The sequence below is a fragment of the Nyctereutes procyonoides genome, unplaced genomic scaffold, assembly GCF_905146905.1.
Source record: "Nyctereutes procyonoides isolate TBG_1078 unplaced genomic scaffold, NYPRO_anot_genome, whole genome shotgun sequence".
Classification (NCBI taxonomy): domain Eukaryota; kingdom Metazoa; phylum Chordata; class Mammalia; order Carnivora; family Canidae; genus Nyctereutes; species Nyctereutes procyonoides.
In genome coordinates this window covers 55379459-55451547 of record NW_026575121.1, presented here as the reverse complement: position 1 = coordinate 55451547, position 72089 = coordinate 55379459, and the positions used below count along the sequence as shown (strand labels likewise).

The window sequence follows — 72089 nt, the reverse complement described above, 5'->3', positions numbered from 1 at the left end:
CAGATGGAAGCTGGTTTTCAGGAGACTGGACTATGATTATGCTGTTACCAAAAAAACCAAGAGAAATTCTACTATGGTGCATAAGGAAGTTTTCATATGATTATGGTCAGTGATTCAACTATTCCTGTCCAAATTATTCAGTTCTTTGAAATAGGATGACTTTGGCAGGGATCTCTTTGCAATTAAAGCTCATTGAAAGCAAGAGAAGGGCTAATCTACAAAAACACATATGTATGCACAAAGACACACACATACACGTACGCACATTGCATAGTCATATGGCACTGGGCTTTTTTTCTTTTCACTTGCTATTCTTTACTGTTTCAGAGGCTACGGAATCCGGACAAAGTGATGATTTGGTTTCAACTGGTAAAAAGCCTATTGCATAGGCATTTTAGAGAAACTGAAGGTCATACTTGAGATGGTCCTCAGGGATCCCAAGTAGGCATTGCCTAAGCAAGTCTATGTTGATGTAGATGATTGATACTATTTCTCACAGGTCAGCTTCAGTGTGTAAACCTCCAATCTCTTATCTAGGCCTAACACCAAATCAGGGGCCAGTCTGGCACTCCCTGGGAGAAGCTGGTAGCCCTTGTGGCACAAATAACATTCAAGCCTCCACTCTGAACTAAAAAAAAAAAAAAAGAAAGAAAGAAAGAAAGAAAGAAAGAAAGAGAAAAGAAAAAGAAAAAAGGCTAACCAAATCAATTAATGTATGTTGTGTGTTGGGTCCTGAAAACAATTGTCCCCACATCAAATGACAGATGTGTTCACATTAAGAGAACACACACCACTGAAATGGATGCTCACAGTGGCTCTAAACCGAGGAAGGAGGACATCATAAACAAATCATGACAGCATAAAAAATAATTGATCAATCTGACCCCATGGAGAATTTAAATTCCACAAGAAAAAACTACCAAAGGTAGAAATATAAAAGAAGTGGAAACAAATATTGAAACATTATGGAGAACAATTGTTATTGATGATATGTAAAGGGGTTTAAATGTCTGTAATATAGCATTCCAACAAAAAATAGATAAATCATCTGAGTGCATACTTCATAGAATAAGAATATCTGATATAAAATATGCTAAATTTCCAAAAAATCAAATCAATATAAAAGACATATTTTGAGTTGGAAAGACAGATACTAGTTTATAAATTTGATCACTCTCTATGGGGGTTTTTGGGAAAACAGGCACTCTCATATATTATTGACAGATGTGCAAATTAATATAAGCCTTCTGAAGTATAATTTGGCAATATCTACTGTAATTTAAAATATTCATGGCTCTGAACAATTCCAGCTATTCCAACTTTAGGAATGATCCTGTAGAAATTCTTGTACAACTGCATAAATAAGATATTTCAGTTGCAGGAATTAATGATGAAGAATTCGAATCAATCCAAATAACTCTTATTGCACAAAGAAAATAAATACACATATTGGGATACTATATAGTAATTTGTAAAAGATACAGAGCCCCATAGACCGATGTGAAAAGGATTTAAGATGAAGTAATAAAGATTCCATTTTTCGGGACTCCTGGGTGGCTCAGTCAGTTAAAGTGACTGCGTTTAGCTCAGGTCATAATCCCTGACCAAGCCCCACGTCAGGCTCCCTGCTCAGCGGGGAGTCTGCTTCTGCCTCTGCCCTCTGCTGCCCCCTCTACTTGTTCCTTTTCACTTGCTCTCTCTCTCAAATAAATAAATAAAAATCTTTAAAATAAAAAAAAAGATTCGATTTTTTCTTGAAGATATATTTGCCTGTATTCCACCTGTCAAACAATTTTGGAGGAAAGGTCCCCAGTGTTGTCACAGTGCTCAACTTGGAGGTGAAAGGAAGGTGGAGGGCAAAGGTGAAGGGAGACTTTTAGTCTCTGTTAAAATATTCAGAAACATTATTACTCTTCTTTTTATTTAATTATTTAATTATTTATTTACTTATTTATTTATGGGAGAGCACACAGACATGTACCTGTGAGCAGGGGAGGGGCAGAGGGAGAAAGAATCTCAAGGAGACTCCAAGCCCAGTGACGCAGGGCTCGATCTTATGATCCTGAGATCATGCTCTGAGCTGAAGTCAAGAATTGGATGCCCAACTGACTGAGCCACCCAGGAGCCCCAAGAACATTATTACTCTTTTAATGAGAAAAAAAATATATATATATAAAAAGAAGAGATGACAGCATGTCTGCTTATGGCCAAATCTGGATTGTCTATGAGGCATGTATCAGTAAAGGCCTTTTTATTATATATAAAAAGAAGAGATGACAGCATGTCTGCTTATGGCCAAATCTGGATTGTCTATGAGGCATGTATCAGTAAAGGCTTGACAGCCATCTTCGTCTGTTTCTTGAAGTTCTGCTGACCTATAAAAATAACTGAATATGATGAGAACATGGGGAAACTTTTGGCTGATTCCCTTGTGTTTCCCCATGCCTCCCACCACCAGTTTTTAAAGAGTTGTTTGATTCTGCTCAACCCCACAGCTCAGTTTCTTTGCTGATTTGTTGATTATTCCGATAGAGGCAGAGTCACAGAAACTTAAAAAAAGTGTGGTCTAGGCTATTACCTGGTCTTTGGTAAAATACCAGTCAGTGATTGGTGATACTGGTCAAAGTCCAGCCTAGCCCAGGACCACTGGTCATCTCACCTGGCCTCAGGGCATCTGTTGGAGTGAGATCTGCTGGACATGAGTCATGAGTCCCAGACTCCCTCTTCTTTTGGTCTAGGCTGTTCCCCGACAGACCCTCGGCAGCCAGGTGCCCTTCACATCTTCTTTGCTTTTGAGCTCATTTCTTTCCTTGACTCAAAAACAATTATTGTTACTTTATATACAAGACACTAGGCTAGCTAGTCATAGTAATCATTTAAGCCTCCTCCAGGTGAGGTATAAATCAATGTTAATACTTAGAATGTGACTCCTTTCTGGGGAACAGGTGCACAAAGCTATTGAGTTAATGTTGGATTTTAAAGTATTTTTAAGGCAAATATATTCATTCTTATTGTAGAAAACGCCAGGATCTTTGTACTAATGTGTTTATGGGCCACAAAGAAGAGGTGGGAAGGAGAGAGCCACCTCTGAAATATTTTAAAATACTCAGATGTCATAGAAGCATCTTTGCTTGGGTTCTGTACTGTTTAGTTTTCTCACTATGTGCTATGGCTTCTTTAAATAGACACATTAGTCTGATTTTTAAAATTTTATTTTTTTCAGTTAATGTATAGTAAAATAGACCTTTTGATTGTTTTGGCCTATGATTTTTAGTGCAGATATAGATTTATGTAACCATCACCAAGACTGGGATGCAGAACAAAGGCACCAAGCCTAAAACTCTCCCAAGTTACTGACTCGCAGTCACACCAACCATCACCCTGGCAACCACTGACTTGTAGGGTGGTATTACCATATATAGTGTGTAACCTTCGGACACCAGCTTCTTTTACACAGTTGATTGGCTTAATGGCTTTTACACACCTTAATGGCTTTGCAATTCACCCAAGTTGTGTGTACCAAGTTCGGACCTTTTAATTGCTGAGTAATGGTCCATTGTGTGGAGGTACAAGAGATTGTTACCCTGTTGGAGAACATTTGTGTTGTTTCCAGTTGTTGATGATTATCAGTAGACCTACTACAAACATTTGTGTTCATGTTTCTTTTCTTTTTTAAAAAAAATATTTTATTTATTTATTCGTGAGAGACACACAGACAGAGAGGCAGAAGCATAGGCAAAGGGAGAAGCAGGTTCCCTGCAAGGAGCCTGATGTGGGACTCGATCGTAGCAAGCCAGGATCACACACTGAGCCACCTAGGCATCCCTGTGTTCATGTTTCTAGGTGACAATAACTTTCAGTTTCTCTGGAATACATACCCAGGAGTGGATTGCTGGATCAAATGGTAAGTGTGTTTGATTTTATAAGAAAGTAGATCTTTGGAAATGGTATTACTTTTTGAAATTCTGTTTTCCAATTGTTTATTGCTAGTGTCTAGAAATACAACTAATTTTTGCATCTTGATCTTGTATCCTATACTCTTACAAAATTCACTTATTAATTCCAGGAAACTATTTATTTTTTAAGGTTTCCTTGGAATTTTTTTAAAAGACAGTCATATCATTTGCATTTAGGGACAATTTTATTTCTTTTTTACTGTCTGTATGTATTTCTGTTTCTTACCTATTGTACTGAATAGGACTTCCAGTACGACAGGAGCAGTAATGGAATGCATTCCTGACTTGTTTCCAATCCTAGAGGCAAATATTTGGTCTTTCATCATTAACTGCGGTTTTAGCTAAAGTTGCTTCTGATTGTTTGCTTGATTTGGTTGTTGTCCTTTATCAGACATTCCCTTCTGTTCCTAGCTTACTGAGAGGTTTCTTTTTTTTTTTCCTGTTTAAATTATGAATCGATGTTTGAATTTTGTCAAAACTTTTTTCTCCATCAATTGGTATAAACGTGTGGTACTTTTGTTTTTCTTAGACTCTTAATACAGTGGCTACATTGCTTGGGTTTCAGATATTGAGCCAACTTTGCATTCTTGAGATAAACCACAGTTGGTTGTAGTGTTATTCTTTCTACATGTTGTTATACTTGATTTGCTAATATCTTGCCCCCTTGTTCATGATGGATAGTATAATTTTCTTTTCTTGTAATATTTTTGTCTGGTTTGAGTTGTTGGATTGTTTCCAGATTTGGCTGTTATGAGTAGTCCTTCCACAAAATGTTTTTGTATGTGTGTTTGGGGCCATATATGTATGAATTTCTATTGGGCATGTAATTAGAGTGTCACTGCTGCTTTATAGGATCATCCTACCTTTCTAATCATAGGAGAAAGAAAAAAAGAAAGACCTTATCTGACACAAAAGAGTGCATACTATATTATTTAAAGTTTAAAACCAGTAAAAGTATTCTATGGTGATGGAGGTCAGGATGGTGTTAATCTTTGAGAGGAGGGTGTTCATGATGTTCTAGTTGTTGGTCTAGTGGTGTTTGCATTGATGTGGTTTTGCTTTGTGAAAATTCATTGGGCTTGTGATCTGTAGGCTTTTCATTAACTTTAATAAATAAGTTTATTTAAAAAAATCAACAACAATCTACACTCAGTGTGTCAAGCATCTTTTTATACCTTAAGTTTTCACAGTTGTAAACTAGAAAATGTAGTGGTACCTACTTTGTTGTTTTGTCTTAATGGTTAAATAACATATTCGTAAAGCACTAAGCCTAATGGCTGCCATACAGAAAAGAACCCTATAGATATTTAATACTATTGTTATCCTTATTCAGTAGACTTCATGGTACCAAGCTGGGAGAAAAATCAATGAAACACACAAACTTAAACTCTATTCTGGAACACTCTATACAAGACATAGTCAAAAGCAATGTGTCCTGAGATGACATACACTCAGGTTTTAGGTTCAATGACTTCACTTCAGTGGAACTGAAAAAAACCTGTGTTCTGCAGGACACTATTTTTTTCCAGTGTTCTGTGACAGAGTGCTCCATGGTCAAAAAACAGGAGAAAGTGTGTCTACTATAGACACCCTGTATTAGCTTGCTAGGGTTGCTATAACCAAGTTCCACAAACTTTGTTCAAGGTGGGTTGAACAACAACTTATTTATCGTCCCAAGAGTTCTGGAGGCTGGAAGTATAGAATCAAGGGGTCTGTAGAGTTGATTTCCCTTCAGGGTTATGAGGGAAGGATCTATCCAAGGCCTCTCTCTTTGGCTTGTATATGGTCCTCTTCATGTGCCTACAGTGTTTTCCCTAAATGAGTGTCTGTGTCCACATTTTTCCTTTTTACAAGGATGGTAGCCATATTAGCTTAGGACCCATTCTAATGGCCTCATCCGAACTAATGAAGCCTGCAATGACCCTATTGACAAAACAGGCCACATTCGAGGTCCTGGGAGTTAGGATTTCAACATGTAACTTTGGGAGGAGGATATACTTCAACCCTCACTAATTCTCTGCCCAGATTCGCAGTGTACAGATTCCCAAAGGAAAATGGAAAAATTCTGGTCTAAAGAAACTCAATCACTCCCACTGACTGCAACACATACTGTTGACGTCCAGTCAATATCTGTTCTACCTTTCTTCCTTTGGAAGAAAAGTGCACTTTTGTCCAGGAGGCTGCTATGCTTACAAGTCCATATTTCCTTTAGTTGGAAGTGAACATATGATCCAATTCTGGCCAATGCAATTTTTTTAAAAAAAGATTTATTAATTTATTTGAGAGAGAAAAGGAGAGAGAGAGAGAGAGAGAACACAGGGGGAGGAGCAGAGGGAGAGGTCAGGAGAGAGAGAATCTTAAGCGGACTCTGTGCTCAGTGCTGAACCCAAACATATGGCTCAATCTCACGATTCTGAAATCATGACCTGAGCAAAAGCAAGAATCAGTTGTTTAACCAATGGAGCCACCCAGATGCCCCTGGCCAATGTGATTTAGGTGGGAGTCTTTTGAGTAAAAGTTTCAGAAAAGCTTTTGTTATACTGACGGCCAGCAAGAGCCATTTGCCCTCAATCCTTCTGCCTGGAACATATCCCTGATTCCAGGAAGTAGAATAGTCACCTTTGTTGTTGTTGTTGTCGTCGTCGTTTTATTTTTTAGTCACCTCTAACTGCAAAGAAAAGAGCCTCCCTGTAAAGATGAGGCAGGAAAGTGCCTGACTCACTAGTGAGCAGCTGGTCCAGCCTGGGACTGTCTGCCCTGGATTGGTGACACATGAGAGAAAATCCTCCCTTTGCTCCTGATCCTGCTCCTGCAATTGGATTCTGCACCATGAGGCCAAACACAACGTTCTGGAGACACCACACACGTCTTTCTGCACATCTCTTAGGGCAAGTGCTCTCAGCAGAGACCGATTTAACCAGAAAGGAGCTTGTTCATCTTGTTCCTAATAATTATTAGAGAATAATAAATCATCTCATTCCTAATAATTTCTTTAATGAAGACACCAAAATTAAGTGACTTATTCAGAGTAAACAATGGCAGATGAATAGAGAGCCCACGTGTGCTGATGCTCAGCCCAGGGACCTTCACTCCACCTTGGGATTCGTTTGCATGATGTCACTTCCTGAACTCTCAGTATCCTTATTTATAAAATAAAGGAAGAAAATTGTCTCGAATTCCCCACAGGAATAATGTGAGTATAGCACTGCATGACACTGAAAATTTAGTAAAAACTCTTACTAATAATACAAATGTATGGGATTATTTTCCCCATTTTTATAAGTCTTTATTTCTAGTGGAAAGTCAATAAATGTATTGTGACTTGAATTGATATTATTTCTCTTTGTTGGATGAGTAAATTTAGTAAAATATGTTAGTTTTTGACTTAAAAATCTTGATTGAAATTCAGTCACGTGGTAAAGGCTGTAAAAGTCCACAAGACAGAGGAAGGCCCTGCCCTCAAGGGTGTTACAGTACAGAGGTGGAGACAATATATTGAACAAACAATGACTTAATCATTGTTGCGGAAAATCATAAATGACATTTTGCAATACTGTGTCCCTGAGATTCTTGTGCAAAGCTGACTGGCATGCAGGCCAGTCTTCCCAAGGTGCCCAGGGCTCCTTGTTGATCACAACTTGGAGATCTTGAGAATCTCATGGAAAAGCACTGATAGGAAATCTGGAACGTGCCATGACAGTTAGGAAAACAGGCTTCCCTTGTCAGAGAGGATCTATACATTCTTAGAGCAATTCCTCAAAAATTAACATTTTCCTCATGGGGATGCCTGGGTGGGTGGCTCAGTGATTGAGTATCTGCCTTTAGCTCAGGTCATGATTCCATGGTCCTAGGATCGAGTCCTGCATCAGGCTTCCCACGAGGAGCCTGCTTCTCCCTCTGCCTGTGTCTCTGCCTCTCTCTCTGTGTCTCTCATGAATAAATGAATAATAAAATCTTAAAAAAATAAAAACATTTTCCTAATGTAGGTTTGCTCCCAAAGAGTCACAAATGTATTTGAAAAATAGACATATCTGGGTTGACTTTCATGGCACTTTGTTTCCTCCATATTCTGTGAGTGTCTCCTGATCTTTTGAGATGTGGTTCCTGGTTGAAAACTCTGATGAGCTTTTGACTTACTGAATGTTTGGGTTTTGTGTGTGTGTTTTCATTTTGAAGGACTAGAATTGAAATGTATGTGATCAGGGGTGATGGGATTAAAGAATTTAATGAACTGCAGAACTATTCTATTAAGGAATAGAGATCATTCTTACAAACCATGAATTAATTTTTATGAATTAGGTCCAAAGAGCTTAAGTAAAACATAGCTAATATTTTATGAGTAATTTCAACCCCCTTTAATAGTACAAATCTCTGGTGTGTAATATTTAGGTAATGATTATCATAAAATAGACATCTTTTGAGGGCAATTATGTGTTCTCAATACTTCTTTATGAGGGACCTGGGAGGAAGATGTCATTACATCTGACAGTATATTCATCTCAACTAATATTCATAATATCCTGATGGAAGAACGGTGATCTTCCTATACATGCATGTATTTTTGGAAGCACCAAATTACTGATTCATGCCACCAAGCCTGTTCAGACACAAAAGATGGCTCAACTCAGCACCCAAGCATTGACTGTTTCTAGGCATTCAGAGCTGTTTGGTGATTATGTTGCTGAAAACAACACTCTGTCTGTAGAGGAAACAGCCCTGGGGGTAGGGGACATTGAGGCAGAGGGAGGAGGGTGAAGGAGTGGATGGGATGGAGGCAGAGCTACCCAGGCCGCGTCTCAGAAGTGAGTATATCTGCAGACCAAGGTGAGGATTTGGGGTCTGATTTTTAAAGAAAACTGGAATGGACTGAGGAAGGCCCGCAGGAGAGGCAGTGAGCTACATATGCCCTTGTGTACTCTATTCTTTTTACTTTTGTGTTTGGACTAATTTTAACATCGAGGATAGGATCTTTCCTGTCTTTGCTACAATGTTTTCAGGTTTTACCACCCTTTTGGAATATTTTATTTGAACTGCCTAATATTCTGTTTTTCCTCCTTTATGGGATTGAGAACTGAAAGTCAGAATGTGATCCAGTTAGTACATCGAGAGCCTTAACAGAGGCCTCCAAAAACCAATCTGTCATCGGATGACAGGATCATCTCTGGCACATCCCATGGACTCCCAGGGATCAGCTCCCATCTTGAGCCTAGGCTTTGTGGCTCCCAACTCAGCTACCATATCTCAAAGCCTGAGGAGTCTCGCCATAAAACTTACTGGTCACCTCATGGTTCAGAACTCTTCTAGTTTCCGCTGGTGAATCTACTAAGTATGGAAAAATGAGAGTGGAAGAAAATAAATGAGCAAATCTGGGTTTTGTTTTATTTTGTCTTCATTTTACAATTCGGGAAAGAAGGCATTGAACCTCTGGAATACAACTTATGTGATTTTCTAGTCTCCATCGTAGTTAGGAATAGCTTTGGAATATAGTTCTGGGCCAATGGGATGCAGCAGTATGTTTCTGGGGGAAAACCATCCTTCTCTGAGAAACAGTGGAAGGCCCAAAAAAGAAAGCATTACCTTCTTCAAGATCTGGATTCGATGGCTGGAGGTGCAGCAGCCATCTTGTGGTTTTGAAGCAGTGGTCGTCAGAAAAGGCCAAGGGAGGTAGAGATGCCGTAGGTTACTCTTTGTCAGATATTCTGTTCTCACTGACTGACACATGTACAGATTCATTTACGAGGCATCTATCTTTTTGATGATAAAGTGATGCACCAGAGAAGGAGGAAGAAATACCAGATAAACTGCGTACATTTCCAAAAGGCATTTAAAGTACTTTTCTTAACTCCAAAAAAACTATCCAAAATTCAGCTCTTCTTTTTCTTCTGCTTTAGATTCAAGCCAACTGAATCCTTTAGTAGCTGCCCCCTGACTACATTGCTACCAGTTGGTGGTATTGGGTCTCCTGTAGTGTTGGAACCAAAAAGCACATCTGCTCCTGCAGATTAAAGATGGGGGCTTTCTGTCCTAGGGTCACCCAGATGAAATCATACATTTTTCATTCCTGTGTGTATGAAACCCTGTATGCTCTCTCTTTGGTAAACCGAGTTTGCCACGGGTGTGTGAGCCTGGGGATACGGATGAGATCCCACCAACAGGGAAGGCTCGGCATCATAGACTAGTAACCCCGGAGGTGCAGAGCGCCACAGACCTCTCCTGCCCCGAGTCCCAGCTCGCTGTTTCTCGGGGTCCTGGGGTGAGTGTTCCACAGCGGATCTGGAGCAGTCCTTTCGGCCCCTTACATTGCACCTCCGCTTGGTTGTAATCCTATATAATGCCTGCGATGTGGTAGAGCTCTCTGCCTGCAGCATGCTCCGGCCCCTGATGCTGTGCAGGGGTGGGGGGAAGGAGGGCTGCCTTCTGAGATCCAGGGACCATCCCGGCCCGTCTCCCCGGTTTCCCGTCTGTGCCGCCCTCACTGGGGCCTGGGGGCCATAACCAGGCTGAATTCCAAGCCCACGTGGGGTGATATCCTTTGCCATCTCTCTTCCGACGCCTAGTCTCGACCCTCGCTGGGAGCTACTTGGCATTTAAAGACAAAAATGTATGCAAATAATAAACAGCACAGGAGATTTAGAATGATTCTTAAAGCAATCGTATAGCGTGACCACAACTAATAGGTTGTTCTGCGCCTCTTTTCTCCAAGCACCCACCGCAGCTGTGGGAGGCGCAGGCGGGGCCTCTCCCACCTGGGGGCGGGGCCTCTCCCATCCCGGGGGCGGGGCCTCTCCCATCCCGGGGGCGGGGCCTCTCCCATCCCGGGGGCGGGGCCTCTCCCATCCCGGGGGCGGGGCCTCTCCCATCCCGGGGGCGGGGCCTGGGCAGGTGAAATCCATCAGGTGCACCTTGGCTCTTGCACCAGCAGGCCCAGAGGAACTTGAGCAAAGAGGCCCCAGCGAAGTCAGGTGGGAACTTAGGGAGACTCTTCTTTGCTAAAGGGGGGAAGAGGTGGCGCCTTCTCTAGCCTCCCGTGGCGTGTGGCTGTGCCACCTGGATTTGTGGCACACGACCAGGCAGCCAGACGAATCCCACACCCGGAGCAGAGCGTTTCTAACACCCTCTCCCCTCATGATGAATTTTCCTCTGCTACGATCATATAATACAAACGTATAATCGTTAGCTCCTGGATTTGCTCTTTAGTTTTGAAATAAGTAGATAACATGTAAAAAAGCAGCTTCCGTCCGAGCGTTCAATTTCAGGAAAATAGTTCACGTATGAAGCAAGGTCTGCACTTATCAAATCCAAACAGTACACCCTGGGTTTGCCCTGCTTCCAGGGTATAGGTGTCAGGATCTCTCTTTATCCCTTTCCAAGTGTTCACGTCCAATGACAGAACTGAAGTATCTCAAACTGTTATTTACACAATCTGCATTCTCATGCTTGCTGCCAAAGCTCTTGTTTGAATGCTGGAATATTTAGAAACTCAGGACTGGCGCTCTGGGCCTGTGTCTAAAGAAACAATCCCAAATTCTTATGGAAGTTACTTGAAACTTCTGTGTGGTAGGGGTTCTAAGTGCACCAGAGCGATAAAACTGGGGATTCTGGTTCTCAAAGAACCAGTCTTTTTTTTTTTTTTTTTAAGATTTTATTTATGTATTCATGAGAGACAGAGAGAGAGAGGCAGAGACACAGGCAGAGGGAGAAGCAGACTCCATGCAGGGAGCCGGACATGGGACTCAATCCCGGGTCTCCAGGATCAGGCCCTGGGTTGAAGGCAGCGCTAAACTGCTCAGCCACCCAGGCTGCCCCAGAACCCATTTGTTAAAGGATAAGTCATAAACTGTGCTAACTTCAAGCCTGCGTGTTTTACTGAAATGCAATAGTTACTACAGTAATCGCTTCAAACTTGTGGAACAAAAGATTTTTCTGGGAGGAACATTCTCATGGCTGACATTGTTTAGCTTTGCCAGTACACGGTGATAACCAAAAGCAGACTTTGAGTTGGTTTTATTATTGTTTTCACATTCTCTAGAGATAATGCACCTCCTCCTCCCTGCAGGGAGTGGGGGTGTGTGCTGTGTGTGCTGGGAGACACAGCCAGCCAGCCACCTCGCCCTAAGCATGTCCCTGCTGCAGAGGCCTCCTTGCGGTTTGCGGCAGTTAGCCTGAGGTCAAGGCCATGTGAGCAAGGGGAGAGAGAAAGGAAGGTGGTTTCCCCAGGATTCTGCTGGGCAGAGAACATCACTTCTATCTCTGAGCCTTGTCTGTGAGAGCCTGTCCTCCTTACTGGTTAAGTAAGCAACATGAAGTCAAGGCCTTTGGATCCTTTTTGCCCCAACTGTCCTAAAGGAGGAGACCAGGCATACTGGCCCTTCCCTTGCCCCCCTGCTCCTCTCCCTTGGCTCCTGTCTGTCCTGCTGGGGGGCATGTGGGTCAGTACTCTCTATTATAAACAAAGCACCAGGTTGTCTGGCCCTCTGGCTCCAGTGGGGCTGAGTGTGGGAACACCAGTGTGATTCTGGAAGGCAAGAGGAGGGGGAGGCAGGGCATGTCCTCTCTGATGCTGTGGGGAGCTGTGAGGCTGCCTGTGTTCATGGCCCCAGCTCCTGCCCCAGAGGCCCCTTCCATCTAGCTCCCACTAAGCTCTGCTGACACCATCCCTGCCCCTCTTACTTCTGGCCCGGAGTGGTTATGCCATGCATTTTGTAGTCGGGTGTCTCAGGATCCCTGGATGTCACTCCTAACCCAGCCTATACCATCCAAACAATTCCTCCATTAAATGTGCTTGACCCACACCTTGATCATCTGTTGCTGGAACCCTGCTCGATACTTGTTTCAATGATCTTTAATCACATTCAAAGACCTTAAGTAGGGGGCGCCTGGGTGGCACAGTTGGTGAAGCGTCTGACTCTTGATTTGGGCTCAGGTTGCGATTTCAGGGACATGAGATCGAGTCCCAGGTCGGGCTCCGTGCTCAGCCAGGGGTCTGCTTGGATTCTCTCTCTCTCTCTCTCTCTCTCTCTGCCCTTTCCCCCTTTGCCCCCCTCAAATAAACAAATAGATCTCAAAAAAAAAACCCCATCTATTTAGAATACTAATATTTTTCGAAGTCTTTGTGAATTTTTTTTAAAGATTTTATTTATTTATCAATGAGAGAGAGAGAGAGAGAGAGGCAGAGGGAGAAGCAGAGGGAGAAGCAGGCTCCACGCAGGGAGCCTGACAAGGGACTTGATCCCGGGACTCCAGCATCACGCCCCGGGCCAAAGGCAGGTGCCAAACCACTGAGCCACCCAGGGACCCCCTAAGTGTTTGTGAGTTTTAACATAATGTCAAATTCCTTGAGAATTTTAGGTTTCCTCTGACTTCATCCTAAGTTCTCTCTGTTTATCACCCAATTCTGCTACAGGTGCTACCCTCCCATCATTTCTGAAATGACCTTCTCTGCTTCTAACGGAGTGGGGAGCATGGAGGTGCTAAAGGGACAGGACACCCAGAGAGTGTTAGAGTTCTTTTGTCTTCTTCCAAATTAAAATAGCTCTTCTGTTGCTGCTTTTCACCAGTCTCTATAGACCTTCCCCCAGGAGCCCTGGTCTTGCCCAGGAAGGAGGTTGGACACTGAACCAAACTGTGGGTAGGGGTATGTGCCATTGGCCAGAACAGGGGAGAGCCTCAGGCTCTTAAAAATATCTTCTCTGCCTTACTGTTAGCCAAACCCTTGGCCATACGACCATGTAGATGTGAAGAGTACTTTTCATTTGGCCTCCAAATTCTTCTTTTCTGGAGTTTGGTCCATCTGGGATAGATATGGAATGATACCTAGAACTATCAACCTTCTGAAAACTGTGTTAGTTTGCTGGGATTGTCTTAACAGAGTACCATGGATAGGGTGGTGGTGGTGGGGTGCTTAAACAACAAACATTGTTTCCTCACAGTTATGGAGGCTGGAAGACCAGGGTGCCACGACTGGGTTCTTGGTGAGGGCTTTCTTCTTGGCTTACAGAGGGCCGTCTTCTTGCTCTGTCCTCACGTGGTGGGGAGAAACCATTCTTTAATCTCTTCTTACAAGGGTACTAAACCCATGCCTGAGAACTACTCTAATAATGACCTCCCAAAGGCCTTTGGATACCATCCCACTGGGGATTAGGGGTCAACTGTAAATTATGAGGAGCACAAACATTCAGTCCATAGCATGGAAGCTGGAAGTGAAAGAATGGGGTGCTGGCAAGGTTGGTTTCTCCTGAAGCCTCTTTCCTTGCCTTGTGGACATCTGTCTGTCTTCTCTCTGTCCACACGGAGACTTTTCTCTCTGAGTGTGTACACATGTGTTTAGCTCCTGGTGTTATGTGGGATGTGGGCTCGAGCCCTTGTATTTGCTACCAGAAGACTGGAGGGGTTAGGGGTCTGGGTAGGCAGCATCAAAACCAAGGTCGTTTTGATAAAAATCCACTAACGTAGGTTCTACGAGGGGATAGGTTGTCCTTCCATCCAGCCACATTTTTTGCTGAAATGGATAAATATCTGTTATGAGCTTCTCCCTCCTCATAGAGAGTTTTCCCTGCCACTTGCTAATCTTCAGTAAAGTGGAAGCCCCCTTCTTGCTATTCTCCTGGTCCTCATCTCCCAGACTTTTTCTATGTCAGTCTCTACTGCCTTGACTTGCTCCAGTTCTGACCCTTCATTTCTTGCTAGGTAGTAGCTACTAGCTATAATTTCTGTTATCAGTGTATTTTAGTTTAAAGAGGCAATTTCCCTTACTAGTCAAGTGAGCAGTTTCAACAGCAAATTAAGAGGAAATTCAATTTAGCTCATTATGCTAAGGCAGATAATATGGTCTGTATAAAAGGTTCTTCGAAAAAGCATTTTTGGCAGCCTTTTTTTTAAATTTTTTTTAATTTTTATTTATTTATGATAGTCACAGAGAAAGAGAGAGAGAGGCAGAGACATAGGCAGAGGGAGAAGCAGGCTCCATGCACCGGGAACCCGATATGGGATTCGATCCCGGGTCTCCAGGATCGCGCTCTGAGCCAAAGGCAGGCGCCAAACCACTGTGCCACCCAGGGATCCCTTTTTTTTTTTCCAAAAAGAAATTTTACTTGGAACCTCACTGTAGCAAACAGAAAGTAGGAGCTGTCCTGAGCATCCTTCCTATTTCCTTTCCAGCTTAGGGGCTGCGACAGGGTGGGAGGAGTGACACACGAAGAGTCAGGCTTTGAGGCCCCTCTGCTGAAACCAGGCTTCCATGTGGAAGGCACTGGAAGTCCCTGCTCCAAGGTGGTTATTAAACGTTCTTGCAGCAGATTGGCCAGGTATCGGGCATTTTTATTAAGGGTAACGAGAGGTCAGTCTTGGAGAGATGGATAATAATCCATCACTGAATAGGATGATGGGGTTAAGAGCATTCTTGGTAAGGTTGTGTCTACAAAGTAATAAGCTGTCAAAGTGGAACAGATTTAGTAGGGGCAAGTGGAAGGCGTCTCACTGTGCTGGGGTCATACTGGTAAAGTCAAGGGGGGTATTGAGACAATCTTTCTTTTTTATAGGTAATAAACACAAAGAAATTTTGAGGGCCAAATAATTAATTCCCCCATGTTAATAAGTAAATAATTTATTGGTGAGGGAAAAGTATTAGTAGTGATTTTATCTCCAATCTGCACACTACGTGTTTAAAGATGCTTCATTGTTAAAAGATGTATTTCATTCATAGATACTTTCAATGACATTTGTTTTATTAGTGCATATTTTTAGAACTGTAATTTTTTTAATTAATGTTTATTTTTAGAGCAGTTTTGGTTTTCCAGGAAAATGAAGCAAGAAGTACAGAGTTCCCATATATCCCCTCTTTCGCTCTCCCACCACTCAACATCTTGAGTTTCCCCTGTTTTTAAGATCTTGCATTAATGTGGTATATTTGTTACAATTGATGAGCTAATATCAACTCATTATTACAACCCAAGTCTGTAGTTTACCTAAAGTTCCCACCTTATGTTGTATATTCTTTGGGTTCAGACAAATGTGTAACTGCATGTATCCACCATTTTGGCCTTATACAGAATAGGTCCCTTGCCCTCAGAGTCCCCTGTATTTCATCTATTCCTCCTTCACCCCACCCCCTGAGCTTTGGAAAACAATTCTTTTTCCCGTCTCCATGTTTTTGCCTTTCCCAGAATGCGATACACTTGGAATCATTTATAGCCTTTCCAGATTGGTTTGTATCCTGTAGCAATATGCATTGAATGTTCCTTCATGTCTTTTTGAGGCTTGATAGCTCATTTCTTTATATTGCTAAATAATATTTCATTATCTGGACAGCTTGTATATCCATTCATGTCCTGAAGGACATTTGCTTGCTTCCACATTTTGGGAATTATGAATAAAAAAGCTCCCATTCGTGTTCAAGTTTTTTTTTCAATTTTTATTTATTTATGATAGTCACAGAGAGAGAGAGAGAGAGAGAGACAGAGAGACAGAGACAGAGACATAGGCAGAGGGAGAAGCAGGCTCTATGCACCGGGAGCCCGACATGGGATTCGATCCCGGGTCTCCAGGATCGCGCCCTGGGCCAAAGGTCAAACCGCTGCGCCACCCAGGGATCCCATGTTCAAGTTTTTGTATGGACATAAACTTTCAAATCATTTTGGAAAATACCAACAAGCACACACATAATGGATTGTATGGTAAGGATGTGTTCAGTTTTGTAAGAAACTGCCAAACTGTTTTTTCAAAGGGGTTATTAATTTTTTTAAAAACTTTCTTTGTTTTCATACAGCTTTTGGTAGTCAGGTGCTTGTAACACTTATGAGTCTTCTATTTTCTATTTTTAAAAAAGATTTTATTTATTTATTTATTTATTTATTTATTTATTTATTTATTTATTTATTCATTCATGAGACAGAGTCAGAGAGGCAGAGACACAGGCAGAGGCAGAAGCAGGCTCCATGCAGGGAGCCCAAGGTGGGACTCGATCCTTGGACTCCAGGATTACACCCTTGGCCGAAGGCAGGTGCCAAACCGCCAAGCCACCCAGGGATCCCCTTCTATTACTTCTCTTGCATATATTCTGCTTTTTTAAAAAAGAGATCTTAAGTATACATATTTTTTATTTTTATTCTTTTTATAAAAAGAAAAAGTCAAATACAAGAATTAACTTTTCTCCATAGACTAGTTTCTCAGAGGTGTTAAATAATTTTCCCCCAATATGTGTTAAATAATTTTAAATTTAATTTTAAAATTTAATTTTAAACACAGCATTTCAAAAGTGCTTTCCAGGTTGCTTGTAAGCACTTCCTATTTGTATTTTTTCCTTTTTCTCTACATACTTAGTTCAGGAAAGATCACAATAATATATTTTTCCAGGGATTTGTGTTAAATACAATTGTCAAAACTAAGCCCACTGAGTTACAGTTTGGTGGCTGAAACTGAGTCTAGACCTTGAGACTCCAGGTTTGTATTTTCATACTGTATCAACTAAGTTCGCTGGCTTTCCAAAAAGGGAGATATCAAAGGTATGTATATATTTTGTTGCAGTGCGCTACTCCAGATCAGAGTGAAGTTCCATTACAGTCTGATAAAGTGTTATCAGGCAGAGAAAAACAGAACAACCAGGAAATTTGAATGATGAGATTAGCTGCACATCTGAGGCCATTTCTACTGATTAGCTGTCTTTGAAAACTGTTTTAATGATCGGGAATCACCTTTCCTTGATCAGTAAAAGTGATTTCTGCTCTGCTGCCAGGAGGTGCCTGCCAGCAGTGAGTGGACCAGCAGACGCCAAGACTCTGCAATTAATGAACTGTGATCCTACCAAGGAAAAGGGAAAGCCTTTTCGCTGCCTGGTGATGTATTAACTTCTGGAGGGTTCCAGGTATTTAAAGATTGCTCTTTAGTAGAAACAGTTAACATATCCAGGGGGGAAAAATATCTAATTTTTTTCAAGGGAAGGAAGTTCAGGCCTGTTGGTGCTAATATATATATATACACACACACACACACATATGTATATATATTTAAATCCAGCTATTTGCTCAATCCAGGAAAAATAAAATTAAAAATCAATTTTGTATCATCATCAGGTCCCATGAGCTAATTTAGCGAAAGGCCAGACAATATCCAATAGAGCCATAGGATCGAGACTTTTCAAGTGTCTGAGTCCCAAAGAGAAGGAGATACAACCCTGAGATACATGAGGAGCTAGAACAAGTAGTCACGAAGCGACTGCAACATCTAGAAGGTGGAGCTGGATTAGTTGCTCTGTTTTCGAATCTTTTGTTTCAAAGATTCAGATATTACTTGCATTTCACAGTTCTTGGACTGTAAGCAGAGGAGCGGCGGTAGGAGGTTCGCAGGCCCGGTGTTCTCTGCGAAAGCAGGGGTCGGTGGAGAGAGGAGGGAGAGACAGAGCGAGCGAGCGAGCGCGCGCCCTCTTCACCCGTGTGCCACAGCTGAGCCAGCCGGGCGGGGTCTGGCACCAGGTAGTGTGAGCAAAGCGGTTTCACTGACACCCTCCGAATTCTGGGTTGGAATCCACGACTGTTTTCTAGAAAGTGTGTCCTAAAGCAGGTCCGGGGTCGGAACTGCGTAATTGTTTCCCCAGACGGCTTGGAGGGAAGCCCCCTGGCATCGCCGGTAGGGCTGCAGCTTTTGGGGGGCCTTCGCTGGCGTTGCGGGGAGGCGAACGCTGGCGCTTTGATCAAGTGTCAAGCGTGCGGGGTCAGTGCCTGTCCCGAGCAGCCCCCTCTTCTGTACTTTTCAGGCAGCCTGTGGGGCGGACAGCGGAGGTGGCCGAGCACTGTTGGTTCAAAGTGGCACCTGCAGCCGGAGCTCCGCGGGTCCCGGCTCGCGCGCGCACGTTCGCACAAAGGGGAAGCCTGGCAGGTTCCATCTCCTTTGATGGAGATTTTGCCACGGTTGTTCGCGGATTGCCCGGGAGAGCGTGTTTCCATATGTGTGGAGCAACGAGGATATTCGTTCTCCCGCCTGTTACACTGTCACCTGATGTGTCTTCAGAAATCTAGGATCTCAAGAAGACAGAAGACGGGGCAGGAAATCTTACAGCGGCAACATTTGAACCTCCTCTGCCGCTTGAAGAATGTTAATTAAAAGATACCCAATTCCGCTTGTTTTGATGCCGAGCAACGCTTGATCTTTTCCCCCCTCTGACACAAAACGCAGTCTGAGCAAACTGCTTTCGTGCGTCCGCTCTTCTGCCTCGCTCGGTTCGTGTGCGCCCGGTGAGGGCGTGGGGCCGGGCACCCTCGGGGGCCAAGGGGTGCATTATCGGGTCCTCCCCGTTAGGCATCGCTGGCTCGTGCCGAAGGTCTGGGGCTGAGTCAGAAGGTCCCTATCACAGGCGCTTCTGTGGCGGTGAACCGACAACCCCACGAAGGCGGCGGCGCTCGCCGCCCCGACCGAGGGAGACGAAGCGGGTCCGGCCGCCCTGGGGCCCGCGCAGGGGCTGCCGCCGCCCAGATCCGAGCCCAGATCCGAGCCCGGCGGCGGGGGCGGGGCGGACAGCGCGGGGGCCCGAGCGGCGGTGCCCGGCGGGGGTCGGGTCGCGGCCAGGCGCCGACTCCGGCTGCGGGAAGCTGGTCCCCGGCCCGGCACAGCCCTCCCAGCTGGAGCCCGGCTCCCCGCGGCGCGCCCGGCTGCCTCCGTCTGGCCCCGGCCCCGGCCCCGCCCGCCGGGGGTCCCCGAGAGCTCCTCTGCGGGCGCGCCCTGGGGGCCCGGGGGGGCGGGGGGGCGAGCGCAGGTCCCGCAGGTCCCGGAGGTCCCGGCTGTTTTGACAAAGTGCTGCGTGTTTTTTCTGAGTATCTGGCGGCGCAGGTGAAACAATGTGCGGCTGGTATCTTGGCTGGACGCTCGCTCTCAGGCTCTGCAGGGAGCGCCGGGCCGGCCCTGCGAGTGCTCCGAGCAAAGCTGTGAAAACAAACGGGCCGATTAGCTGGCCCGGCTCCCCGGCCTCCCGCCCTCCCCGCCCTCCCCACCCTGTATTCAGCCGGCGCGCAGCCATTAGCACCCTGGTGACCAGCTCTTCTTTTCCCTCCTCCGCTCCTCCCCCTTCTCCCCTCCTCCTCCTCCTCCTCTTCTTCACCTCCTCCTCCTGCTGCTCCTCCTCTCTTCCCTCTCCTCCTCCTCCCCCTCCTCCTCTCCTCCTCCCTCTCCTCCTCCTCCTCTCCTCCTCCCTCTCCTCCTCCTCCTCTCCTCCCCTCTTCCTCCTCCCCTCCTCCCCCTCCTCCTCCCCTTTCTCCTCTTCACTTTCTACTCCCCCTCCTCCCCTTCCTCTTCCTTCCTCCTCCTTCTCTCCTCCTCCCCCTCCTCCTCCCTTCTTCTCCATCTCCTCCTCCCCCTCCTCCTCCCCTTTCTCCTCTTCGTGTTCTCCTCCCCCTCCTCCCCTTCTTTCTCCTCCCTCCTCCTCCTCTCTTCCCCATCTTCTTCCTCTCCTCCTCCCCTTCCTCCTCTCTACCTTGGCCTCCCCCTCCTCCTCCTCTCCTCCTCCCTCTCCTTCTCTCCTCCTCCTCCTCCTTCTTGACTGTGCTCTACTAAGCAGGATCTCCCAGCTTCAGCCCTGAAATTAACAGATGTTGAGATTTTTTTTTTAATCCTTAAACACAATATAGAATTTATTTTTTTAAAAATAAGGGCAGCTTTCATTATTATTCTTTTTAAAAGCAATCCGTGTTCACTCTAGAGGTATTAGAGTCTGCAGATAAACAACAGGAATCATCTTTGAGGTATATATCTGTCGTGCCAGACTCAGGGGTTCTTACACATGCCAGGAGTGCTGCACATGTTCTGTGTTACATATTTAAACCAAAATTCTTCTGACTTGTCCCGTGCCAGATAAGGACCATCCGATTCTTTCTTTCTTCCACAGTATAGTTTAGTATCTGTCAATACCCCTGAAGTTCCAAGCATTTGGGGAGAACTCTTCAAATTGACTTGACTTTTTTTTTTTTTTTTTTTGCCTTCCTCTGGTTTGAAGTGAGAGCCAACCTGGTTTAAGAGAATTTGGGCTTCCCTTTTGAGGTGAAATCAGAGTGAATTAAAAAGAGTGATTACACCCTTCTTTAATCAAAGGCTTCAGAGATCATGTTTCTTTTAAAAAAGAAACATCAAGGAATAGGCTTAGAAAATTACTTTCATATTTTCTTGAGCATTTCAGAGCTACAGCACGTTTTAAGAGTTGTCATTTGTTCTTAAATATCAGATTTTAGTATCAGTATTTTGCTTGTGCTTCAGTGTATCAGAAAGGATTGAGCTTGCCCTTGCTTTGTTGTGAACAAGCAGCCGCTGTCAAATGACTAATGCTCTTGGAATCTCACCGAGGCATTTACTCTGCCTCTGTTGCTATGGGCCCTATGTTCCCTTTTGTGGCATGTAACAATATAGCAATGTATCTCAAGTTTTACCCCAACCAAAAGGGACTTAGTCATAACATCGTGATTTTGCTTGAAACAATAATTGTAAAATGATTAAATATATCAATTAACATGTCTGCCATACACAGTTGGGTAGGTCGTGCACTGCACGATGCCAAGAGATCGACTCTTATTTTAATCTATCTGAACAAGTTTAAAAACAAGTGTCTGTTTGTGTGTGTGTTTGTAATTAGTCATATGGACTAATTACACTGAAATACTGGTACAACAGTAAAAGAAAGAACACTCAAATTCACATAGCAAGTGTTTATTCAAACATTGCCCAATGACTAGGGGAAAGCACTACCCTTTTACAAAACTTAAAAATAAGAACAACTTACTTGAAATTATTGAATTAATTGGCATTAACACTACTGCATCGAAATCCTTCTTTGCATGATTTTAAAATCGACAATCCATTCTTATCAAAAGAAGCATCATCAGTTGTTAAAATTTTAGATTGATAAACAGCTTTTAAAAGTAAATATTTCTGGGATGCTTGGGTTGCTCAGTGGTTGAGTCGCTGCCTTTGGCTCAGGGCATGATCCCGGGTCTGGGGATCGAGTCTCTCGCATCCAGCTCCCTTGGGGAGCCTGCTTCTCCCTCTGCCTCTCATGAATAAATAAATAAAATCCTAAAATAAATAAATAAATAAAAGTAAATATTTCCTGTCTACTTCCAAAAATGTGATTGGCTGAACTCTTTACACATGCCAGGTGTTTTAATTTGGTGAATAATAGAGAGAAGAATAGAAAATATATTCTTCTCAGAAACTAAAAATGTGTTTGTTGCTTGACCTGAGACATTTAAAATTACTGGAGGCCAGAGGCAATTAGTAGTGCTAGAATTCTCTCTCTCTCTCTCTTTCTGTCTTTGTCTTTTGGCTTTTGTTTTACTGGTTTGTGCCCAATTTAATTAGAAAATAATAGGATTACACTATTAATTTTACCTGGCAAGCTCCATTACTGCAATATGGGCATTGTGGAAAGTGGGATTGCATTGTTTTTTGTTGTTGCTGTTGTTTTCTAGAGAGGCTAAGCATTATTATGGTCTAAAAACTATATTACACTTTTTGATCCTTTTCTTTTTTTTATTTTTTTTTTAATTTTTAAAAAATTTATGATAGGCACACAGTGAGAGAGAGAGAGAGGCAGAGACACAGGCAGAGGGAGAAGCAGGCTCCAGGCGCCGGGAGCCCGACGTGGGACTCGATCCCGGGTCTCCAGGATCGCGCCCTGGGCCAAAGGCAGGCGCTAAACCGCTGCGCCACCCAGGATCCCCTTTGATCCTTTTCTAACCATAGATGGTTTTTAAAAATATTATAATTTCAGAAAAATCAATTTTTTAAAGATTTTATTTATTCATGAGACACACAAAGAGAGGCAGAGACATAGGCAGAGGGAGAAGCAGGCTCCTCACTGGGAGCCTGATGGAGAACTCGATCCCTGGATGGGATCACGCCTTGAGTGGAAGGCAGATGCTCAACCGCTGAGCCACCCAGGTGTCCCCAGAATAATCAATTTTTGAAGAATACCTGAGATTAAGACTAAAATTCTATGTCCTAGGAAACTGCAAAGACTTTGAAATGACAATAAGATACGATTTTTTAATTCCTCATTTTACATAACTTTATTTATTGGCCAAGTTTTAAGGATAAGCATTTAAAATATAAAGTTATTTTTCTCCATTTTATATTTCTTTGGAAATTCTGAAAGGACTACATATAATATTTTAATATCACTGCACTTTATAGAAAGATATTGATGTCAGATTTGCTAAAATGAAGATAAAATTTAAATATAAATGTGAGTTTAAAAGATCCACTTTAGATCCAATTTGAGTTAAATGCTACTATTAGAATTGTTTCACTGAAACCGACCTAGTGTCTCACTTTGATTAAACTCTGCATTAGTTTTTGCAATTCTGATTTCTCCTCAGCTCACCCCCTTCCTATTCTGCAATCTAGACCCAAAGTTGCCTTAACACGGTGAAGTGAAACCGCCTTTACTTCATTCTTTTAACATCATGTGTTCTGCATGTCTGTTGAATAAGCATATGTTGATAGCACTCAGATAATAATATATAAATGAATAACAGTGGAGTAACCATAGAATACATGGTATGTGTGAACAAAGTAACACCCACTGTATAATTAAGTGTAGCTTACTATTACGATTGCCATTAAGAGCATTAATACTTTTGCACCTGATAAATACATAAAATGCATGTTATGTCTACTTGAAGAGCTGGCATGGGATGCTGTGCCGTTTGACAAAACAAAGTCAAACATTGACTGCTTCAGCGTAGTTTCCTTTTAGAGGATGTGCGCGAGGTTCAATTGCATATAACCTTGCGTGTGAGCTTTTATTACCTTTCGACAAAAGGCACAAAATGCTAACTTCTGAAATCTAGGTATGGGCTTTCCTAAGCCAATAATGAGATTATGCTTTCCCTGGATGCAGAATTTGGATCTGAACATTTTTTTATTACTAGTTTTTAAATTACTCTTGTTTTTATAATTTGTTAAAGCTAGAGTGCAGGTGAAACAGAGAAATAGAATGTTGGAAATCTTCTGGAAATCTTTTTAATCAAATTCAAGATGTTGGTAAAGGAGTAGGATTTAGGATTCTCCTACAACATAATACTTGTGTTGGCCTGCTTCTTGGTCACCATTTCTGGTATACAGCACCAACTTGGGTTACATACGGGACAGCAAAGTTTCTGGATTTAAGTGACTTTCTTTGGAGCAGATATCATGCACATTTCTAAAGAATGCTCATGATCACCTATTTTTTTCTTTGCAAAAGTAACACGACTTTTGAAGGTATTACATTCTCAAATATTATATTTTGTGTAAAATTCAATTCATTATTTTCAAATTCATTTATCATATATTTACTGATTTTACAAAGTAACTTCTTAAACTGGAGCTATGACAAAGTCTCTGGTTGTCAGTTAAGGTTATTTTACACAGTGCGAGTGAGCACTGCATCGTATTGCATTTTACCTGTTCATGGCAATACCTGAAAGTCAGCTCAATTCTAATTTCGTTGCCCTAACATAGTGTAAATAAGGTTTAGAGCATGTTTAAAAGTAATAATCTTACCTGACAGTAATGATATGTTAATGATGTGGGAACAGATCAGGCCTTGTAAGTGACTAACCTTTCTGCACTCTGAGTTTATTTTCCCCATGCATTAAATTAAAATAGCAGCAATGTAGTGAAATTCTTAGATTGGTCCACTAAGAGTTTTTTATTGAAAATGCATTCTTTTAGCTATCAGGAAGGTATTAGGAAAATTGTGCAGGAATTTTTGTTTGGACTGGTTTATTATTTATTTATTTTTCTAAAATGGAATTTGTAAATATAAAAGCAAAGTTTTTCTCAGAGTTTTGGTGGTAGTCATGCCACTACCATATTTGGTGGAAATATAGATTCTATAGATTTTTCTCAAGTCAAGGTAAAGTGAAATGTATTTACAATCACATTTATTTTTAACATTTGATATTCTTTACCCTTAATTTCTAATGTGTACATTTCTTGCAGGGGTAAGTATACACTCAGTAGGGTCATTTCTGAGTGATCTGGAAATACTTTATAAGCTCAAAAAAGAAATTTCCATGGGGAATATACTACAAACCTTTGAAAAAAGATCATGCAGAAATTATCTTTTTCCAAAAAGTAGAATTCCAGATTTCAGGAAACAGCAAGCAATAGCAGCTGCAAAAAACATTTGAGTTGAAATTTTGATCACCTTTCTATGAAAATGAACTTAAAAAATAATGTTGAGGTCATGACCAGATTCACTGGGCTGTGTTTGGAAAATTGCTTTTCCTGCTAACAGAGCAGAGTCCTTCGTTCAGGTGGATTAATCTGTACTCTTGGCTCCTCCTTTGTAATATTGAGGTGATTTTTTTCCCTCCTAATAAAATAGACACGGTTTTAAAGGAAAGGGGGGTAGGGGGAGGGAAGCAGTCTTTAAGACATGGCAGTTGAACTTGTATGGTCACCTGTTTCTCAAAAACCTCCTGGTGTCTTTGTCATCTACGTCCTGAAGTCTGGGCTGGGCTGGTGGCCTGGCCAGGCCAGCGCCGTCTGTCACAACCCCAGGATACATTTACAGCATCTAGCCTTTTGAAAAATAAAAGAAACCTTATTTACAGTTAGGAAAACCCTTGCTATTTCCTCGTTTCTGAATGCCAAATATTTTATAGGACTTCTCTGTTTACAAATCAAAAACAGCATTTTAACTTGAGAAATCCTATAAACTCACAGCTGACTGCATATCCTCTATGAGCCTGTTTTTCTTTATCCAGTGTTAAATTTTTATGGTCTTGGGTGATAACTTTAAAGACTTATCATGAAGTTGAGGTTTTGTCTTTGGGATTTGCTTCTCTTGAGAGAAATGCAATGTGTTTCCTTTTTATGTCGATGAAAAAAGAAACAAAACACAAAAAGTGAGAGCCTGAGTGCGTTAGGTCTCCGAAGTAAGCCGGGCTTGCATCCCCGGCTGGGCCCGAGTGGGCCCTCAGGTTAGGAAACCCCCTGGGCTCCGTTCCCTAGGCCTGCGAGTTCTAAACGGGCAGTTTGATACTTTGATTTTGAGACTGAAGGGAGCCCGACACTAAAGCTGCTTCAGTGGCAGCGCCTCTTACCCACTTCCTGAGTTTGTAACAGCCAATTTGTAGGGACCTGGGACTGCCAGGCGAGGGCTCCGATGGGAGCCAAGCCATGCATGATTGCTGCTCCCTTAGAAGCTTTCCTTATCTTCCCCTCATGTCAGGACAGCAGGATCTGGTGCACACAGCTGGGCCCTGGGCCCCGGCTTTACTCTCTGGCCCTATCTTTATTTCTTGTACCTAGATCTCGTTGGCCTTTAAATTGGGAAAACAGGCTGCAATCTCCTTTGATAAGGGGATTTTGGACTTCAGGCTTGACTACATCTGGGCTAGATAGACATCTGTTAGTGGGAGTTACCTTGAGGGATAGATAATGGGGAAATCTGCATTGAAAGCAAAAGGCTGTGTTTAAGTCCGATAGGATAAGTGGGATTTAAGCAGGAAGCTCCACATCTAAATCAATTTAGTCGTACTACTATTTTTATAGGCCAGTGGGGATGGTGAGGGGCTGCCTCCCGGTGAGTAGGGTGCAGAGCTGGCCTGGGCTTCCCGTCTCCTGGAGATCAAAGCGCCGTGGATACCGACCTCATGCAGGCAGATTTATCATCCCGATGGCTCTCAATTCCTCTGTGCCTTTCCTAATTTGCCAACCTTCAAATCCTGTGTTCAGTCTGAAAGAACACCCTGGATTGTTCAGCCAGCGCTTATCTGGCACGTACTCCGTGCTTCAGTGGCCGAGAGTATGGGATGCATGTTGGACTCTGGAGAACCCAACAGCTGTGTGATCTTGGATAAAGCGCTTAACTTCTGTGCCATTCTTCTCTATGGAGAAGAGATCGTGGTACTACCTACCTCCTCGGGTTGTCGGGAGGCTTACGTATGATAAGGAATGCAAACCACTTAGGACAATATCTGGACCCGGGGAGGTACAGCGCTCACATCCCTCACCTGCCCTGGGAGGTCAGGAATAGTCTTCCTTATGTTCCGCCTCAGCCCTGGTTACTTTGAAAGTGAAGCCTGCATCCAGTAAATAACCCTGGACAGCAGGAGTGAAGGATTGAGGAGTGAAACAGGGACAGAGGGAAAGCCAGTGCAGGTACGTACTTTGAAGATACCCACCAACAGGCTGGACATGATTCCACCTGGGCGTTTGAAAAGGCTTGAGAAATGCGTCCTGGAGCTGCCAAGCTCCAGGACGCACAGAAGCTTACTCATCTGCTCCCATCGTCCCATCCACCAAGGTTGGTGAGCAGAAGCTCACTGCCCCCACCCTCCATCTGTACCTGCTGCGGCATGTTCCATGGGGACCACACGCAGGTGTTAGGACACATCCTGGTGCAGCTCTGAAAGGAGAAGCCTCCCCTCTTACCTTCTCAAAGCCAGTGGAAGTTGAGTCCAGTTGTTCTCTTCAGCAGAGGCTGGAGTAAGAGGTGGGGCCAAAAATATTGGGAATCGTGTGTGAGTGTGTGATACATTCCCATTTTACAGGTATGGAAACCGAGTGTCTGTAAGAGAGTAACCGAGGCCACCTAGTCAGCGACTCACAGAACCGGGTCTTGGGATTCCAAAGCTTGGCTTTTTTGTTTTCTTCTCATTTTGCCATACATCTCTAATTGTGGGAGACTCTCCTTCACTATGCATAAGAATGTATTTATTTCTGCTTAAAAGTGTAATTTTTAGCACATAGATGGTTGGGAGAAACTGTAGTAAAATGATTTAAAAAAATTGAGATTAAATGGGGGAATTTTTATATCAGGAAGTAATTCAAAATGCAAAAGCTGTAGCACAACATGAACATCTCCAAATTTTAGTTAACACATTTTAATTTCTGTTGCGGTTTTGTTTTCTGGAGTGGTATTCAATGTTAATAGAGATGAAAGGAAATTCAATGAAAAATGGGAATGTTGCCAGTGCTATATCTTTAGTCTGAAATTATAATTACTAGAAAAGTCTTCCTTCTTGCTCTCCTCCTCCTCTCTTTGCTCTCAACAAAGTGTGTGTGTTTTCCTGTGTACTTGGGGGTGTGACTATTTCCCAAGGAAACAATACAATTGTGATATGGTTTCCAAAAGACCTGAAGCAAATCTAGTTGTTTTATTCTTGAGCCACGCTAACGTCATCTATGATTTCATTGAAATTAGATGTGCAGTGTATCTAGAATTACATATGTGGTTGGAGCAATGTTTAAGAGGGGATGTGACTTCCATTTGATTGGGTATATTTTTTGCCTTAAAAACTTACATGTGGAGCAGCCCCAGTGGTGCGGCGGTTTGGCGCTGCCTGCAGCCTGGGGTGTGATCCTGGAGACCTGGGATTGAGTCCCATGTCGGGTTCCCTGCATGGAGCCTGTGTCTCTGCCTCTCTCTCTCTGTGTCTATGAATAAATAAATAAAATTTTAAAAAAAAGAAACGTGAGAAATTTCTAGAATTATAAATATCAGTGTCTCTGACTTTAAAAAGTAAATAAAAATAGAAGTCTCCATCAGATCCATTCTTTCATTTGTTCTAAAAAATTTTTATGGCAAGCTTTATGCTCCATGCTGGTGATGGAGAGATAGAAAGACATTTGTTGTCCTCCGGATGCTCACAGTGCTGTTTGGAGGGTAGATAATAATGGAGTAGTTAGAAGGCTCACCATTTCTGGATGATTGTGACAGTGTTTTCCCTGATTTTTCTACACTCACTTGCCTGCCCAGCCTAGCTCTTCTTGCCCACATCCAGCTGCTGCTTCCTCTTGCCTATTCTCCTATTTCCCCCTGCTCTGCCCCACAAATCTGTTTGAACCTGCTGTCAGAAAGGTATTTTTCCCTCTAACACTTGTTCATGCCACTGCCTTGCACAGAATCCTTCCACAGTTCCTCATGGGATCCAGGACAAAAGTTGTAGCTCAACAAAAACACCAATTAAAAGGATACATGAACCCTGAATTTTAAGCAGTATTATTTGCAATAACCAAGATGTAGAAGCAGCCTAAGTGTCCATTGATAGATGAATGGATAAAGAAGATGTGCTACACACACACACACACACACACACACACACACACAGTGGAATATTACTCAGCCATAAAAAAAGAATGAAATCTTGCCATTTGCAGCAACATGGATGGAGCTAGAGACTATAATGCTAAGTGAAATACATCAATCAGAGAAAGACAAATACCATATAATTCCATTCATATATGGAATCAAGAAACAAAATAAACGAGTAAAGGGAAAAAGAGAGAGGCAAACCAAGCAATAGACTCTTAACTGTGGAGAACTCACTGATGATCACTGGAGGGGAGGGTGGTGGGGCATGGGGGAAACTGGGGATTCGGATTAAGAAATGCACTTGTTGTGATGAGTGCCAGATAATTAAAATAAAAACTTAAAAAGAAATCCACAGCTCTGACGCACGGCACATGCCTATCTCTCCTGTCTCAGGTCTTTTTGCCACCATTTGTTTCATTATGGAACCAGTGGTGGCCCCTTGTGGCATAGGGAAGACTCTGGACTCTCACATTCCTGCTTAGGATTGTGTTTTCAGATGATGAGTATGTTTGCTGATTTTGATGTGGAATGAAGAATTGCAATTTGATTTTGATGTGCCTTTGCGTACTTTCCTTCATCTTTCTTTCCTTTAGGGATTTGTTGAACTTCTTAGATGAGTGAGTTTAAAGTTTTCATCAAATATGAGAATGACTTAAAATCTCTAATAATTTTCTTTGCTTTGTCTGATTGTTAATGTGGTCATTCCCGCTTTCTTTTGATACTATTAGCATGATATATCTTCCTCTGCCCATTTACTTTTAACCTATGTGTGTTTTATATTTCAAGTGGGTTTGTTGAAGGCAGTTATAGTTGGATCTTGGGTTTTTTAAAAATCTAATTTGACAATGATTGCATTTACATGGTACATTTACACCATTACATATATATATATATATATATATATATATATATATATATATATGTATTATATGATTGGGTTTCTATCTGCCATGTTGCTTTTGTTTTCTCTCTGTCTCATCTACTCTTTGTTTTCTTTTGCTCATTTCCTGCTTTATTTTGGATCAGTTTTGTGTTTTTTCATTGGTTTAGGGTGATTTGATTTTGGTGCATCTTTGTATAGTTTTCTTCATGTTTCGTTTTCTTGGAGCTAGTTGAACTTCTTGGATGTGTGGGTGTATAGTTTTCACCAAATTTTGAAAGGTTCTGGTTTGTAAATCCTTGGTTATTTCTTTCTTTCTCCTTCTTCCCTCTTCTCCTACTGGGGACTCCAATTACACTTGTATTAGAACTCTTGAAGTTGTCCTATAGCTCAGTGATACTCCGCCTTGCAAACTAGAGCACCCCCGCACCTCCAGACCTTTCCCAACTCTGTCTCCTCAACTCGTAGCAACTGCCAGACTCAGCCTGGGATTTCCCTTCTGGTGGCTCAGCTTGGAAACTTTCTGTGGGAAGTGCGCTGGGGTGATGATAGGACTCATCCCTTTTGTGTCTTTGGCATCATTATCTTTGTTGTCTAATGTTCAATGCTTGAAATTGTTTTTTCATACATATATTTCTGGTTTGCTGGTTGTTTCAGGTAAGAGGCTAAATGTGGTCTCTGTTACTTCTGGTTTGAATTTTTCTTTTTTCCTATACATACCAAAGTTTTGGACTATAGACAGACTTCTGGTAAAATTTTGATAGGTACAAAGAAAAGTTGAAACCAGAGGGAAAAAGTTTAAACTGTAATTTGACATCAGGAATAATTTATTTACTCGTTGGAATACTTTCTTCCAAAGTGTGGAAGGGAATAATAGCTGGAGACGTCGCTGTAAAATGAAGTTGAGATAAGATCAATTTCTAGTCTTAAGTTCCCAATTATGCATTTTTAAACATTTCAATATTCAACAAGGGCACATCAAAAGTTTTTGACCAGGAAGTGATCAGATCGAAGCTATGCAGATGAATATCAAACTGATGCTGAGAAGCAACATGTCATGATTGTTGAGAATGTGGCTCTGAACTGGCTGCCCGGGGTCTGAATCTCATTCATCATAAAATAGCAATGTGATCTGAATAAAGTAACTGAGCTGGTAGGTACTTCACTTCCTTCATCCCTAAATGAGTTCATGTCTGCAAAATATTTAGGCAAGTGCCTGGCCTACAGCTAGTAGATACAGCTATGGACACGGTGGTTTCGGTAAGACTTCAGGCAGGGAGATGAGATGCTCAGGGTGGGGCGTGGGAGAGGCAGGAGAAGAAGGTATACATTTAGGTGGGGGAGCACAGCATAGGAAATACTTAGGTATGAGGTGACTGCGTGAAGATGCAGAGGGGAGCCAGGAATGATGGGTAGGGATGACAAAGAAGAGATCTAGGTTCAAAGAAATACACATTATAGTAAGAGGAGACTCAGGACAGCAGAATATCATATCACTTCATTCCCAGGAAGAGATAGTTTCAAGAAGGGTGGAGTCTATAGACTTAGGAATGAGAAAAGTCCTTGCACATGGCTGTGGAAGAGTCCATGGTGACCTTCATGAAAATCATTTTGGTGACAAATGGGCATCAAAGGGGGTCACAATGGGCATATGAGGGTGGTGATGTGTGGAGCGTATCTAGATCCTGTCTCTTCGAGGAAGAGTTCTTGCCAGTTGGGAACCAGCAGTGAATAGATTGTAAGGTGAGACTGCTGAAGGCAGGAATTCTCTCTGCACGCCACCCGGCATCACAGTTTTACAAGGACAAATTGGAGACAGAGTGTCTCACAGAAGAATTTCAGATATCAGAGCAGGCTGGCAAGGGAGGTTCTTTCTGGCAGTGGTGGTTTTTCAGCATTCTTTGTATTACCTGACACACAGGGCCTCTCAGTGCCGGGCCATCTGTGTTTATACTCTCAACCCTTCCTTGCTTATGTGCTTATACATCAAGTTTACCTGGTGAGCTAGTTATTGTGAATATTCCGGGGCCCCACTTGACAGATTCTGTTCCAGTCAGCCTAGGGTGGGCTCCAGGAATCTTCCCATAAAAATATTTATTTACATTTATGACAGGCAATACATTCACATGATCTGGGAGGTCCAAAAGGAATAGGGTGAAAAATCTCCTTTCCACATGTGCTGTTGGGTGGCTCAGTCCCTCTATTACAGAGCATTCTGTTGTATCGGGTTCCTGTGTAACCTTCAGGGCATTTTAAAAACATGTTTGCCTTTTGTTTTTCTTGTCTGTAATAAATGGGGAGGCTCGAGTTTATATATAATCACAGGGCAGGAGCTGTAGCCGAAGGAGAGACCGGACAGTAAGAGAGAAGGAAATCCACAGAGGACTACACTTACAGGCAGGATTGGATTGGTGGTCGGTGTAAACTTTAAGTGAAGCCTCTCCTGTTTAGGCTTCTCGAATTTTCAAAACTCAAATGGCAATGGCATAGACCTGGATGAGGCACATGGTCTTCAAGTCTACCTCAGCTTCAATGGTCAAACCCTTGAACGTGCATGAGAGGACCGTGGTCAATTACAGGTATACTTCTTTTTTTTTTTTTATTGTTAATTTTCTACTTTCACTTCTACCAAATTTATTGGGATAAAAATATGATTTAAAACTTGCCTCTCTGGTTCTTTGAGAATATGAGCTCTGTGCAGCTTTCATGTTTTTCTTTGACTGTCAGGTCATATGATATCAGACAACATTAAATGGATTCAAAAGATACGACTTCACAGGCCCAAAAACATTTTAATAAATAAAGAGGAGCACATGCTGCTCAATTCCCCTTGGTTCTGCCATGTTCTATTTACTCACCTCACCCTCTGCATTTTAAAGAACCCTCTGTCAACACTGTGGGTGTTCAAGTTTCAAATGTCATCTAAAGGTAAATGGTTCTTTCACTAATAAGATTTTCCAGTTCTCCATGTATTTTTGGTTAAAGCTTGTTAAAAATACACACTGACAGGAAAGAGTAAAGATCCTGAGAAGTTTTGTGTGGTTCTACTTAGAGTTACGTAATTATGTTTCTTCAAGGCATTCCTTCTTTTATAAAGTTATTATTAAAAGGATGGTAATTTTGGAACGTCCAACTCAAATATCAGTTTAGATGAACATTTCTCCCCAACGGTTCTTCAAGGTCTTATGCCAAAGCTCAAAATGTACTCGCCCCAATGAAAGAATATTCCCACTGAGATGAGACTCAATCCACCGTGTACATGGGGCTCTGGTGCAGATTTACAGAATTAATCCTCAAAATGAGCTGAGGATACAGATCCAAGCTGAAGACTATGCCTGAAAGTCTCAACAGCGACTTGGATGTTTCAGGGGGGAATAACAAAAGAATGAGATGAGAGATTATAGTAGTGCTAAATATGAAGGGGGAAAAATCCAGTTCTTTCTTTTGCAGATTTCTCCTTTTAAATTACATCAGAGACAGTTAGTGTGTTGACATTCTGGTAATGGATGTGGATTTTTTTGCACCAACATTTAGATCAATTTATGTTTCAGATCACTAAATGCCTGTTGGGGGCAGTCAGTTTAAGTGAAAGTTAAGTATGAGACATTATTTTAACTTAACTGGAGGGATGTATAAAAATGAGGTGATTCTTCATAGCATTAGGAAGTGAAAGGAATTTTTGTTGGTGTGTCTTTGCATTCATTTTGACATGGATATTTCTGCTAAAAGTAGCTATATGCAATAAATAGAGTAATAGAAAAATATTGCTTTATGACTTTTTAAGGTGGTATTTATTGGTACTATTAGGATAGAGGGAAAATGGAAATGAACATTTGATGGTATTTTTTGAGGGATATTCAGAATATTCTAGCTTTAGGCAAAGCATGAAAATGACATCATTACATTTTGTTTCCTATAAATAACAAGTGTATAAGTATATAGATTATTTGAGCTAGAAAATAATTTTAATATATCTTTTTAGGATATTTATTTGAGAGAGAGAGGAAGAGAGAGCAGAGGGAGGAGCATAAAGAGAGACAGACTCCCAAGAAGACTCTGTGCTGAGCCAGTGGGGCTCCATCCCAGGACCTTGAGACCATGACCAGGTTGGAAATCAAGAGTCAGATGTTTAAGCAACTGAACCACCCAGGCACTCCAGAAAATAATCTTACAACATTTTGAGTAAAAAAAGGTAGGTAAGTTAAAATAACATTTTCCAATTATGTAAAGGAAACACAATTGCAGATTTGGGGTCACATCTCTCTTATGTTAAAATATGAGTGGTAAACCTCCATTATAAAAGATGTCTCTAGCTCCCAAATTTAATTATATAATTATCACTAACATTGATGGAAAGCTTTAAAAAATAAACAAGGATGCAATGAATATTTATATATTCATATATATTTAGGAGGTCAGGAAAAGAACAGACTTGATTGGAACGTGTAATATCTCTCATTTTGCCAATTTAAAAAGGCACGGACTTCTAATAAGAATAATAAGTAGGGCAGCCCGGGTGGCTCAGTGGTCTAGCGCCGCCTTCCGCCCAGGGTGTGATCCTGGACACCTGGGATGGAGTCCCACGTCAGGCTCCTGGCAGGGAGCCTGCTTCTTCCTCTGCCTGTGTCTCTGCCTCTCTCTCTCTGTGTCTCTCATGAATACATAAATAAATCTTTAAAAAAAGAATAATAAGTAAATATAAAACAGGAATATGGAGCTGGCTTACCATATTTAGCCAGAGCTCAGATAAATGCAATCAATACCTATAAAATAGTGAACTGAAAAGGAAAATATGCTAGATTTTAATGCCAGAGTAATCATTAAAGAATGATTTGAAAAAAAAAAAAGAATGATTTGAGCAATCTAATCACAAATTATGAGTATGATGGTTTCCAGTACAATAATCATTTCCATTTTGGAAGGTGGTGGTTGCATCATCACAGGTGCTGGTGTGGTGGGAAGAGATGTCAGAGGAATGTGAACTAATAAATGATAGGTTAGGTGGGGGTATAATCTCGCTTATGCATTTTATTTATTTATTTATTTTTAAAAATATTTGTTTATTCATGAGAGACACAGAGAGAGGCAGAGACACTGGCAGAGGGAGAAGCAGGCTCCCTGCAGGGAGCCTGATGCAGGACTCGATCTCAGGTCTCTAGGATCAGGCCCTGGGCTGAAGGCAGCGCTAAACCGCTGAGCCACCTGGGCTGCCCGTTGCTTATTCATTTTAATAACTGTCTTTGAAATTTAATCTTGTTTGAGAAATTAGAAGACACCCAAAAAACAAAGTGCCCATGTAAAAAAGAAGCCTATTTTTTTTTCTTTAAAAAGTCTTTTCCTGCAAATTCTTAGATCCATTGTATCCAAAAGGCCAGAGTATTGCTAACTGAAAGGGATGGCATTTCGGGTCCCCCCAGGACTTCCCGCAGAGTCAGCTTTCCTGCTTTTGTTGCCCATTTGATGGCAAAGATAGTCCTTTCTGTACCGATGATAAGTCATTCAGGAGATCTATTTCATCAGTTAGGAATCGAAAAGGAAAAAGAAGAAGGGAACGCAGGGTAGAATCTTAAAGTTGGACACTAAAAAATTATTGCTTAGATGAACACATTGGAACCGCACACAGGATGGCCTGTCTTCCGACTTCTGTCCCAACACATAGGACAGGGGTATTGGCATAAGGGGGTGAGAAGGGCACTCGCCCGGTATTTCTGCAGACTTGCAGATCTGCCTCAGAAGGTGGAATTTAAATCACACCCGCCCTGGCCTCTGGGGACTTGGGGGTTCTTTATCCTGAGGCCCCCAGCATGCTGATGTGGGCCCCGGTCTCCAAAGAGCTCACGGTTTTTGATCACGGCAGGAGGCTGCTTGTAGCGGAGTCAATGGGGGAGCCAAAGCATTATGGCAAGAAATTCACCAGGACCCTGAGAATCTTCCTTGTCAGTGACTATTTCAAACCCAGGCAAAGTTCAGGGACGTTACAGGATCCAGTGTGGGTTTGGGTAAGAAGACAACACCAGCATTTAATCTCAAGGGCTTCCTTTTAGTCATTTTTACAACGAGACAACATTTTATTGCTGTAAATACTCCTCTACAGCATCAGTGTTAATACGCTGAGATTTGCTTTATGATGACTAAAAGTGAGACAAGGTAGTATTTGGAAGACTGTTTCCTGTTTATAGATATTGGGGAGTTTCTACCTCTTAAAAACCTCAGTGTTTACAAAAGAAAACTAAAAATGTATCAGTTTATACCTTTGTGAAATCGTCTCTCATTGTTTGATGAAGCAACCTTTGTCATTGTGTAGGCAGGTTTGAAACAAAGTTACCTTTGCTTCTCATTTATCTCAACAGAAAATAGCAGATGCTTTTGAGGTACTTTTTGCAAGGAAACTTAAAGAATAGAAAAAATGTACTTTTTGGGACAAACATACCGTCAGTCTTTTAAGTTTTGTCTTGAATGTGCAAGTTGTACATTTATTATTCGTGTAGATGAGAAATGAATCTTGCGGAAAGATTAAGGAAAGATTTTAAACGTGCAAGAGAAGTAATAGCGGTTCTATTAAATTAGGTTTCTGCTTTTTGGTGAGTGATTTCCCATTGTCCTGACTCAGGAGCGCTGCTGCCCCCCCACCCATGCCCTCCCACCCCCCCCCCCCAGCTCCTTCCTCGGAACTGTGCCTTCCAGGGGGCTTGTAATGCAAAAGAGACACTTGTAAAAGTTTGGAACTGCACCACTAATTCTCCCCCACACACTCCCTTTTTCTTTCTCTGTTATTTCTTTTACTCTGATTAAAGTAAAATAGACCAAAAAGAAAAAAAAAAACAAAAAACAAAAAACAAAACACACAAAAAACCAACCCAAAACAACTAAACAAACAACTCAACTTGTGCACTTTTCAAGAAGCCTTCCATTGGTGAATGGCTCAGAATGAGTCATTTGCATCTGAATGATTCTTCTGTGGTTTTCTTCTATAACGTTAAAAATCACGGTATTTCCTTAACGGAAGCCCAGGCAGTGTATGGTTTGCAAAATTACCACAGTTTGTACAACTAGGTCTTCACTTCCATGTGAATTGGTCTCTCAGAATGGCTTCTCAGAATAAGAAAGGAGTCCCCCCCCCACCCCGTCCCTGCTCCGTGTGTGTGTGTGTGTGTGTGTGTGTGTGTGTGTGTCTGTGTTTTGTTAATGGTGGCATAAGCGCAGTGTGTCTGCTCCACAGTAGCATTATTAGTGGAGTTCCAGACCTCACTCTGGATGACTGGACCTGCCATATCCTTCATTAGCAGGGATGGTAACTTAAGGGATGCTATAAAAGTGAGGACAAACCGTCAGACAGAGGGATTCATTCTCTTTGATGCGACTCACATCAAGAGGAAAAATTTGTAATACTGGTGTAATATTATGCAAATAGAGCATCCAGGTATTTGTTGCTCATATATATTGCAAAAATAAATAGTGATGCCAATATTTGTTGTTGTGTGGGGATCAGTATTTTTTTTAATTGTGGTAAAGTATAAATAGCATAATATTTATCGTTTTAACTGTTTGTACAATTCAATGGAATAAAATACATTCATAATGTTGTATAACCATCACCACTATCTATACCCCAAACTTTATCATAGCCCCAAATAGAAACTCTGTACCCATTAAACAATTAAAATTTTCTCCCATGCTTCTCATAACCTCTGTTCTACTTTCTTTCTGGATTTGCCTGTTTGGGTACTGCATGTAAGTGAAATCATCAAATATTTGTCCCTCTGTGTCTGATTTAAGTCACTAAGCATAGTGTTCTTTTTTTTTAAGTTTTTTTTTTAATTTTTTTATTTATTTATGATAGTCACACAGAGAGAGAGAGAGAGAGGCAGAGACACAGGCAGAGGGAGAAGCAGGCTCCATGCACCGGGAGCCTGACATGGGATTCGATCCCAGGTCTCCAGGATCGTGCCCTGGGCCAAAGGCAGGCGCCAAACCGCTGCGTCACCCAGGGGTCCCTAAGCATAGTGTTCTTAAGATGCATTCATGTTGTAGCTTATATCAAAATTTCATGCTCCTTATGGCTGAGTAATATTCCATTGCATGGACCTATCACATTTTATTTATTCCTCTGATGATGGACACTTGGACTCTTTCTACCTTTTGGCTGTTGTGAATAATGCTGCCATGAACACGCAAGCTCACCAGCCTATTGGAGTCTTTGCTTTCAGTTTTTGGGGGTACATACTTGGGAGTAAAACTCCTGGGTCCTGTGGTCATTCTCTGTTTAACCTTTTGAGTCACTGCCAACCTGTTGTCCACAGCAGCCGCACCTTTTCTGTGAAGTGATGACGTGGGTTCTGTGTCTGGTCAAGTTCTAGAGTACATTTTGCCATTTCCAAGGATACAGTCATTTTATTTCCTCAAAATATTTCTTACTTATCATGCTGATGGTAATGGAAATATTCTGACAGTAGCTCAATCTCTGCTATTCTGGGAAATTCACTTAAAGTGTTGCCCAGATAAAAATTATTTTAATGAGAACATTCTACAGAGAGAAATACTTCTCCCTGTTTTCTCTACCTGGCTTTTCTCCTTTTCTCTTTGCTTCCCTGGTCATTAGTGACTTTCAGCTATTTTTCACTTTCTACTAAATCAAACTGAAGCCCTGAGTGCAGTATACTGCCCTGCCCAAATCCTCGGAATCCTATTTCCTATTCTCATTTCCGCCTTGATCTCGGCGTGTAGTCACCACGGACAGCGCGCCATGCTTCTTGTTGACACTTTTCCACATTTGGTCTGCCCATGACTTGGGCATGGAGGAGCACACCTCATCTCTGTTCACTTTCAGATCTCAGATCTCGGGTCACCTCCTGCACAGCCTCTTGTGTTCCGTCTCTCTTCCACTTTTCTTTCTCTGTGTCTCAGGATGCTGTCTGTGCTGCATGGACACGTCCTAGGCTGCTGCTTTTAGTTGGGGAGGCCCGTGGGGACCGCTGGTGGGATGTCAGAGGGAGAAGGAGGAAGAAGCCAGGAAGTTCTGTCCTTGGTCCTGCTGTCAAGTCACTTCTAGCTGGTTGTGTCCTTTAACTAATGCGTGCTGTTTCTCTGTAGGAGTCCATCTGCCCCATCACTTTGAGTGAGCACTTGTCCCTTGGGGCTGGGATGGTAATGGCTCCTATTGCTACTAGCTCTGGCTGGTTGTGGTTTCCCACCTGACACCTCTATTTACAGAGCTCCCTCTGTAAGCAGTCTTCTCCAGTTCCCTTCCTTGCAAGCACCCTCTGTTTCCTTCCGGGGCACACACTGCCCCATTATTCTTTAGCACACTGGGTGGAAAGTGATGCTCCTGCACCCCCAGGTCCCAGGAGTGTTTTTCACCTCCTTTACAGAACTTAACACATGGGGCACCTGTGTGGCTCATGGTTGAGCGGCTGCCTTTGGCTTAGGTCATGATCCCGGGTCCGGGGTCCTGGGATCGAGTCCTGCATTGGGCTCCCTACAGGGAGCCTGCTTCTCCCTCTGTTCTGCCTCCTTCTCTGGCCTCTCATGAAGAAATAAATAAAATTTTTAAAAAAGGGCTCAACACATAACATATTTGAGTGATTTTTGCATATAGTTTAACCCCTGTTTTGAGGTTATGGTTTTCCTATGAAAAGATATTGTGTTTTACTTGTTTTTGCATTTCTTGTATTCCTGCTCTGAAAGAATGATTTTTTTTAATGACTATTATAAAAGCCACACTCAGATGAATACCTTTGGTTTTAGGTAAAGGATTTTTGACAGCCATAGCTGATCCATCATGCCCACGGTGTATGTTAGAGGATATACTTTGAAAGGTCATCCAATTTCAAAGAAAGAAAAATGTTGGGATGTATTAAAAGCAAATGAAAATTATATTATTAAAATAGCTGTAATGACCTTAATTAAATTGAGAATTTGAAAATGAATAGCTGCTTCTGCACAGAATCGTTAATTTTGAAAGAGCTTGAGGTTGTGCTGTTTTAGGCCATGACAAATAGATAATTAAACCCATAGCAGAGTATTTCTCTAGTGCAATATATTGGGTACACATAACTTTCAGTTGGAAATTTATGAAGCAACATCTTAAAAATGATTTTGTTCAAATTGAGGATTTCAGGCTGTTTGCACACTCTTATCCCTCCCCCTCCGTGTTATTCCTGTCAGTACACAGACATGTGGTGACACCCATCAGATGAAAAAACAACTCTTTCTTAACCTGAAATCCCTTTAGAGAGCTTGTTTGGTGGTGTCTGCTCACTGTCACGGATCCTTACTTCCCATATTTCCCTTAATAAATTCATTCTGCCGGAGGGCTTTCCCCACCACCTTCTCTAAGGCAACTCTTGCCAGAATCACCAATGAGCATCACGAGAAGTCCAGCCATCAATTCTTGCTCCTCCTCTGGTTTGACATCTTAGACATGTCTGACATGGTAGACCAGACTTTCCTTCTTAAGACATGGTGTTCCCTTTACCCTGGGGACACCTTTCTTCTTGCACTGTCCTCTGACACCAGCAGCTATATCCACGTCCCCTTTGGGGTTGCCTTTCCTTTTCATGCTTGCTTCCTACAGACTGCTTCAAGACCCCTCTTCCTTCTCTACATAGTCCCAACTGTACACTGCTGACATTTAGCCCCAGTCTGGAGCCCAGCCCTGAACATGAGAATAGTACAGCCCCTCACCTGTTCATCAGTTGTCTGGAAGTACACTAGGCATCTCAAACTGTTAGGTTTCTCCAGAAAAACAGAACCAATAGGATATGGAGAGAGAACTATAACAGGAGGTTTACCATAGGAAGTGGCTCATACGATTATGGAGGCTGAGAAGTCTCATTGTCTACTGTCTGCAAGCCACAGACTGGGGACACAGGTGGTGTGACTCAGGGCACATCTGAGAACTAGGGCACCTGCCTACAGAGCAGAGGACATGGAGGTTCCAGCTCAAAGACCAGACTTGCCCTTTTCTGCTTTTTTTGTTTGAATCAAGCCTTCAGTGGGGTTGGGTGATGCCCAACTACTTTGGTAAGGACAATCTTCTTTATTTAGGCTACTAAATCAAATTCTAATCTCTTCTGGAAACATCCTCACAGACATAACCAGAAAAATGTTTTACCAGCTATCTAGGTGTCCCTTAGCCCAGTCAAATTGACATACAAAATTAACCATCCCTCTGGGCAAATGCAAGAAAGGATCCTTGCGTTTTCTCTCTGCCCCACCCTGTACTTCAAATTGCTTTTTCCTGGGAAACTGTATCTCCATTAACCATATCACCATCATTCACCCATGGTTAGTCTCAGCTTTCCTCCCTGAGTCCTTTCTCTCTCTCTCTTTTCTTTATAGCTATATAAATATAAAATTTTGTGTGGTGAATAGTAGATATGTATAGGTGAATAGTTGATGACCTCCCTTGTACCTATCTTTTAGGCACCCCCGTGCCATCTTCTTACCTAACCATGCATTCATTTGGGTAAACTTCTAGAATTTTACATAATTATACAAGAAAATGTAAATATTTATTCTTAATTTTCTCCTTTTTTACATAAAAGATAGCATAGTCAACATACTCTTTCATAAACAATGCAACTCTCTGAATTTGTATTACTGAGTACTTGTTTACTTGCTAATGATCCATGCCCTCTCCAGGAAGGTAGGTATATGTTCTGCATTATTTCTCCATCACCAAGAACATTGTCCAATTCTTCACAGATCCTCACTAGTTATTTGTGCAATGAATGAATGAATGAATGTGTTTTAGGGACTAATAAAAATGACAAAATTTGATGTGTCTGGTATATGTAAGTTTTGATGAACATATGACTATTCTTTATACTGGCGATGGTCCAAGATGAGAGCTATGAGAACACGAAGAAGAATTTCTGTATCCCGGAGGAGGCATTATTTCACAAAACTGTTGGATGTTACTAAATACACGCATTCGAATCTATCTGAGTGACTTGTGAATTACATGTGAAATTTCACCCATGTCATCAAGCGTTGTCATGGACTTGAGCATGATCCTTTCAGTAGTAACAAACTGGCGGTATATCTGTGAGCAGACATGGAAGCAAACAGTTGTAAGTCGGGCATCCTGGCTTGGGAAACAAAGAGCAGTTGTTACTGGAGTAAAACAGGAGCCCAACAAGGGTTGGGGCGCTTACCGAAGTATGAAGATCAAAACGAATCTGTATCTCCAGTGGCTGTGTTGGTCTAATAGAATACCATATGAAAGATGTGTGTCAAATGAACCTTTTCTTCTTTTTTCTTTTTGTTCTTTTTTTCTTCTTTTTCTTCTTTTTGATGATCATGATGATTAACACTACTTTACAAGCGTCAGTCCATATTTGCTACAAAGCAGAGCTCTAACACCCACTGATGTGACCTTTAGGTGAATGAACTCACCCTTCTAAGGTCCTGTGCCTTATTTTTTTTGTTGTTGATTTTTTCCCTTTTGAGTCAGAAGAGTAGCAGCTATAGAAATGTTTGAAATTAAATGATGAAGCCAACTAATTATAGCTTTTAGTTATGCTCTTTTTCCTGGGATTGCAGACATTTATGTTTGTTCAGAGTATTTCTGACCTTTCATTACAGTATTACTCTAAAATTCTGAAAATTTTCTTTAATATTTGGTGATTTTGCCTATACTTTGCATTTAAATATGTTCACTAAAATGTATAGATTTTGCTGAAGAATATTCATCTTTAAAAAAATCACCAACTGCTTTGTCTTGGGGTTCCTTCTGAGTTAGAGGATGAAGGGTGTTTCTAGGTTCATAATAAATAAAGGTGAATTTGATTAAAGAGAACATATTTTACACCATATTTCATTATTTTTTTTAATTAAGGCATCCAAGAGATGACATAAAGAAAAGAACAACAAATTTGATATAATTTAAATTTATTTCTTCATGAAATAAATTTAAAAGTGAAATGAATTTAAAAGTGAAAAGTCCATTTGTTGCCTTTCTTTTAGGAATGAAATGAAATCCAAAAAACTATAAATGTAGGAAAAATATATCTAGAAGCATCCAATGTTATCTCTGAGGGGAGAGACCTGAATACTTTAGTTTATTCCCTCTTAAAAAGTAGGAATAGTTTTTTTTTTTTTTCTTTTGAATGTGTCAGCACCCATCCTCCTTGTGTTCTCCTGGGACTTGGAACCATGTGCTAGTACATGCTTACTCGAAAACGGAAACTATAAAAACTGATATTAAATTATTTTTTAAAACAAGCAAGTTGAGATTAAAGAGTTAAGAGAGAGAGCTCTGATGCAGATGCAGAATGCATTCCTTTTTGAACTCTCTCTGTGGTCAATTACCTTATGATGCCTCAGAGTCTAAGATGGCTTTGGCTGCGCTGAGTCAATGAAATATTTATGGATCAAAGGGTCCTGGAGATGCTTCCTATGGGAACGTGTATAATAATATAGTATTTATACAGCGCTGTCTTTGATGTTCTCAAAGACTGTTACAGACATTATATAGTTCATCTGTACCACCCGTGAAGCAGGTTGGGGGTAAGAATGAATCTTGTTTACAAATGAGTAAAATGAATATAGAGCAGGACTCCACTGAGGTTCACAGTGGGGCAATGACAGGGCAGGAAACCGTTGTCTCTTCAAAGGTGCAAGGAGAGAGATTCATTTCATTGTGTCCCCATGGACTTTTCCTTCCAAACTTCTTATTTCTCTGGACCCCCAAGATCTTGGACTTGATGACCTTCCAGTTCCCAAATTCTACTGCTGAGTCCAGAATCCCAGGTTGCATGATTGGTGGAGGGAGGTCAGGTTCTGGAACAAGGTAATCCTGGGCTTGGATCCTGGCCTTGCCGCTCATTAGGGTGGTGAACCTGAACTAGTACTTTAATTCGTGTGTGTTTCAGTTTCTACATCCTTGAGTTGAAAATTTAATCTCTGCCTCATGCACTTGTACTGGGGACCAAGTGAAGTGATGTAGAGCCTGGCACAGAGCAGTTCCTCGGCAAACGTGCCTGCCGGTGGAATCCTGAAAGGTGGCAGAGAGAGAAACTGGCCTCTTTCCTGCCTACTTGGCCATTTGGTAGGTTTGTAATACAAACTAAAAAGTTGGACAATCTGTCCTTCTTATTACAGACTTGCATGTTTGGGTTCAGTTTTTCATTTTTATTTGAGGGCTGGCTTTATTAAATATGAGAGCTTTGAATCCAGTGAGTGTTGATGAAATGAAATGCAGGCAGACTGGGGTGCAGTTGGGCTCCTCCATGTGGGGCTGAGAGCAGTGACTGGCAAATCATAAGGCCATGTGCATGGAATCAGTGGCTGTAGTGGCGAACCATACTGAGCCAGGTCACTCGGAGCTGTCTCATCCCTGGAGGAAGGTGAGAGCTGCCAAGTCCCACAGAACATAGGGTGGGGAAGGAGCCGAGACTTAGCATGAGAATGAGATTGGGAGGGACCCTCCATCTAAAAATATATTTAAAAACTTTAACCTACTGATGCCAAAGGGAAGGGCTCCAGTGCCCTTCTGGAACACATACACAGGAGGCCTTGTGTTCTTCCTCTAGCAATGCACATTTACCCCAAAGAATGTCAGTGATCAGCACATGCTTGCTTTACTAACAGAGCAATCAATGTATATCACAAAAGACTAAAGGAAGAAATTCATGACACTTATGTGCAATAAAAAATTTACATCAGTAATTCTGATATCATTGATTTAGATATATATTCAGCAATGCAGCTTTACACTAACTAAAAATTAGCAATTGAATTTGAGATGTACCATGTTTTTATACATATGTACTTGTATATGGATACACCATGTAAAGTTTTATACAAAAACTTTGTACACCAATGACATCCAGGTGATCATTTATTTAATAAAATGTAGTTAAATAGCATTTAATAAAGACATTATAACATTTTAGTAGCGGCACCATGGATATTTGTATATTTTTACTAACAAGTGAGGTAAGAAAAATGATCTCTAAAGAGAAACATTAAAAGTTGTCACAAAGCTCATGCATTAAATGACTAAATAAATTAACAATAAATAACACTTTCAAGATAGAGATTCATCATATTTCTTTTGAACAAATTATAAGGAGAAATGGTATAGGGTACATTATAGGCAATTGTGTGCTCAAATGCTGGCTCTCCCGCCAAAAACGTAATTTGTATTCTAGCAAAAAACAATCTCGATTTGTAGTATTTGCCAATTTTCATTGTGTAAAGATTCCCACCGTGGCGGGTTCAGGTTGCCCATGTGATGTCACTGGGGAAGGAGGATGGAGGACAAGGCTACGGTGGGCTTCAGGGGACAACGAGGCAGCTCCCACACAGCCTAGAGGGGGCCCTATGCAGACAATAGCATGAACAGATCACATTGAGGGAGGAGACAGAAAAACAATAAACATTTTGGCAAGAGGCCACAAAAGCTCAGTTTTCTGGAATTCTTTCATATGGGAGCAAGTAAGCTGTTCTCTTCAGCACAGAGCACAATCATTTACAAACATGCTGATGCTCTGAATAAAGAGCAAGGTCAGCTCAGCCTCCGGACAGAGAGGGTCACCTCCAGGACAGACTTCTGGCCTATCCATGAGGGGTCAGTTTTATAACTGTAGGGCCCCCACTTCCTTTCTGTAAGATGCAGGCTGGCTTCATTGGCCTCATGTGATAGCTGAGAGTGAAATGAGTTACCACGTGTGGAGCATGGAAGAAGTGCCCAACAGAGCATGATGGACTGAACTGTGTCCCCCAAGATCCATATGCTGAAGTCCTAACCCCCAGTACCTCAAAATGTCACCATTTTTAGGAGCAGGGACTTTGAAGAGGTTATTAGAGTTAAAATGAAGCCATTAGGGTGGACCTGGTGTCCTTATGGGAAGGGGATGACATGCACAGAGGGGCAGCCATGTGAAGAGGCAGCAAGAGAGTGAGCATCCACAAGCCAAACTGAGAAGACAGGATAAACCCACCCTGCCGGCACCAAAATCTTGAACTCCCAGCTTCCAGAACTGTGAGAAGATACACTTGTGCTGTTTGAAGCCACCAATCTGTGCTGTATTGTATTCATGGCAGCCCTTGCAGACTAACGCACGTAGCAAATGCAAAGACTTGATGTTACTATTAGTAAATTGTGTTTTGTCTACTTGAAGCATTCAGAGGAGGAAAGAAAGTGCCTAGGATAAAAACAATACAAAAAGAAGTAGTGTGGGATATATAGGTGGCTGAAAATTTAGTCATTTAGAATGACTTATTTTCTGAACATTTCTTATGAAAAATGTTGTCATGTTGTACTTCCTTTTTGGGAATAATTTAATTAGTATGTATCAAGTTACCCTAGCAACAAAAATGCTTCCCTGAGGAAAGCGCATGTGTGTATGATTGGCATTGAGAATATTGGTTTTTATCCTGTGTGCGTGTACATTGAAGAAGTTTGAAAGCAGATATGTTTCGTACAGCAATGTGCGTATCCCGAAGGGTGGTTCCTTTGTGATCTCTTAAGTTTGCAAGCAAATCTGTACACTTAATATGTCCTGAAAGGCCACACATTAAAATAGCACCTCTAACCCCATCCTGCTTTCAGTATGTATTTATTGTGGATGTTATTTTGCTATTTCCTTGTTTCTGTATTAAGTAAACCATCACAGACGGAAAAGACTTCTGACCCCTTAGGGGGTGGACTCCTAGGTCAAAGGCCGTTTCTTCAAAAATGAGATAAATATGTCTAGTAACTCATGGGGAGAAAAAAAAATCGGTTTCTCGCTTGACTCTGGAAGCGGTCTTGCTGTGGTTCCCGTAAGCAAATGCTGACAGTGTCTGTGATGAAGAATAGAATTTCCCCATTTGCAGTGTCCTTCCCTGCAGGACATCCTCTAAGGAAAAGTGAAGTGTGATCTCTGAGTGCAGGCTGCAGAGAAACATACACATGCAATCAAATCCAGCTATAAAAATACAACACGATCCACACATAATATATTGGAATCATAGCACTTTAGGTGCTTTTTATGATAGTCATTAAAAAGTGTCCATGAACTCGGACAAATGATGTGAGCTTGAGACGAAACATTTGTGGGACAACTTTGCTACCTGTTAAAAACCATCTTCAGAACAGGAAGAGAATGATGTAGATAAAGACCACCAGCTCCAGAAGGACGTAGGTGCTTCCTAGGTCCTAAGAAAAAGACCTCATTAAAATATAAATAATGAAGCACATTGTTTTAGAGAGGTAAGGCATCAGTTCTGCCCAGCTGAGACTTCTCAACATTTAAGAGGCAAAAGAATCACTTGGAGATCTTTTTTTTTTTTTTTTTTTTTTTTTTTTAGATTTTATTTACTTGAGAGAGAGAGAGAGAGAACATGAACAAAGGGGAGAGGTAGAAGCAGAGGGAGAAGGATAAGCAGACTTCCTGCTGAGCAGGGAGCCTGCTGTGGGGCTCAATCTCAGGACCCTGAGATCATGACATGAGCTGAAAGCAATGCTTAACCGACTGGGCCACCCAGGTGCCCCCAACTTGGAGATCCTATTAAAATGTCAATTTTGTTTTTGCAGGTGTGGAGCTCTGCAAGGGACCTAGGACTCTGCATTTCTACCAGCCTGCTGGTGCAGCAACTACTGGCCTCCATCCCACACTCTAAGTGCTAGGGATCTAGGGCCATGAGCATCATAAGACCAGGAGCTATCTTATTCCTCTTTGTATATCCAGGGCATATTCTGGTGAATATCGCTGACAGCCGGCCCACAAGTGTTTGCAGGGTGGATGGCAGATGCATGTAAAAAGCAAAATGCAAAGCTGAGACAAATGTATTTTGGTTCTCTTCTGTTCCCAGGGTCTCCTAGGAAGCTAGGCTTATAAAAGCCAAGAGAGCTTCTACCATTCTCAAGTTCTCTACAACCAGAACTGACAATTGGAGGCAAAAGTGAATTTTCTATTCAAAATAAGGAAGTACTTTCGAAGAATAGGAGCATTCAAACCACAAGTGGTCTGAGGTCATGCATTTTCTATCACTGGACGTGCTCAGGCTTAGGCAGCATAGCCATCCTTGGGTTGATAATAATGCAGATCCATGTGCCTGGCTGATAGGACCAGAGAACATTTAAGATTTCTCCCCATCCTAAAATCCTTCGGGAGTAAAGTTTGAAGGAAATGGAGGTTACCCTTTAGGCAGTAGTTTAAATTCTGGCACGTTCTGTCTCTGAGCTTCAATTTGCTTCTCTGGAAAAAAAAAAAAAAAGGCTGTTAACAGTGCCTGCCAGTGTCGATGTGAGAATTCAGCACAATTTTTTTTTTTTTTTTTTTTTTTTAATGAAAGTGGCACATACTAGAGAGTAGACATTCAACAATTGCTGTTTCTTCGGTGTAGTGGCATGCTGGTCAATGTTTAACAACTGTTCCCCCTCCCCTCCAATTGTAGCTGATTGTGGTGCCTGCGGATTTCCATGGGGAAAATATTCTAAATAGTCCCGTCATGGCCAACTTCAAGGTACAGTGGTTGAACAGACTGATTGCAAAAATTCCTGAGCATTCACCAGTTGGCTCCTGGGAGTCACAGATGTGAGTCAGCTACAGCACACCATTGTTCCCAGGGTTCCCCTTCGTCCCTTACCTCCGACCTTTGTGACCTTGAAGCATAAAAGAGTATCCCTTTACATGTTACTCCCATCCCCTTACATGAAACAGAGACTCAGCATCTGAGTGAACCTCACATATTGGGTGAGAAAGGATGTGATGGAGGAAGCAGGACTTGGGCTGGGAGTCAGTTTACCTGTGGATGACATAACACATGAGAAACTGGCACCAGGTAGGTGGTACTGAGGTTCTTCGATGAATTCAGGAGCTGCTTGGATTTGCTTCTTGGAAAAAAGTGGATGGGAAGAAACCCTGAAACAGCAGGAAACGTGGGATCGAAACCAGCCAAACGGTGGGCAGGTGCATTAAAACAGATGGCTTTATTTTTGAGTGTGTGCTCCTAAAATTTTTAATGTTTAAAACTCTCCTATGTGTCTCTCTGATTAAAGTGCTATATTCATGAACATAATTACTCCACAGTCCTTTGTGAAATGAATATTACATTTTAAAACCATATTCTTCCAAATTAGCCATTAAATATATGAGCATTTCTATGTGAACTTAATTCCATTACTTGACAAGTGTTAGTTCTTCATAATAATGACAGAAAGTGTGATTAGATCATTAAGTCAATGCCTCAGAACTGTTTTCAAATGTTACACCCCTCATGCATTTGTATTAAGGTACGGCCTGATGCACAACCACGAATCAAAAATACTTCAATAACCCTTAAGAGAGTGACATTCTCTGGCCAGGTTGACGTCAGGTCATATGAATAATTTCCTTCTGCAGTTTATAAAATAAAACAGTCATGGGTAATGGGAATATTGGACATGTTCATTGTTTAAAATACAAGGAAAAAAATTCTGTAATGGAAAACAACACTCCCTTGGCCTTTACATCTCAGCACCAGTTCTTCTGATTCGCGATCCTATTCTCTCATGAAATGAGCATACAGTGATCAGATCCTTCAGATTGTATTATTCAGAAATTAGCTAAGAGCAGTTGTTTTGCCCAATTTCTAATCATACACAGATGATACTATAGCTATGCATTCTGATTTAGTGTTCTTCACTTTGGGGTTATTTATGGATCTGAACTTTTTAGGAGGTCCTACCTGAAATTAAATAGCTAAAGGAGGGATCCCTGGGTGGTGCAGCAGTTTAGCGCCTGCCTTTGGCCCAGGGCGCGATCCTAGAGACCCGGGATCAAATCCCACATCGGGCTCCCGGTGCATGGAGCCTGCCTCTCCCTCTGCCTATGTTTCTGCCTCTCTCTCTCTCTGTGACTATCATAAATAAATAAAAATTTAAAAAAAATAAATAGCTAAAGGAAATTAATGACTGGTGGCAGAGTTAGTAGCTCGAATATTCATTATATCCTTTTAAAGAACGTATATGTAAATTTGATTCTGTTTCTTCTTTCCTGAAAGTCTATGTGCTGGTGAAAGAGGTGCTGGTCATAAACAGGGACAGTCCCAAAGAAAGCCCATTCTCTCTGCTTTGTTTTTTTTAATCTGGACCCCAGGACAGTGCCAGAAGTTGAGGCAACTCTTTTTTGTAATATTCAACCGGGTTCTTCTAACTTGAGGTTTATAAGGAAAACAAAAGGATTAGTTGAGCAGAACTGAATTTATGCTCTGGCATGAGCCACAGAGAGCTCCAGAGCGGTTTTCAAGAGCTAAATCATGTACAAATACTTGAAGAAAATTATACATAATTTATGGCATAATTGCCTTGTGAATCTTGTGTTAACTAAAACCCGCTCTTCTTGTTGCATGGGTATGGAAGCAGCTCTTAGATGGCCCTAGTGGGGTTGTGTCCCGTGTTCACTTCCCGGTTTTCATCCTTGTGCTTCTGTGTTGATCTTGCGTTGTCTACTTTGGAGGTATCTGCGTAGACAGCTGGAGCAGCCTGTGTCCCAGGTGAGGTGATGGGGCCTGTGTGTCCTTTCTGCATCCTACCTCCACCAAGAAGGATCTCTTGGAAGCTGATGTGCCTGTGTGGAGGTCCCTCACAGGCACACCGCCCCCGACCCTGATGATCTGCATGAGCCATTCTTCCAGACTGCTTTCGTATATTTGTGAACCAGAAGGCTGTCTCACAGTGAACCTGCCAAAAATCCATTGACAGTTCAACCTGATAAAATAGGTCCTTGGTTTCTAGCAAGTATGGGGGGTTGGGGAAGATCACATATGGATGGCACGTTGGGCACGAGCACATTTCTTGAAATACATGTTTCACGATTATCAGACCTTTCAGAGTTTGGACAAAAAGTTCTGTGTTTCTCTTTTTTTTTTTTTTCTGACTTCACACTGGTTTCTTCTCTGTGTCACAGCAAACATTATTTTCTGCCCTGTTTTCAAGGATTTAAGTCCAATATAAGACACAGAAACTCTTTGCCATAACTCTGAGACTTAATAAACAGAGTTTCTATTGCTGTTCTTCTATTCCTTTTTTCCCTGTGGCAGATGACCACCTAGCCAAGTGGAGAGACATGAATCTCATGCTCTCTTTGAATGCAAACACTTTCCAGTACTGATTGGGAATCTCATTGCAGGGGGCTGTGTGTTCAAAGGCCACGAAGCTGTCTCATTTTCAAGCTTCTTGAAGCATCTTGCCATGTGACATTAGGTTTTTGGTGCTTTGTTGTCTAACTGTTTTGCATCTACTCAGTATGGGTAATTCTTGTTGGCTTATGGCCACCACCACACAAGACTTTGCTGAGATAGCTTTGTACATGTAATTGCTGGCTGGTAACTGGGATTGTAATTCTGTTATGTGTTAGGGCTGCACCTTCTTGTGTCTTAATTAATCACAACAAAACGTTCCCGGCATCACATGTGAAGATGAGCTTCCTGCATCCTGCGCATCGCTGCCCTCTATTCTATGGTTGAGGCATGTCTGAATACTGTGCTTCATGTTTCCCATTCAGATGCTGTGCTTTGCATGGGTATATAAGGATGGTGATATTTAAAAACCCTCCAATGAGCTCTTGTCTTCTGCCATAGAGGAAGAAGACCCAAATCTATATCACCCAAGTCACCCTCTGCTTAGATGGAGGTTTGTTCTCAAGGAGGTGCAGAGGAAACAGCTAAGAAAAGATTCAGCTCTTGGTGTTCAAGACTGAAGTGTTTCAGGCCCACCTGGGTGGTTTAGTCTGTTAAGCTAACCAAGCTCTGCATCAGGCTCCCTGTTCGGTGGGGAGTCTGCTTCTCCTTCTCCCTCTGTGTTCTCTCTCTCTCAAAGAAAGAAAGAAAAAAAAAAGAAAGAAAAAGAAAGAAAGAAAGAAAGAAAGAAAGAAAGAAAGAAAGAAAGAAAGAAAGAAAAAGAAAGAAAAAAGCAACAAAGCTGAAGTGTTTCAGAAATCTATAACCTTGTAAGTCAGGCTGGATTTCCAAATTCCTTTATTTCCATATTTTCCCTATTAACAACTAGATTTGGAGACCTTATTTGACAGAGAGGAAGGAAGAGGCAGGGAAGCTAAAAGTGTAGCTTCCAATTTCTCCCTTCTTGGCATTGGCCAGGAGTGGGGTGTTTCACTGAACAGCAACCATAAACCTTCCCATTCCTGGACTGAGGGACTCCTAAGGCCTTTACCTGATTTGTTCATTGATTTTTATGCTTTTAATTATGAGTGCCTCCTCAAGGTGCCTCATACACACTTGTTGATGTGACTAACTCAGGATTAAGTATTGTATTTATGCAGAAAGCTAATTAGGGCCCTTTCACAATGGATGAACCATGATCTGGTTATGAGATTTTAGGGAGTTTTTGAGAATAAATGAAACAATGTTAGTTCAGGTGTGACCCCTTCTCTATATTGACACCTCAACTTCTACCTCATTTCTCCAGTAACCTATTGCCCTCCCCAAAAGAAACTTTATGTCAAGAGATGGAAAGTGAAGTCAATTACGTCAGTGGTTATTACCAAGCACCAGGGCTGCAGCAGGCCCTCTTTCATGAATGAAAGACAGTTACAGAGTGAATTAAGGGAGCTGACAGAGGTGTTAGGGACCCAGTAACCAACCCCCATGGAAGGCCTCCCAATCTCTAGGTCCACGGAGGCAAGGTGAAGAAGTATGTTGGCTGAGCCTTGGTGACCTAGAGCTGTGGTGGAGGCCCCCTGACCCAGCTCTGGTTGCAGAGATGTGGTGGTACTAAGTGATGCTGCCAGACATCTGCCATCTTGAACTTCACCCAGGCCCTGTGATCCTTGGCCACAGAGAAGGTAGTTTCCCAGTGTTTGTGTTCCGGGAAATGGTTTCCTGCAAGGAACTGCCCTTTCCCATGTGAAGAGATAGGACTCAGGAAGGCCTACTTTGTCAGCCTAGGACAAGACCAGGCGCCGGTCCTCACGAGTCCCATTCTTGGCTTCATAAATGATTAGTTGAGCCACTTCTCCCCACTGACCAGTGGGAACAAAATGCTTGCTACTCAGACTTTGGTAAAGCTTCTTTTCTGCCTCCAGGTGCCTGAACTTTGGCCCCTGCTCAGCCTGAGCCAGTTGACAACACCTCCTGAGAACAGGCCAGCCTCAGAGTAAAATATTCTTTGATGTACAATCTGATTGTGCTCCCCTTCCACCCACTTCCCCACACTAGGCTCTTTCTAGCCTTGTTTGTCTCTCTTTATCAAAGAATACCCCTATTTGCCTCACTCTGGAGATACTTGTAGATGTTATGGTCATGACATTCTCCTCATTCCCATGGTCCCTGGCTCCCCAGCCCTCCACAGTAATTCTTCCAAATAAAATCTCTCCTTACCAAGTCCAATTTTTTTTTTATTTGATGAGACACAGCATCAAACAGGAAGGAAGTAGGGAAGAGACACCCTGACCTCTCTTGTCTTGATCTCCAATTTCCCACAAGTGCCTCCCATTTCCCGAAGCTGACAGGAAGTCCACAGGCTCAGCCTTTCAGAACATCAAGACACAGGGCACAGAGAAAGGTGGTGGTGGTGGTGCTGGGAATGCACAAGAAGTGTGGGGAACACTGGGGACTTGAGTCTCCTTGGTTTTACTTAACTTTACTAGGGTGGTGCCTTTGTCCTGCTCTGTTTGCTTTACCACCCCAGGCTGGGTCTTCTATTCCTCCTGTTTCTTTCTCACTCCAAGTTTGTCCTGAAATGTCTTCCGTACTTTAAATATTCAGAAAGGACCATTAAGAGTTTGAGGCATATTACTTCAGATTTGTATATATGTATGTTGTGTACATATATACAAACAGGTACACAATTTCTTAACTTAGATGATTTCATAGACTATATCTAGTTTGGCAATTACCTTTTTTAACCTTAGCAATATGTTTTGAATGGCATTTGGTGTGAGCATATTTAATTATCCTTTACTGATCAAAATTCAAATTGCTCCTAATGTTTTCACTACTATAAACCATGTCGCAAGGAACGTCCATATGTGTTCATGTATTTGTGTGAATTTTTCAGTTGGATAAGTTCTTAGAAATTAAATTGTTAAAGAATATGAACATTAAACATTTTAATAGGTATTGCAATTTTTCCTTCCAAAAAATTAGTGAATTTTTGTACTCCCACTAGCAGCATGTGACAGAACTTGTTTTCCCATATTCGTGCCAACACTGGGAATTAATAATCTTTTAACCACTGCCAATTAGAGAGTTGAAAAATGGTATCTTATTGTTATTTGAACTTAATTATGTGTGAGTTTGATTAGGCTCTCAAATGATTAATGGCCACTTCTGTTTTGTCCTCTGTGAAATGACTCTATATCCCTTGCCCAATTAAAAATAGATGAGGTACCCTTTCCCTACTGACTCGTAAGGTTTCATAATGTCAAGAAAATTAGCTATTGTCAGATGTGTTATAAACATTTTTCTCAGTTTTCCCATTCACTTTTTAAAATTTACTTGTTTTTTGATACTGAATTAATTTTCATTTTTAGATGTATATTTATATAGATTATATAAAAGCTATACATTTTAATAGAAATTATATCTAGGTAGATAGATTTTACTTAATAGCCTTTGCATTGGGCTTAGAGAACATTTACTACTCAAAATTATAAAAATATTCAGACTTTTGGGGCACCTGGGTGGCTCAGTTGGTTAAACATTAGCCTCTTGATTTTGGCTCAGGTCATGATCTCAGGGTCATGAGATTAAGCCTTGCATTGGGCTCTGTGCTGGGTGTGGAGCCTGTTTGGGATTCTATTTCTCCCTCTCCCTCTGTCCATGCCCCCTTTCTAAAAATAAATATGTATAGTCTAAAATATATATAAATCTAAATAAATATATATACTTTAGACTTTTTTCCTTCTATTATCTTAGTATTTTGCCTATAAGTATTTGCTCCATTTGGATTTTACTTTAGTCTTGGACAGGGAAGTACTAATGCAGATGTATTCATTTATTTATCAAATGGCTGGTGAGCTCTGCCAACCTTGTGGGTGAAAACTGCATGTCCTCACATTCACGAGCATCTTCACTGTGTGCTGCATCCACACATCCTGTGCTCTCATCCAGATTCTGCTCCCACTGCTATTGCTCTGCATCATTACTCTTCAATTGTAATTATTATTTAGCATTATGCTATTCTCTTTCATCCTCATAATCTGAAGTTTTCTGATTATATGAAAACAGTTCCTTCCAAATAAACTTTGGACCGGTTTCATGAACTTCTTAAGAGATTGTTTTAAAAATTTGATTATAACCACACTTAATCCAAATGCTAATTAATGGAGAATTGTTGTCTTTACAACATTGAGTACTCCCATTCATCAACACGTTAACCTTTTTGTGTTACTTAGTAGAATTTTATTGTGTAATTCCTTTAACTTTCATATTATATCAGACTGGGACTCTCCACAAAATGTTCAGACATGGCAGCAGAATCGAATTGAACTTGAAGATTTTGCTTCTGCCAATTTGTAATACTCTTCTTGCACAAGACACTTCCAAGATGAGATAGAAATGTTGACTATCCTCACACACAGGTCCATTCCACGGTTTGACATATATTTATATTTTGATTTGCATATGACTGGTCCCTAAGTATACTGCATGCCAAATCAAGCAGAACTTCTGGCACAGATTCAGTCAAACTGTTAGCCATATATACGCAGAAGCAGGAGTTTCTCTTTACCCTTGCTACCCTCTTAGGGAGGATTTGAGATGGTAATCTTTGAGGGAGAGATGGCTCCCTTGGCAGCTCATGTGTCTCGTCCATCTGACAGATGTGCTAGTCCTTTCTACATAAACTGCAAAGTGAAGGAAAGGTGAATATACAGGGAAGTGGAAAAAGATAGGCATGTTCCAAGTACCTCAAGACTTCGTTGTCCTTGAAATGTTGATGTATAATTCTGTTTGAGTGTTGTGAATTGCAAGAACATCAGACACATGTACATTAAAATGCAAGAGTGAATTTGCATTCCAAATTCAATTACATTTTGGATTATCCACTGTCTTTAAATATTTCCACAACTTCACTCCACTTCCAGCTCCCTTCATTCCCAATTCCCTACCTATAATTCTATTTCATATACAAACAGATTAAAATATGTGCTCTTTCTTAGAAAAAAAAGTTGGCTTAAAAAAGGGTGAGTGGATAATTTTTCTTTTCAAGCTGCTGCTAAATTTCTATTGGATCACTTTTGTACATCTGTGCCAACCATTTACTAGCATATCGACATTGCAAAATCCGGTGCCATTAAAAAAAGAAATTAATTTGAAAATTCATTATAAATTAGACATATTCTGTTCTGTCTTCCTTTAGTGTGTGATGATATAACAGTTCATCTGCTTATGCTAGGTTATTAAATTCTAAGCCAAACTATCTTGTGATGGAGGGGGTTGGGAAAGCTCATACAAAATATGATAGATCACTTGAAGGGGTTTCCATACTTTCCTGAACCACAATTTTTATTTCATGCCAACATCTTTCTTTGCCAAAATACACTCTGATTATGGCAGTAAATTTGGATAGCTTATGTTATAATTTTTTGGAGGAGAGGAAATTCACAAAAAATACAGTTTACAAATTAAGAATGACTTGGAATCCACAATATTAAAAAAAGATCAGAAAGCCTACAAATGCCATTTTTCATATCACTTGCGTATAATTGGTTCTTGAAAGATTAGCTCCTACATATTTTATTCCCATGATAGAGTACATGGCTCACCAGCTTGCACATGAAGCAATTTAGTAATTGTCAAATAAGAAAGATGTTTTAAAAATAAGGAAGGAGAAAAAGAATGGCTTTTAAATTTTTGTATATTTTGGCTATGCATTATCTCTTTGAATGAGTTTTAAATAATATCATTTTTCCTTAAAATAACTATAATTGGATCTTAAAGCCAAAACATATACAGTCCCAAAATTTTTTATCATGAAGAATTTCAAGCATTCAGAGAGAGACAAAATTGTAGTGAACACCCATACGATCTATGTATTAGTCTCCTAGGGCTGCGGGAACAAAGTCACAAACATGGTAGCTTAAAAACAATGGAAACATATCCTCTTGCAGTTCTGGAGGTCAGAAATCTAAAATCAGTAGCCCTTGTTTGACAGCTGAGCATTTCTAGGGGTCTCTGGAGAGCTTCTTTTGGTTTTTGGTGGCTGCCGGTATTCCTTGGCTTGTGGCCACAGCCAGTCTTCGAGGTCAGCATCTTCAAATCTCTCTGTGCTCCATCTCTACATTGGTCTTGGCCCTGTAAGATTTGAACTTCCTGCTGCTCCCATCTCATAAGGGTACATGTGGTTCCATTTAAGGCTGACTTAGATAATTCAGGATAATCTTCCCAGGCTAAAATCTTTAGTATAGTCACATCTTCAATGACCCTGCCTTTTGGGGGCAAATAAGGTCACAATCGCAGGTTCCAGAGGTTCAAATGTGGATATATATATTTTGGGTGACTAGTCATTTTCCAGCCTACCACAATATATTGCCTACCTTTATTTTTTGCCTTGCTGTTTTTGCTGGATGGATTAAGTTATTGACTAGTAGCACCTGGGTGGCCCAGTCAGTTGAGTGTCCAGCTCTTGGTTTCAGCTCAGGTCATGATCTCAGGGTCATGGGATGAGCCTCATGTTAGGCTCTGTATTTAGCTGAGAGTCAGCCTGAGATTCTCTCTCTCTGCCCTTCCCTTATTCATAGTGGCTACTTAACAGAAAGTTATTGACTGTGTGACATTTGCCCCCAAATATTTCAAGTTTCATTGCAGAGAAACAAGAACATATATAGCCACAATTCCATAGTGATACCTAACAAAGTTAATGATTAATTTCTGAATAGCATCCAACATCTACTTCATAAACACTTTTCCTGAATTTGTCCTCAAGATGTTTTTTTACAGTTGTAAAGTTGAGATTTCCACACCCGATTTGGTGTGAATCTCTCCACTCTTGTCTTTCTCCCTGACTTTAACATATTGAGGAGACCTGGATTGTTTTCCTGTAGAATACCTGGCCTTCTGGATTTGTGTGACTGATTCTTCAAGGTGATGTTTAACTTGCTTTTCTATATTATATATTCTATTTTGATCGGAATTTAGTTTTAAAAGTTTGATTGCATTCAGATTAAACATTCCTGCAAGAGATGTTCATAGGTGATGCTGTCATGTAGGAGATAGATAATGATGGCTGTCCCAAACATTAGTGATGCCAAGATTGATCACTACTTTGGAATTAACTGTCTTAACTTTATTTCAATCTCTTCTCTATCTCAAGTCTAATGAATGGTCCCTTATTTCATTCATCATCTGGTTAAAAGATAATCATCCAAATGATTAAAAAAATAGTTTTATTCATTCTTCAGATTATAAAGTAGCTAGTAATACCTGCAAACATTCAGAAAGAGAAAAGATATGAAGAAGACATTAAAAGTCCTATGTAATACCATCATCCACAGTTAGCATTGATTAGCTTCTGTGTGCATGCGTGTTGTATTGTGAGCTTCAGTGTGTACCATAATATATGGAAAATTGTTGAAATTTTTGAATCCCAGGTAAATATAACTTTGAGTCTTGTGTATTAGTTCTTAAACACTGTTGCAATCAAACATATAAATGATACTTGATATTAAAAGATTTTGCCTGATGATCCATATAAGGACTTGTTAGTGTTGAAATTCACTCCGCTTTTTTTTTTTTTTCTAGACTTAAGAATCTTTTTGGATGTTTCACTCCCTCACTTCAAAGGGAGACATGGTCCCATTAATGCAGAGTAATGAAGACCCCCAAGAAGTAGTCATTTTTAATGCTTGAGAAAGAATGGGGATTCGAAAGAAGAAATGATTCACAAAAAGGTGACATCTGAGATTGAGTTTAAAGCAAAAGAAGCAGCTTGCCAAAGTTTAAATGGGAGAACAGATGAAAATATCTTTTAGCCAGAAAAAAATGCTGTACAAAGGCAGAAGGTTTTTTGTTTGTTCTTTTTAAATGTTTTTATTATGGAGAATTCTTAAAAAAAAAATAGAATAGTGTATTAACCTGAGTGCATCCACCTTCTAACCCTAACAATCATTGTCTCTTCAATAAGCTATTGAACAACAAAGTCTTGTATTATTAGAACCTAATCTCAGATGCTACATCATGCCACTATTTAATAGTCAAAGTGCTTCTCAAAAAGAAAAGGACTCCAAAACCCAAAACCAAAACACTGTTACTCAGCTAATGCAAAGATTTCCTACTGTCATCCAATATCTAAGGTTTCCTTCCATCTTTCTTATATACGCTAATGTTTAGGTTTGTAAAGTTTAAATCAGGATCCAAATCAAGTCGGTCTATTGTGATTAGTGGATATGTCTTTCAGACTCTCATTCTTAACTGAGGAATCACCTTATATGCAGCAAAATTCACAAATCTTCAGCGCACTATTTGCCAAGTTTTGACAAATCTATTCCACCCTCCTAACCAACACTCAATCATTATATAGAAATTCCTTTCCCTCCATCCGCTGAAACTTCCTTATCAGTCTCTGTCCTTCATAGGTAGCCACGAAGACAGTGGGAAAGGAAAGGTTTTTCCTTCCAAAAAATAAGACTGAAAAAAAACTTCATAGATATATAGGGAAAAAAAGGACCTCAGTTTGTACTTCACACAAACTTTCTAGGCTTAGTGTTTGCATGGGGTACTTCTACCATCATTTTACTTTTTAGCTATGTCTTTATATCAAGGTGTGTCTCTTGCAGATCCACACTAAGCAGATAATGGGTTCTTGCTCATCCTGCCCCCCTCCAGCCTCAGAATTTCTGACTCAGTTGGACTGTTCAGTCCATTTACATTTAGTGTAATTATTGCTATGGTTCAATTAATGTCTATGTTGTGATTTATTTTCCAATTTTCCCAACTATTTTTTGCCTTCTTTTTTTTCTTCTTCTTTCTTTTGGAAGAAAAAAATTTGTGGGTTAATTTACGGGTTAATGGAACATTTTTAGCTGCATTGCTAATTCCTTTCTTGGCTTTTAGACTCTCTTATGTAATTTTAAATGGTTGTTCTGGGAGTTATAATATTCACCCTTAATTTAGAGTTAATATTGTCACATTTTACAGGGCATCTGGGTGGCTGAGCATCTGTCTTTGGCTCAGGTCATGGTTCTGGGATCCTGAGATCGAGTCCCACATCAGGCTCCCCACAGGGAACCTGCTTCTCCCTCTGCCAATGTCTCTGTCTCTGTGTGTGCATGTCTTTCAGGAATAAATAAATAAAATCTTTTAAAAATGTCACATTTTACAAAAAAAAAAAGGAAAATTCTTACAACTATAGAATTTCATTTACTTCTTAGTCCTTTGACTTTTTATTGGTATCTATCTACATTCAAATACATTTTAAAAATCCCTCAATGCGATGTTAATATTTTTGCTCTTAACACTCAGTTGCCTTTGGAAGTGTTAAAGAGAAAAAAGTGGTCTTTTCTATTGACCCAAATACTTACCATTTTTGGTGCTCTTCAGTCTTTTGTGTACATCTGTGTCTTCCTCCTGCCAAAGAACTTCCTGTAGCAATTTCAGGCACTGGTGAGAAATTTTTTCAGATGTTTATCTGAAAATATATTGGTTTTATCTTCATTTTAAAAGATATTTTTGGAGGATATAGAATTCTGAGTTGATAATTTCCTCTCCAATTCTTTGAAGATGTTATTTCATTATTCATAGCTTGCTTTTTTTTTTCTTTTAAGTAAGAAGTCAGCTGCTATTTCTATCATTGTGCTTGTATGAGGTCTGTGTCTTTTTCCTCTGTTTTCAATATTTTCTTTTTGTCTTTGGTATGCAGCAGTTTAAGTATAATATGATCATAGTGTGTTATGGGCTGTGTTGTGTTCTTCCCAGATTCCCCGATTAAAGATTTAACCTTTGGTACCTCAGAAGATGACAATATTTGGACCTAGGGTTATTAAGTTAAAAAGAGGTCATCAGGGTGGGCCCTAACCCAGTTTGACTAGTATACATTTAAGAAGAGGAAATTTGAACCAGAGAGACATCAGACATGCACATGCACAGAGGGAAAACCATCTGAAGACACAGTGAGAAGGTGGCCCTCTGCAAGCCAAGGGGCAGGCCTCAGAAGCAACCAAACCAACTGACATCTTGATCATGGACTTCTAGCCTCCAGAACAGTGAGAAAATAAATGTCTGTTGCTTAAATTCCCCAGTAGTGGCATCTTGTTATGTAAGCCTTAGAAAACTAATACAGTGTGGATTTCTTTGTGTTTCTTCTGCTTAGAGTTGCCTGACATTCTTGCATCTATAAATGTTGATGCTTTCCATGAACTTTAGGAAATTTTTCCATGAATTCTCCAGATACTTTTCCTTCTCCATTCTCTCTTCCCTCATTGTTCGGGATTCAATTATGTGTGTGTTAACTCCTTGACAGTTTACTTTTTTCTCAGCCTATTTTCTCTCTTTTTCCAATTAGATCATTTTTATTTATCTATCTTCAAGTTTACAAGCCTTTTCTTCTGTCATCTCCAGCCTGTTGCTAACCCTATCTTGTGAGCTTAGGGTTACTTTATCTACAGTGTCTTTGTGGCCACACTATAGCTATTTTACCAAAATACTGCAGAAGTCTTTCTGGGTAGTAAAAAAACTCCACTTTATATAGTGCTTTATTTTAAAGAAACTACCAGCCTGAAAAAAATTCCAATGATTAAAAATTTAACTTTGGATTTATTGTTTGCTTTTGTCACATAGCACCAGGGAAAATATGTAATTGTTAATTACAGAAATAAATAATTGTAATACATCAAATCACCAATATCCTAACAATAGCAATGGAAAAGTATGTTTAAGAATTTCAAAGACAGCAACTAATTAGCTAGACAAGGAATCATAAAAGTTGTTAGGGAAATGAATGATTTATTTGCATTTTCTGTATTCTAGTTATTTAATTAATATACACATAATGTGGCTAAAATATTATTTAGTATCATAAAACATTTCATTTGACCTTAAAAGCACATATAAGTTAAAGAACTGTTTAGATTGCAGCAAAATCAGGCCAATGAGAAATGCTTATACAACTTTTAAAAGAGGCACAAAATGTACTTTGGTTTGGTTTAGATGCTATGTCATTGCAATAGGGTGAAGAAATTAACGATTCACCCTAACTCATGTAGCTAATGTAACACTAAACACTGTATTTTTTTCAGATCTATTTTTTGCTTCCTTTGTCTTTCCCCTCTGATACTTATATGTAAACCAAACATCAGGCCGAAAGAACTTATTCATTGACTTCAAGGTATTTTGACAATGAATGTAAACATCCTCAAAGTAAACTCAACTACCAACATAAAATGTTTTTCTCCTTGTTGTGATCATGTTCAGCAACGTATCAAAGAGAAGGGAAACTTCCAAGTATCTAGCAGTTTGACCATGTTTTTCAGAGGTTTGTGGTCTTGTGGGAATGGGTGCTTTGTGCAAGAGACATGCTCTTCTGCATACCAGCTAGGGCCCTGACTAGGAAAGGAACATTAGAAGTTTGTTCCCTGTGCCTTACAAAGTAGACATTCAGCAACGTTTATAAATTCTCCTTTTAAAATGTAATAGCTCTAGAAAGGATTAACCCTATTAATCATTTACATCTTAAAATAGCCCTTAAAGACTGCTTTCTTCCAAAATACCTTACTTAGAGCAACTGCCCTGAGCACAAAGGCAATTGGTTGAGCGGAGGGTCTTGCCAAGAATTGAGTTACCTGGAGGCTCTTAGAAGAAAGACAGATCTATGAACTACAATATGTTGGACTTTAGGTAGCCAGATAGAAATACAAAGATTCTGAATATTTGGAAAAGAAGCAAAGACCTTACATAATAGGATAGGATAAATTTTTGCCCAGGAGCCTACTCTTTCTGAAAAATCACGTTTTATGTCACTTTTGTTTGAGACAGACCAAACATCTAAATAATTGAATGAGTGTTGGAGTTTCCACTGATGTGTTTGGCTGTTTGGAGTTGCCTATTGTTCAGAAACCACAGTGGAAAAGGTACTATGGAAAGAGAGCAAATAAACAAAATATTTGATTTCTACTCTGCAGGAGCTTCTGTTAGGCTGAAAGGCTGAATTTAAGAGGTTTGCAGGAAGATTTAATGAACTCAACAATTTTTGGTTTAGCTTCTTTCGTGTGTAGGCACTGTTTTAGATTCTGGGCATATGCTGGCAAATAAAACACACCAGAATCCTTATCTTTGTGGAAATCACACGATGCTGGGTGAAGACAGACTATGAATATGATAAATAATTAAAGCACATAGTGTATTAGAAATTGTTATTTTTATACAATATGCTGTTTCTAAATAGTATGTTAGGCATTATCTAGTGTGTTAGGAATTGTCAAGTGCTATGAGAGAAAGAGCAAAGGTCACAAGGACATGTGTAGAGATTGTATTATCAAACAGGAGAGATGGTGGGGCTCACTAGGGAATGTCATTTAAGCTAAGACTTGTAGGAGGTAGAGGAACTGGTTATGCAGATTTTTTTCAGTGGGGGGAGATGATTCTAGGCAAAGCAAACAGGCAAAAGGAAGGTTTTGAGGTAGAAGCAAGGCTGATCATTTAGGAATAACAAGTCGGCTGATGAAGTAGAATGGGGGAGTAAGGGAAGACTTGTAGAAATGTAACAGGGAGCTTGATTAGTAAGTGCTTCGAGGTCATGAAAGAGGATTCAGAGTTCATTGGAGGAACCCATTGGGAAACCACTGGGTGGTTTTAAGCACAGGAGTCACATGACCTGATTCACGTTTTAATGGGATCTTCTGGCTGGTGCACTGGGAAAAGATTGTGAGGAGGCAAAGGTTGGAAGCAAAAAGACATGTTGTGGGGGGTGGGGCATTGCAATAATCCCAATGAAAGATTCTGGTACCCATGGATTGTAGCAATGAAGGTAAAGAGAAGTGGTCACATTTGGGTAGATTTGAAGGTGAAGACAACAGAATTTCATTTTGGATTTGGTATGAGAGGAATTGTGTAGTCCAGGATGATTCCAAGGTAGCTGGAGGGATGGAGTTGCCATGAACTGAGAGGGGAGAGGCAGGGAGCAGGTTAGCAGGCCAATATCAATATCAAATTAGTTTTTGTTTTTAATCATACATATGAGAAATCATTTGGAAACCATCTCATGAGAACTAAAATTAAGGAAAATCTTGTCCTGTTTGGACAAGGAAATGCATCTTTATTTAGGATAGTCTACCATAATGGGCTCTCTTTTGATGTGTCATTGTGGTACAGGATCTTTTTAATGTGGTGTTCTCTGATTGAAACACAAGAGTGACAGTGAGGTCTGTGTGGTAGGTCGAAGGAATGTTTATGCTTCTCGGATTTATTTATCCCAAGAAAGTACTAAAACATATTGAATTGAAAGTTATTTGTTTGGTCCTAATAATTCAGAAACTGAAGATTTATGTTTCAGTATTCCAACACTATTAATTTATGATTCCTGTGAGGTCATAGACATCTTCTGAGTTCTATAATAGCTGGTAGATTTTTTTTGAAGCCTACACAAATGTCTGTTTCCAACAACTCAGAGTCCAGTTTTTTTGCCCAGCTTTTATACCTGTCCTTTTTCTTCTTGTCTTCTGTTGTCCTCCTTCTCCTCCTACTCCATGACTTCTAATCTTCCATCATAGTATCCGGAAGACTCTATGCATCTTGGTTTCTGGCCACTTCTCATGCTTTGGAAAAAGTAGGTTATATCGAACTGGAAACATTGTGTCTAATATATAAAGTAAATAGAGATCATCGGGGTTTTATATATACTTACTACTATTTTTGTATGGTTACATTCTACTCCAAAATCAGGGGGGAAATACCTATAGCATACAATTAGATATATCTCTAATTGCAAAAATTCCACTTTTCAAAAGCTACTCAGGACATGGTGCTGGATGGAACAAAGGAGCTCAGCTATGGAGAGAAAGCAAGAGGATTAGTTTGCTAGCACTACATAATGCCACAGACTGAGTGGCCTTAACAGCAGAAATTCAATTTTCACAGTTCCATAGGTAAGAAGTCTGAAATCTAATTGTCAGCTAGGTTGGTTTCTTTAAAGACTGCTGTCCTTGGCTTGTAGATGGCCACTTTTTCCTTATGTCTTCATGTGGTCTTCCTTATATGTGCATGTCCTAATTTCTTCTTATATGGACACCAGTCATATTGGATTATGGTCCAACCGTAGAATTTCATTTTACCTTAGTTATCTCTGTTTATGCCTTGTCTTTAAATATAGTCACATTCTGAGATACTGGGGTTTAGGACTTCAACACAGGAATTTGGCAGGGGTAAGGGGGTGGGTGGACAGGATTCAGTCCATATGGGGGTGGGGGGAATAGGCTTACAACATTTTACCTGCAGAAGAGCCTTCTGAAATGAAAGCCCAAGGCTCCAAGAAGAAGCACAAGGCACTAGGAATATCAGGGCATGTCCCTGCTCTTCTCAAATCTTCTTGCATTGAGATTTGGGAACCAGCAAATCAGGTCAATTCAATGCATTCTTGAAGGACTTTTGCTCTTTGGAGATCAGAAAGCATGAAAAGAAAAATTGTTAATAAATGAAGCCAGCAGATTGATTATCCTTTGTTAGGGTGACAATAATAAACTTTCATAATCAGTGAAATCTTGTATTCTGTTGGCATTACTTATATAAAAATTCCTTCAACATTATCCTTGTGCACACCATTGTTTTTACTCTTTCTATCATTCAAGTAAATTGAGATTTTTAAGGTATAATGATACAATTTTAAAAGAAAAATAACTTTTCTAAAACAAAAAATGGTAGGAAAATGACTTTTTTTACACTGCTGTATATTGCTTTCATGTCAAGATTTAATGAAAGGCTACTGAATTCTCCTATCTGCTTCTCCCTCATTGCTTGCAACCTGTTGTTTTGGTTGGAATATATAAACAGAATCCAGCCTCATATAGATGGGGGGACAGGTATTATGGTTTGTTTACTGATACTATCCCAACACTCAACCAGTGGTCATTACTTAGAGATTAGTTACAATGTTGAATACAAGATTGTATAAATAATTCCTGAGAAGTCATACCAAAAATCTGTTGATCTATCTTGCATTTTGAGTAGATCTTTTACCTGTTTTTATGGTAAAAATCATCTTCCATGAAAAAATATTGATCAGCTGAGTGCTCTTCTTGAGACAACCATTGTGCATGGGTACACAATAGAAGTGCTGTGTATGTCCCACTTTGCTGCAGAGAACTTTAAAAAAGACATGCAATCAAAGGTTGAGTTAAAGTTAACTGTCAAGGACATTGGACACAAGATTAGTAATTTCCTTTAATAGTGAGTGTGCAATGGTGAAGAGTACCATACCTGTGGGTACAGCTGGGTGCCATGGGCATGAATCAAGTGAAGGGCACAGGAGTTTATCAACCATTGCTTTTGTCCATCAGTGCAAATGTCGACACAGTGGAAAAGGCAAATGATATCTTGCTATCATTATGAAAACAGTTTTGACCTGGGTCCTCTGAAAAGATCCCCTGAAAGATGTCCACGGAATGGATCAATTTTAATATTGATGTAAGGAACTGTTCTATGTGTTGGAACATATTAAATTATTGAAGCCTCAAACACACCTAAGAGTCTTCTGCTCTTATGATTTTGCAGATGAGGAATCTGAGGCATAGAGTCACACTGGTCCAAGGTTGCACTGTCAGTAATTGGTGCAGCTGGGGTAGGACCGAGCCTGTCTGGCTCTAGATTTTGTAGCTTCAGCTACTAAACTGGCCTCATCTGTCTCTCCCTAATCCTCCACTACCTAATATTTAACTACCTTCAACTGTGATGAGACATTCTCCTTCTCAAATATTATTTAGAATGACCCCTCTTTTTAAAGAAATGAGAAAGATGTATTCACGGGTAGCTATTAAATAATGCTCAGATTTTCTAACTACAATTACTAAACTACTCTCTTTTTCAACAGCTAACCATATTCTTTGTATTAATATATTTAGAGAGAACATGTGTTCAGCCATTTGCTTTGTGGTGAAACTACTTTTTGAATGTATTTATAAACAGATTCACACAAACGCATGAAGAAAACCAGAAATCTATGCCATACGACCTTTCAGAATTCCTTAGTGCGCACGGAATGAAAGTTTTTCACTAGGATGTGAAAGAGGAGGGAGGAACAGGAGACTGCTGATGGCCCGGCCGTGCGGAGCATCCTCTCGGCAGTGACTACAGCACTCGCTTTAGCACACAGTCTTTTAGACGTTTCTGTCTTTTTTTAAGGCTTAAAGTGTCCTTTTTTCCTTGGCAGTGGACAGTTCTTGAAATCCAGAGCTCAAGCCCAGACCAAGAGGGTGAGAGTCAGGCCCCTGGGAGGAAGGTTCACCTGCCACCCCAGGAGCTGCAGGGGAGGCGGGCCCCCGTGACCCTCCAGCCCTGCCCGCAGGGTTCCCTGCAGAAGAGCCCAAGGGGGTAACGCCAGCCACTCCCCCATCAGCGCCACTGCTTTGCGTAGAGACACAAAACCCTTTCAGGGCCGCACTTCGGGGAGAGCACGGAGCCAGAGCAGCGGGTCTCCTGCCCGCGCTCAGGCACGCGCGCATGCGCACAGCCGCTTCCTGCTCATTAGAGGTAATTTGAGCTCAGCAGTCCAGGAGGCTTCCAACTTGTGACCCCACTAGTTCATAACAGCTCCCCTTCCGCTCTCATAGGGTAAAACTAAAATAAAAGCAGTAACATAGGAAAAGGAGCTCGGATCCAAAAGATTTTATTAACGTTAGCAATCCAAATAGGCAATGCGCCTGACTGCAGGCAGCTCTCACCTTCGTGGAATCAGGAACCCCGCCGGGCTTTCCTCCTCTCTGGGTGACACAAATGCATTTTTGAATGTTATGGGATGTCAAACTGCCTCGGGTGGTGTGAGGAACAGCCAGACGGTTTTGAGTAAAAGGTTTCAGGCCATGATCGACAGGGCGCAGTCAGGGCATGGCTTTCCTGACAAGCTGTAAATTCGGCAGCGAATTACAGGATACAGGTGCCGCTGAGGAAGGCTCTGACCAGATAATTTGCGAACACCGACCTGTGCATCAATCGCAAGAGCTCGCAAATGGCTCCAGGATTGGATGCAGGCAGGCGGCGGTGCGGCTGCGGCCCTGAATTACAGCAGCCGAAGGGGGGGGGGCGGGGAGGGGGGGTTATGGATGATGCTGGTGAAAAGTGCAACCATCACTCAAGCCCGCTTTGACAGGGCCTTGCAATCAAGCCTCCACTTCCTGGCCCTGGTGGATTAAAGTTAAAAAAAAAAAAATGCTCCGAGTTCCGTTGAGGACCATGCCACATCTTCATAAAGAAGGCTCGGCCGCAAAGGTGCTGGAGGATGCGAGCTCTTCAAACCTGGGCGACCTAAATCAAGACCTAAAACGTCTGTGTGAATCGCGGTGTCCCATTGACTGCTGGTTTTCTTGTTCTTGATGAAAACTTACTTTTATTCTCCTGCTAATGTCAGGAGTTTCTTACCTCATTAGGATTTGAAATAAGACTAGGTTTCAAATGAAAGAAGGGGGATAGTAACTTTATTAGTAATATGAACATATTAGTCTATAACTATGTGTAAGAACGTCTCATTTTATTTTAACCGTTCATGGGACAATCTAGGCAAAGTTTCCTGCCTGTCCTCACCGCGCTCCCCAAACTTCTACACTCAGTTTTCTGGTCATTCCTGTGAGTCCCTTGATGTTTGGGTTGGAGCCTTTAAAGATCTTTTTTGTTTTTCTATTTCCACTGATGTTCAGTTTAATTTTTTTAAAATTTAAAAAAAAATTTTTTTTTGATGTTCAGTTTTAAATTAATCTTATAGGTGAAAACTTATGATTATTTCTTTGTGATTTTCTTTCCACAATTGCTTTTTGCTCCCAGAATCATATCTAGTGGTCTGTGTACTAAGCAAAGGAGAGATATATTATTTGAAAAAAATTCCAAAGGCATAATATTAGCCAAACTCCCCTTCCTGCTCCCAAGAGACATATGATCCTACACTTGTTCCCTACAATATATGCGTCCCCTTATGAAACATTAACATACAGCATACGTACAACCCTATTTTGTTTTTTCTAAATAAAATGACAAATCACTACACATTTTAACTTGAGTTACTTTAAAAAAATTAAAAGAATTTAAAGAAGTAACTCACAAGTTAAGTAGAAGTTTCTACTGCTAAATAAAAAAAAGCTAGGAAAATATGATAAAACTGTTGATATGTTAGGAAAAGCCATTTAAAAAAAATATTTTATTTACTTATTCATGAGAGACACAGAGAGAAAGGCAGAGACACAGGCAGAGGGGGAAGTAGGCTCCATGCAGGGAGCCTGATGTGAGACTTGATCGCGGGACCCCAGGATCATGCCCTGGGCCAAAGGCAGACGCTCAACCGCTGAGCCACCCAGGCATTCCAGGAAAAACCATTTTTATATTGTTATTTGCACAACTTTAGAATAAAATCATAAGGAAAGTAAAAAAGAAATAAGTAATACATGGCAAAATTAAACTGTTGGAAGTGTACTCGGTAAGTTTTATTTCTCTCTTGGATTTTTATGTTAAGAAAAGAAGATATGGTTAATAAATTTATTTGCTCTCTCTGTATGCATTATGCTTGATATAAAACAAATCTGGAAAATAAATGAGGAATATTTAAAAGGAAACCTTAAATATATCAGGTAACATCATTTATGAGGTTAGCATTACTCTGTTATCAATTTTCTCTGAGCATTTATTAAAGAATATCATTTGTTTTAATTTGCTCAAGACAAAGCAGTTTAGAGACATTTACAATGAGGAGGGAGCTTCAATTAACCTTCGTTGCTGAGATATTTTATGTGCATGAATTACAATATAATAGGGTAATTACCTAATACCTTTTGTGAAGGAATTCTAATAAAGAAAGAAATTGATTCATGCATAATGGAATTCAAGCTCATCATTTCATTTCTTACCAAATTTTTAAAATTAAAATGGCTGTAAACTCTTATTTTGAGACCAGTAGAAAAAATTTCTAGCTTACAGATAATGTTGACGAAACTTTGGGATTGTAATTTATTATAGAGTTAATCAATAGCCAAGCTACTTTAAAATGAGGCATCCTTAAACGTCATTATGTGAAACGTGGTACCAAACTCCACTCTATTTTCTAGAGAAGTTAGACATAAGGATCTAATGTTTATTCATAGAAGTCTGAGTGCAAATATTATTTAATCAATAGGAATATATTTTCTGGACTTTTCCATTGCATAAATATGAATTTTGATCGGTTGCTTAAAATGATAATTCATGGACTGCTTTTAGCTTAATGGGAAATATGTATTTCTTTCCGAGGGTAACTGATGAGAAAACAGTGAATGCTTTTCAAATTACTTCAAAGTTTGAAAACCTCAAAAGTTGTTTTGAACTTATGAAAAACATAACTTATCCACCAGAGTTAAAATTACCCTCGTGTTTTCTTTCCGTTTCTTCTTAAACTCAGCGAGGAGCCAATTAATGTCACTAGTTTGCAACATGGGCTCTTGTCTTCGAGCAGCCCATGTGAAATGAATTTCCTAAGTTGGGGCAGTGGAAGAAAAGAGGTTTGCACATCTTTGCTCTCTCCGTGTGATTGTGCTTGTACCTCCACCCCCACAAGCGTCAAGAAAGGTTTGAAGAGAAAGGATATTGTTTATACCAGATACTTCAGAGCAAGCAGAGGAAGCTGAAAATAGTATCTGGAAAAAATTGTGACAGATTTCCCTTAATGAAAGATATTTAAAGATAAAATTTCCTCATCAGATTTTTATGCCACACCTATTAATTAAAACAGAAGAACTTTTCTTTGTGTTGATTTAATGCTAACAAAGTGTAGTGTGCACACACACGCACACATGTATGCTGTGTCTAAAACACATAAGAACCCAAAGATATATAATAATTGATTTTAATGGTCATAATAACGATGAGATATTGTTTTGCAATTAAACTTGTCTTTTCTAAGGGCTATCACGAACCATATATAGTGAATACATTTGCTGCCAAGTATTAAAATGACTGAAAAACTCAGTGAGATGTTTTTTTTTTTTTTTCCCTTCCATTTTTCATTTGGCAGTTTGGCATTATATGAATAGAGCCTCAATGGAAGATTCTAAAAATAATGCTAGGAAGTAAAATTGTGTCTGGTTAAGGTTTGTCCACACTGTCTCTTCGAATTTGCCTGCAGTTAAGAATTTGCATGGACTGGAAGCAAAAAAACGAAATGCAATAACTTATGGAATGTGATGAGCAGTAGCAAACCAGCTGGATGGTGGTAGTCTGCTGAAGACATCTCAGGGATATTTCATGCAGAGGGATTGGATTGGACTCCTCCTGGTTCCACTGGGAACCCCATCAACCCATGCTCCCCACACACCTTTCTTACTCAATCCACTTATATTCTGGGGTCTGAACTTGCTTATATTCACAGCAGGCATTGGACAGTGTTGATCCTCTCTTTTTCCCCTCTCCCCTTCTGTTTCTTAGATATTAACATTGTTTTTCTCTGCACCCCCTTCCACCTCATGTGGCACTTTTTTTCCCCTTCAATGAGCATGCTAATGCAAACAACTTTGAACTCTCACCCTTCAGTCCAGACTTCTTTTCTGAGTTCGAGGCTTTCATGTTTAAGTGTTAACTGAACATCTTCACTGAATGTTGGATACATTCTTAAATGTAGCATTCTGGATACTTCCTTCCTTCCCGACCCTTACTCTTCATTGGCCACCATGTCATGTTGGTTCTCTCTCTTAAACGATTCTTGCATCAGTCCATGGCTTTCCATTCCCCTAGACCAGCTGTCAAATCTGCAGATCAAATCTGGCCCACTGCCTGTTTTTGTGAATAAAGTTTTATTGGAACACAGCCATGTCCATTTGTTACATATTGTCTATGGCTGTTTTTATGCTACTGCTGCCAAGCTGAGTTTTGGTGGCAGAGGGCATATGGTCCACAGAGCTTAAAATATTTACTATGTGGCCCTTTATAGAAATGTTTGCTGAACCCTGTCATGGAGAATACTCACACACAGGTCACCATAGCAACTCATCCTAATTATCTCAACTTACTCCTAGAGAGACTCCCTGCTTGCTACCCCAAATCCAATTCTCTACAATACAATGGAAGTCATTATATAGAATATTATTCTCATTATGTCACTTTTCAT

The 72089-nt window shown here is 40.7% G+C and overlaps 1 long non-coding RNA gene across 1 annotated transcript; it reads left to right on the top strand.

Moving 5' to 3' along the window:
- Window positions 1–32271: 32271 nt before the first annotated feature.
- LOC129516654 (uncharacterized) lies at window positions 32272–48066 on the top strand. The gene is made up of 3 exons (XR_008665819.1): window positions 32272–32478; window positions 33882–34091; window positions 47427–48066. It is a non-coding gene; the product is annotated as an uncharacterized LOC129516654 (long non-coding RNA).
- Window positions 48067–72089: the final 24023 nt, after the last annotated feature.